Genomic DNA, 60,833 nt, shown 5'->3' on the forward strand with positions numbered 1-60,833 from the left:
GCCGACCGGCGAGCGGATCGTCCAGCGCCTGAAAATCGGGGTCGGGTCGCCGATTTTTTTGCTGAAATAGTGCTCGCCGGTTCCAATGGTTCGGCGATCGGACCGGCCAGCGCCGGGAATCGGCTAGCCTGTCCGCTCGCAGCCATTGGAGATGCTATACACGAAATCTTTTTTAGCATTTTTGTAAAAAAAGAGAGATTAGACGTAAACTTTTGACAATCCACCTTGTTTCCTTTAGGGCAAAAGAAAAGTGAGTGTCGGACCTATCATTAGAAAATTGAATTTCATCCAACGACTGTGTGGGCATCTCGGGCATGCCGCTTATGTGGGGTTAGGTTTCCGATGGATAGGGTATAGAAGATCCTGGAAACCTGGGAGTTCTTGCCGAAAATGAGGTAGTGTAATACCTTGCCGCCATTCGTCTTTGCCGATTGCAAAAATAAGATACTCCGTGTATTTAAAGAAAAAAATGTAAGAGCAATTGAGATAGTATTTTGGTGTGAAAAAATTATGAAGTGATAGAGTGGTAGTGTACCCAGTAGTCATTCATTTTTGTCGGCATGATGGGACACTTCCTTTTAACATTAAGATTGTCGAACTAGATTATATGACTTGGAACAACTGAACAAGCTTATTTTGCCTTATTTTGTGTACCATCATTTATATAATTCATGGAGTGGCAATATTATTCAAAAGCGAAGAGGATTAAATATGAAAATATATGCCTAATTAATTAACACCAAATATCAAAATAAATGAAATTATAATTCTTCAGGAATGCTCTGTAGAACTGGCCTTCACGAACGTCAGATTCTACTCGTCGCCCTCAAGATATGCCTTCTACGCATCAAATTCAGCCGCTGCTCTAGCGATAAATTCGTCGCGGGAACCCAGCCTCCGCCATTTTCCCTTATCGCCTCTAGAACCTGCTTTAGATCTGTTGGAATCGTGCTTGGTCAAACGACTTTGACTAATAATAAATGTTACAGGACATTTAATTTTGTGAAATTAAATACAATAGCGTCGATCTATGTTCCGAGTAGATGACCGTAGCATATTCATTTTCTCAAATCCGATTCCCGGTGAGTGAGATATAATATATTAAAGTTAGTCACAATAAAGCTAGAAATGAGCTATGAGAAAAAAACTAAGGGATTAATTAACTAAGTGTTAATTATCCCACATCGGGGATGATAAACTTCTTTGATGAAGTATTTAATAAGATGAATTATTATGTGTAATAATTATCGTGGAATAAGATGGGTGACAGAGCCCACATGCGGGCCGCCGCCTGCCTGCGAGTCGCGCACCGCGCACCGTGACCCGTGTACCGTGTGCCGTGCATCTTGGCAATTGGTCTTTGGGTGGTCTTTGGAGCTGGTCGTTGATCGTGGTTCAAGCCCCGCTTGTTCCTTTTAGACCACCTCCAACTCCACGCTATCCCCGACGGACCCCTACTCATGGTGGTCCCAGTCCACATCAAGTCCCTGCTGGAACCCGACGCATAACGGGAGATAAAAGGTCCCCGATGGACCCCGACGGTCCATGGTGTATCCCGTCGTGTAGTGTGTCCAGATGCATCGTGTCTCTTCAGCTCCCAACAGCTAGTGCACCAGTCAATAACCCCCGGCGGTTACGGTCAATGGCCTTGATGATAGACATTATGTCTGTTGACTCCAGCAACCCATGCGGGTGGACTTGGCTTATAAATAGGCATGCATACATTGCATTCAAAAAACAACAAACTCAAGCATTCTTTCATACACGCCCTCTCCCTATCTGCATAATCTTCCCGTCGAAGCTCTGCCCCCGCCATACTCCCGTTCGCCGGAGCTCTGCTGCTAGCGGTGGTGCTACTTCAGAGACGAAGTCGTTTTATCTTTGGGGACGGCACGTCAATCTGAGAGCACTACCGGGGCGTATCTCGTCTTGCGAAAAGAGGACTCATCGACTCGGCTTACATCTTTACGGTTTATTGTTTCGAATTCTTCTTTGTAATTTCAATTCAGTTTATTTCCGTTTAATTTCTCTATTCTTCATTGGGTTGTATTACGCCCGGTTAGTGTATCTTTGTATCACAGTCAATTTTCAACCACCAAGCGTAAGACGAGATATACTTACCGCTGAAGAAGGAGTTTGGACTTAAAATTGATTCTAAAACTTTCGAAACTAATACCTTCCTTAGCATGGAGATGGATCCCGTTGCTACGTTCACAGTCGCCGCTTTCCCTGACTCCAACACCGACGTGCCCACTATTCCCTGCTGGGTCCCCGTCGGGTCCCCGCCATGACCACGACTCCCGTCGAGTCCACATCATTACCTATGACTACCCATAACGCCATGAGCAATTACTAACCCGTTTGGGTTGATTGGTGCATCCACCTTTGGTGACACCGATGATTCCACATTAAGTGGTTCCATGGGATCCTTGATAAGATCGAGTGTTGGACCTTTCGAGGTCAACACGGGTGTTGGGGCCTTCGGGACCAACACGAAGAATGACGGTTCCACTTTTTGTGGTTGCGCGAGATCCTCCAATGGATCGTGTGTTGAGTCCTTTGGGATCAACACGAGTGTTGGGGCCTTCGGGGCCTACACGCAAATTGACGATTCCACTATTAGTGGTTCCTTGAGATCCTCTAACGGATCAAGTGTTGGGGCCTTCGGGATCAACACGTGTGTTGGGACCTTAAGGGCCAACACGAGAACTGGGGGTTCCATTTTTAGTGGCTCCGTAGAATCCTCTAATGGATTGAGTGGCCGGGTCCAACATGAGAGTTGATGCCTTTGGGATAAACACGACTGACTCCAATGTGGGGGAGAGACCTCGTGAATGTGAAGAGTCGGTAAGTCCTACGGGACGTCTCCTGTCGTTCCCATGGATAGGGTCGTTGGGCGTGTCCCATTGGTCTAAAGGGACGTCTACCGTTCGTCGGGAGACGTTTTGCTCCCGTCCGTGCGTTAGAAAATGTTCGAAGACATCTGGCACACATTGGTCCCAAGGGACGTCTCCCGTTCGTCGGGATACATGACGGACATTCGACTCCCGTCTGTGCGTGGGAAATGTCGGGAGCAAATTTTGCACCCGTCGGTCTCATGTTCGTTGGGAGACTTGGGCTCCCATCCGTGCCTTAGGAAATGTCAGTAGACGTTTTGCACCATTACATCCTATGTGAGATGTCGGGAGAAATATTACACATGTCCGTCTCTTAGGAGATGTCGGGAGCAAATTTTGCACCCATCAGTCTCCTGTTCGTCGGGAGACATGGGGAGACATTTGGCTCCCATTCGTGCCTTAACAAATGTCGGGAGACATTTGGCACACGTCGATCCCTTAGAAAATATCGGGAGACGTTTGACACTCGTCCGTGTCTTGAAAAAATACCGGGAGACATTTGGCCCCGCCCATTCCATGAGAGATGTTGGGAGATATTTGGCACCCGTCCAGATTTCGGGAGAAAGATGAAGCCACCAACCAAGAAGCTTGGTGGATTTATCAAACATGCCAAAGGCAACATAGCCGTCGTGGTAACTGAAGAAGTCAACCACTTCGAGAACAAAAGTGGTTGGAATATCGACACGGGCGTCACTGCCCACGTGTGTACCGATAGAAGTAAGTTCTACACTTACAAGACTGTTGAGGGGAGGAAGCTCAACATGGGGAACCAAGCCTAGTCAAAATGTGTCGACTTTGGAGATGTGGTCCTCAAGATGACGTCCGACGTGACAATCACTCTAAGAAAGCGCTACATGTCCCGGACACATGCAAGAGCATAGTTTCTGGATCAATACTTGTAAATAGAGGTTTTTAACTTGTATTTGAGTGCGATAAGTTCTTTGTGTATAAGTTTGGAAAATCCATCGGAAAATGTTATTTAACCGATGGTCTTTTTAAAACTAAGTGTATCGGCTATTCGCCGTGTTTGAAAAGCCATTGGCTAATAATGAAAATGCTAATACTTCCTCCTATTTGTGGAATTATTGATTAGGACATGTGAATCCTAATGCTATCAAACGGTTAGTAAACTTGGATTTACTAAAGACAAATGAAGTCAATATCCAAACAAATGTGAGAATTTCTTGAGGCGAAAATAACTGAGTTACCGTTTCATTCCTTGAACGGAACACGAAACCCCTTGAATTAATTCACACTAATGTATGTGATTTAAAATTTGTGCAAACTAGAGGTGGTAAAAGGTACTTTATCACTTTCATAGATGATTGCACAAGATATTGTTATCTTTATCCTTTAAGAAGTAAAGATGAAGCAATCAAAGCGTTCAAAATTATAAGAACGAATTCGAAAATTAACTTGGATGTAAAATCAAAATGATTCGAAGTGATAGACGAGGCAAATACGTAGCCCTGTTTGGGGAATTATGCAACGCAAGTGGTATAATTCATCAAACGAATGCTCCATATTCACCACAATCTAATCGTGTTGCAGAACGCAAGAATCGAACTCTTAAAGAGATGATGAATGCGTTACTGATTAGTTCAGGGATGCCCCGGAACATGTGGGGGGAAACTGTTTTGACAGCCAACTACATCCTAAACAAAATCTCACTCAAAAGTAAGGATGTTACTCCTTATGAGTTGTGGAATAGAAGAAAGTCATCCTACAAATACCTCAAAGTGTGGGGGTGTTTGACAAAGGTGATGGTTCCTCCGCCGAAAGAAGTTACAATCGGTCCTAACAAGGTTGATTGCATCTTTATTGGGTATCCACTTAATAGTAGTGCTTATCGATTTGTTGTCTACAAGTCTGAAATACCAACTGCGACCGTAGGAACAACAATCGAGTTAAGAAATGTAGTATTTCTTGAAAAATATATTTTCTCGGAAAGATAAGAAAAATGTTGCATCCAATTTTGAGACGAGAATTGAGGATGAAGCCACTAGTTCTGAATCAGCGGATGAAGAGCCAGAATCGCACAAGCGAACAAGGCCCGATCCAAACGATACAATACTAAGACGTGGTAGTAGGGTCAGTACACCAAAGACATTTGGTTCTGACTATATTCCTTTTATGTTAGATGAAGAACTAACATCGATAAAAGTAACCTTTGCTGGCCTAGACGGGCTGCATTAAAGAGAAACTGTTCAAAGCGAAATTGATTCAATTTTGCTAAACCACACTTGGGTGTTGGTTGATCGACCTGAAGGTGCTAAACCTTTAGGATGCAAATGAGTCCTTAAAAGCAAGTTTAAGGCCGTTGGAACAGTTGATAAGTTTAAATGGTGACTTAAAATGAAATCTATATGGAACATCCTGAAAAGATTTTGTAGTACTTGGACAAGAGAGAAAGGTCTGCAAACTGGTTAAGTCCTTCTATGGATTGAAACGAGCGTCGTTGCTTAAAATTTGTTAGTGTGATGTTATCAAATGAATATAAAATCAACGAATGTGACAAATGTGTCTACATTAAGAACACTGATAATGGATACGTTATAGTGTGTCTCTACATTGATGATATGTTAATCATAGGTAGTAACTATACGAAAACCATGTTAAAGAGAAACTTTGACATGAAGGATACGGGCCTAGCCGATGTGATTTTTCGAATGAAAAATTCTAATTCAAAGGAATCATCTTGACACAATCTCATTATGTTGAGAAAGTACTAAACAGATTCAACTCCTATGATGGCATGTCGGCTAAGACACCAATAGAGCTCAATGTTCACTTGAGCAAGAACAAGAGCGAGCCCGCTGCATAAGAAGATTATGCACGGGGCATTGGGTGCATTATGCATTTGACTAATTGCACTAGACTTGATATTGTCTGCGTTGTGAACAAGTTGAGTCGTTACACGAGCAATCCAAGCAAGGAACATTGGAAAGCTCTTGTAAGAGTTTTGAGGTACTTGAAATATACTCAAAATCATGGGCTATAATTCTCGATATACCCCCCTCCCCCGGTACTTGAAGGGTACTGTGATGCGAACTGGATATCCGATAACAAATTTTCACTTTGAACAAGTGGATATGTCTTTACTATTGGGGGGTACTATCTCATGGAAATCCAAGAAACAGACATGTATAGATCGATTAACCATGAAATCGGAATTCATAGCTTTAGATAAAGCTAGTGAGGAAGCCGAGTGGCTTAAGAACTTCCTTGATGATATTCTATGGTGGTCTAAGTCAGTGCCTCCAGTATTGATTCATTGTGATAGCTAAGCCGCTATAGGAAGGGCAAATAATGGCTTTTACAATGGTAAGTCTCGACATATTCATCGACGACATAATACCATGAGACATTTGATCACAACATAGGTGATTACATTTGACTACGTTAAGTCATTGAGTAATCTAGCGGATCCGCTAACCATATGGTTAAATCGTGATCAAATGAATAAATTGCTAGAGGGAATGAGTTTGAAATCCACAAACTCAAGAATTGTCATAGTGGTAACCCAACCATGATGACTGGAGATCCCAAGAACTTGGTTCAATGGGAAAACTAAGCTGTGAGAATTCATGTGAACACTCATCTACATCTATTCCCTATAGAGAATAGAGTGTTGGAAAAACTTGCCTAGTGGTGAGGTTAAGTCTATGACTTTTAATGATCCCTGAAGGATCTCGTTGAGATGAAGTTCTCAAGGAGACCGAGTATGACAAGAAAATTAACGAGGAATCACCTATGTAAGTGTGAAGTGGAGCCGCTTCAAACAATACACTTATGAATCCAAAGTGGTGTCCAAGGCCTGAAATGGACACAAAACGTGAGAACGGATGAGGTTGAGGTGTTTAAGTGTTAACATCATTGTCTCGGTGCACGCCGTGGAGGAATAGTTCAAAGCATCGCGCTACTAATGCGCTTGTGTATTCGATGGTGTCGACTATGGATGGTTCAAAGCCAAAAACTACCTATCCTTATGCTTACATACCTCTTGAGGGTTGAGTTTGTGTCTGCATACATATGCATTTGGCAATTTCCACTCATGTGGGGGATTGTTGGAATCGTGCTTGGTCAAACGACTTTGACTAATAATAACTGTTATAAGACATTTAATTTTGTAAAATTAAATGCAATAGCATCAATCTAAGTTCCGAGTAGATTACCGTAACATATTCATTTTCTCAAATCCGATTCCCGGTGAGTGAGAAATAATATATTAAAGTTAAACACAATAAAGCTAGAAATGAGCTATGAGAAAAAACTAAGCGATTAATTAACTAAATGTTAATTATCTCACATCGGGGATGATAAACTTCTTTGATGAGTATTTAATAAGATGAATTATTATGTGTAATAATTATCGTGGAATAAGATGGGTGACAGAGCCCACACGCGCGCGCCGCCGCCCGCCCGCGAGCCACGCACCGTGTGCCGTGTGCCTTGGATCTTGGCAATTGGTCTTTGGGTGGTCTTTGGAGTTGGTCGTTGAGCGTGGTTCAAGCCCCCTTGTTCCTTTTAGACCACCTCCAACTCCACACTATCCACTACGGACCCCGACTCATGGTGGTCCCGGTCCACGTCAGGTCCCCGCTGGACCCCTACGCATAACGGGAGACAAAAGGTCCTCGATGGACCCCGACGGTCCATGGTGTATTCCGTCGTGTAGTGTGTCCAAATGCATCGTGTCTCTTCTGCTCCCAACGGCTAGTGCACCAGTCAGTAACCCCCGGCGGTTACGGTCAATTGCCTTGATGACAGACATTATGTCTGTTGACTCCAGCAACCCCTGCGGGTGGACTTGGCCTATAAATAGGCATGTATCCATTGCATTCAAAAAACAACAAACTCAAGCATTCTTGCATACACGCTATCTCCCTCTCTGCATAATCTTCCCGTCGAAGCTCTGCCCCTGCCTTACTCCCGTTCGCCGGAGCTCTGCTGCTAGCGGTGGTGCTACTTCAGAGATGAAGCCGTTTTATCTTTGGGGACGACACGCCAATCCGAGAGCACTACCGGGGCGTATCTCGTCTTGCGGAAAGAGGACTCCTCGACTCGGCTTACATCTTTACGGTTTATTATTTTGAATTCTTCTTTGTAATTTCAATTCAGTTTGTTTCCGTTTAATTTCTTCATTCTTCGTTGGGTTGTATTACGTCCGATTAGTGTATCTTTGTATCACAATCAATTTTCAACCAACAAGATCTTCCTTCCTCACCACGATCTTCATCCGTCCATCCTCCGCCGCCGCGATTTCTCCGCCGTTAATGTGCGAAATCGCCTCCATAGTACTGCTCGCCACAGGTTTCTGAATTCTTCCCGATCTCGAGAACCTTCTCCTCGGCGACGATTTGTCTTTCATTTCGTTTCCCCCTTTATAATACGGTACGGTTGAACTTCTCGATTGCTTGCTTATTTCTAAATTGATTTTTCCTGCTACCAATTTATAGGGTACTAAACAGAATAAAATCTTAGCTCGATGAATAGTAATCGAATTGATTAAAATAAAATAGTTTTGACTTTGCTTCCAGCGCTTTTTAGCTAGATTTTTGTGAATTGATTACGTATTTCAACCGGATTATTTAAAAATTGGATGATGATTATTAGTTAAACAAGCAAGCGCCCTTTGCGTGGATGTTTTGCTAACGTTTAACCTGATATTTTTTAATTATCATAAATTCGTATGAATATGTTAAGTATGAAATCAGTCACCGCCGATCACATGCAAAATCCAAAATTAGCGGCAAATTTTAATCGAGAAAAGAGTCTATTATCGTGCTTTGTTCTAGAACTTACCATTCAAGATTAAATTAAATAAATAGCATATTTAATACTAGTACTAAAATATGATTTGTAAGATGGTGATTAGTGGTCACATATTTACATTGTTACTACAAAATTACTTGCAAGTTGTAACCAAACTCTGCCGTCTATTTTATTGGACGTAAACAAAGTACTTTGGAAAACTGCAATAAAATTAAATTCTTTGAGAATGGGGTGACATCATACTGGTAAGAGTCACATGTATAACGCATCTACTTATCATGGTTTATAAGTTACAAGTGTAAAAATGGCATGATAATTGGCCACATATTTAATTCTAAGTAATTTAATTAGTTGGAGTCGGTGGAGGGGTTATAGACCCTTTGATCAAAAATTTGGAAAATATTAAAAGACAGGTGGCAAAGCGCGGTTGATTGGGTGGGTAGTAAGGTTGGAGCTGATCTTTGTAGTTGGTCGAACACACCCTTTTCCAACTCATTGTAATATTCACATTTAAGTATTCAATTTTATTTAGAGGCACATTAAGTTCTCAATTAATAACGAAATTTCTAATTCATTTCTGTATGAATTATTGAGTACTAGCAGTGCTAAGTAAGCTGAAGCCCTTTCATAATCCAATTCTTAAAGGTTGGACAATATTGTCTTTCATGAGATGAGAGAGTCTTGTGTTAGAATGACTAAAATCTTTGTCAAAAAAATTATATGATTATACATTTATTATATTAACCATATTATAAATGTCAACCTCAAAATAAATACCACATTATAAACTCATTTGGAGAATTGGAGGAAGTTGAGCTGAGGTTATAAGCTCTTTAAATCAGTACTAAGCTGAATACGAACTTATATGTTTTGTGAATTTTTTGCCAATGTAAATTTTTAAACAATTTAAAAGATACAAACACAAGCTATAAGTTACAAGTCTCCCCATAAATAAATTCTCCAACCTCGTAAATAAGCTCGAATATTTTTACATAGTACTCCCTCCGTCCCCGATTAATTGTCACTCTTTGACTGGACACGGGTTTTAAGAAATGTAAAGAATAGTTGATTGAAAAAGTTAGTGGAATGTGGAACTCACTTTTTTATATTGGTTTTATAATAAAATGTGAGTGAAGTGAGTTAGTGTAATTTGAGACCTACTTATCATTTATGGTAAAAAATGAAGTGTAAAATTATTGAGGGACAGACCGAAATGGAAAAGAGTGACAATTAATCCGGGACGGAGGGAGTATAATTTTATTTTCATATTTTTTTTATTATTTCACTCTTATTATAATTTCAGTCTCTAATGAGAACTTTCGTTCATTAATTTAAAAGCTCTTGTGACTTTATAACTTACAAACTCTTAAAAACATTTTATAAGTGATCGGAGCTTATAAGTTGCTATGAACAAGCTTGGCCGGCCTATTTTGTCGGAGGGAAGTCACCCAGTTGGGCCTATTGGGCCTTTTCTTATCAAACATTTAAAATACTTACTATATTTGAAGGGTCTTAATTATGTCTAACACATGATATGAAACTTGAAATTAATGTTCTTTGACGGCATTATATTTTCTAATAAATAATACATTCAATAAACTAATTATGCTAGTATAAAAACTAATATTCCACCTATAATACTAGGAATGTAATTAAATGCAAACTCTAATACTAATATCATAAGTTTTAGAAGCTCTCACAACGTATTGGTTTCCTAACAATATCCCATAAGGAAATTTGATGCCCAAACTAAGAAACAATCTTTTATTGTTGTCATTCTTTTTTTTTTCATTGATCTTTCTCTATCTTATTCGTTTTTCCTCTAAATACATCGAATATTTGAAAAAAAAAATTATTTTATCTCCATATCGCACAAGTAAAATACCATGAAAATAAAAAATGGTTTAGCTTATTGGTATTTTGCAGAGAGCAAATGGCGACCAGACTTGAAAAGATCTTAAAAAAGATGTGTCCGATAAACAACAAAAACAAAAAAGCAAAAAAAGGCAGGCACATGACAGACAGACAGAAAAACAAACCGGATTCAAATGAAGACACATCACACACACTTCCCACGAGGCCTTTGTCTCTCTCACTAATTCTATGTACACCCTCCGTCCCGGACTACTCGCACATTTCCTTTTCGGCACAGAGATTAAGTAATGAGTGTATAGCAAAGTCAACAATTGGGCTGTAGGTGATAATTTTTACTAAAAATGGAAAGAGTGCCAATAACTTGGGACGCCCAGAAAGGAAATAAGTGCAAGTAGTCCGGGACGGAGGAAGTACTAAACATCAAACATCATCTTCTCACACTCACACCCTCAGATCCGATCTCTTCTCCTTAATCCTACTTCATTTGTCCGAATATCCCAACCAGATAAATAACCAATTATTAAATAATCAAAAATATGTAGAAATCATTCATCATAGATGTTTACATGCTCTTAATGTGCAGGAGTCAATAAAGAAAAGAAGATGGATCTCATCTTTACAACATAGAGATCTGCTAAAAGAAACAAATAAATTATTCAATTCGATCTCCCAAAAGTAGAGCACATGTAAATCGGATCTCATCGCTGAAAAATATTCGCTTTTTTTCAGAAAACAAGTTCAGAAAATAATTAAATAAGTAAAATGACAAAAAAACAAAGTTGCTTTAGACTTAAGAGGCGTGCCTAATTCAACAAAAGCCACTTTTTTCTTGACTCTTTTACATCATCACAGATAGGAAAGAGTTACAATTCACAAAATATCTAAGAATTCAACTCCATCAAGAAATTATCACATTTCACCTCCAAGTGTGTGATTCCCATTATTATCACTTCAATATTAAAAATGTGATTCGCATCAAGAATCTACATCGAATTTAAAAAAAAAACAAATAAGATTACACATGACAGTACAAGAAAATTATTTTAATTTGTTTGATATATTTAGGAGGAGAGGACCACGCAATGGACCTCACATGACTCATCGTCACGTGCCCATGTCGACACACCCCAATAATCAATATGCCTCAACAAAATTAATCAATCAAGTATTTTAAATGCCAGTATTATAGTACCATAAAAACACAAGGAGTAGGTACTCTTTGGGGAAAAGGACATTCTGATTTACTTGGCAGTCTAAGCAGCTGCAATAAATTCAAACAAGATTCGCAAATATCTCCTACGTTTACTCTATCAATTCTCAATTTTGACTTAAAACCCACAAACATCTAGTAATTCATTACAATTTGGATGAAAAAACCCCAATTTCACATAATTTTCCACTAACATACATCAGCAAATCTAAATCAAACAAACTCAGGCTGATAAATAAATAAACAAGAAATTACTTAAAGAAATCATAATGCTATTCATTCAAATTGAATTCAATAACCAAAACATAATGATAAATTAAACCCATAAAACTAAAAAAAACAGCAAGAGCGCAGAAGAGAGTAAATCCCGACGCAAATTACAGTACAAAAACAGGAAAACATAATCCGACTTACTCAGGCTTTCTGCAGAGAATCATATGCATCGGCGTGAAGATCCCACTCTCCCCGCCTCTGGTGAGATAATCCGCCGTCACAAACAGCATCTCGTGCACATCCACAACTCCCTTCGGTGCGATTCCGATGAACGCCAGGATGGTGACGAGGATGTGGTTCCTCCAGTAGGCAATCCTCCCCATCTTCAGCCGCGTCCACCACGGCTGCGACGGCGGCTTCGCCAAATCCCCCTCCTGCACGATCTCAAACCCTACCTTCTTCGCCATGGCCGCGATGTCGCTGTAGCACCTCAGTCCGGGCAGCGCGTCGCCTCGCTCGATCCCCTGGATCACCTCGCAGTGCTCCGCATCGTCGCCGCGGTAGAGCTCCGTCGTCACCCACTCGTATGAGACGTAGAGCGCTCCCGGCTTCAGAACTCGGTAGATCTCGCCGTACACCTCCTCCAGCTTCGGCGCGTGGCAGGTGGCTTCGATCGAGTAGGCGCCGTCGAAGCTGTTGTCCTCGAACGGCATCTCGAGGAAGTTGCCGCACACGACCTCGCAGAGGCCGTCGAGGCCGGCCTTTTTGTTGTGCGCGCGCGCGCGCTTCACCTGGTACTCGTTGATTGTGATTCCGACGACATTCGCGCCGGAGTGAGCGGCGATTGCGCGCATCGGGCCACCGACGCCGCAGCCGGCGTCGAGGATTCTCTTCCCCGGGCCTACGTTGAGCAGATCCACCGCCATCTCCTCGTGGATCCGCGTGGCCTCGCGGTGAGATTTCCCAGGGATTGCGGGGGAGAAGTGGAAGGACTGGCCCCATCCCCACTCGTAGATGTCGGTTACCAGGTTGTAGAAGGTGTCGACGAAGTCGGGGACCTTCTCCGTCTTCTCGATTTCCTTTGGGCGGCGGAAGAAGGACCAGTACTGGTTGTAATTGTCCTGGACTTTCTCCTTCGAGATTGAGCCGCCGGAGAGGTCGACGGCGCGCTTGCCTTTCTGCTCGGCGGACCCGAGGATGCAGATGAACCAGTAGAGGCCGCCGGCGAGAACGATGGCGGCGGTGGAAAAGAGAGTGAGGGAATCCATTGTGTAGAGAGAGAGAGAGGGGGAAAGGGGAGTGAGAGAGTGCAGGTGGTGCAGTGGTGTAGATTGGATTTATTGTGAAGATGTGTAGTGGGACTTTGATTTGGTGTGGGATGTCTTGGTGGGCTGGCTTTGCAAAACCAATAATATCGTGACACGTCATTGAGGTTCTTTGATTTCGATTTTGCAAAAAATATATGTCCCTTATTTTTTTTTCTTTTACCCTCAAATTATCAGCCCTAACTTTTTAGGTATATTCCCTCTGGGGTGCTCTTAGTAAATTTTGAGATTAATTATTAAACCACACTGTGCCTATCCTTTGGATTATCTTTGAAAATATTGTTGATTAGTACAATACTTTATCTTAAAATACACTGGCTGTTCTAATTTATTACTATTACCAGAAAAATCTTTTTTGAATTTAATTGTGTTTTATTTGGGTGTAATTATATTGACTATTCAATTTTCCCTTACATATTCATTAATTTTTTGAATATATCTGAATGAGAAAGAATTGTAGTTTGGTATACCATGTTTTTCGAGATATAAGATATCGGTATGATTTAATACAAGAATAATATATACAGGTAAGTGGAATTCAAGTAAGACTTAAATCTGACTAGACGAGGAGTGGAATTCAAGTAGTATATTCCTAACTCGACGAAAACTATCCTTATCATTACTGTATGTTTTTATTTTTCAATAATGTGCCATATCTAGCAGTAGTACAATAACTAGATAATGTAAGATTTAAAGAATACTATAATATCTTTGATTTAATAGAGACTGCTAGCTGTAACACCTGCATAAATCTTTAATTTACTTTATACGTTTATTAATTCAATTTATAAAATTAAGCATATTTATACAAAATGAAATAAAAATGACTCGGTTGCAGTATCATAATAAATGTATAATCACAATTTGAACATAATACAACAACTTTTTTTATTTTTTAACCAAAAATGAAATACTAATAGACGAATAATCAATCTATAAAGTTGATTGTTGCAAAATTCTTACTCCCTCCGTCCCACTTTAGGAGTCTCGGTCACTTTTCTGCACTCATTTTATAAAAATGATATTAATAAATAGTTAAAGTGTGGAAATGGTAAGGTAAGAAAGAAAATAATGTTGAGAAAGTCTCATACCACATTAGGAGTCCCGGTCACTTTCCTGCACTCGTTTCATAAACTTCTCAATATTATTCTCTCTCTTACTTTATCATTTTTTCACTTTAACTATTTATGAGTGCAAAAAAGTGACCGGACTCTTAAATGAGGCAATGGGATTATTATAATGGACCTCTAAAACATAGCATATTCTTTTATTTAAGTATCAATTGCTATATTAATGTGAAAATTAATTAATCATAATCTTTTATTTAAAGAATTAATTACCGCATTCAATACCTTACTGAATACTACTTTATAATATATCATAAGAGTATAAAAGGTTAGAATTCGGAAACATTCTAGGGTTGCCTTATCCCGCTGAAGCACCACTTCTCAACCCTAAAACATGAAACGCCGCCTCCACTGATGTTCCACAACGATACGCCGCCAACGTGCAAGATAAATCATAAGACCATGTTTATCAGCAATCATTCAATCCAACTCAACCAATCACTTTTTCAATATGTAATTAGTTTCTATCTCTTCCATATCATCAATATTCATCCAACCCAACCATACATGTTTTAATGGTTTATCAATGACCACTCAACCACACTCATTATATATTTATTTTATTAGTATTTTTCAAATAATATTATTATTACTTAAAATATTTCATTATAGAAATTATTTATAAAAATACATAATAAATGACAAACTAAAAATTATAAAAATGAAAAAAAAAGAAATTAATAATTTGGGTTGACTATCAATTTTAAAAATTAGAGAATATATTATTTGGCAGAGAAAAAAGAGAGTTTTTGTTTGCAAAACTATAGTAAATGTGGTCTTTTTTTTTATAGATGATGAAAAATTATGAATTAGGATATAATTTATTAATATATATAGAGAGAGGGTTGTGATCATTTGAGATTTTTTAGCCTAATTGAGAATTGAGATGCATTATCAGCCACTCATTTTTATTAAATGAGTGGTCCAGAATTTGCCACATGGAAAATATTTTTAGATTAATTAATTATGAAAGGGCAGAATGGTAATTTCATGGTTCATTTTATTCAATATATACTTTTTTTAATTTTTTATTTTATTTAATTTTTATATGTGTATAGTTGACATTATATGTGTATAGTTGACATGAATTGTATATGTAGTTGACATTATATGTGTGTAGTAGACATGAATTGTATATGTAGTTGACATGGATTGTACACATAGTTGACTTTATATGTGTAGTTGACATGAATTGTATATGTAGTTGACAAAAAAAATTTAAAATTAAAAAGTATATTGAATAAAATGTACCATGAAATTACCATTCTGGCATTTCATAATTAATTCATCTAAAAATATTTTCCATGTGGCAAATTCTGGACCACTCATTTAATAAAAATGAGTGGCTGATAATGCATCTCAATTCTCAATTAGGCTAAAAAATCTCAATTGATCATAACTATATATATATTTAAGATAATTAAATTTTTTAAATAAAATATTTATTAACCAATGAGATTATGTCATTTGGCATAATCTCATTGGTTGATAAAATAAATATGGGAAGAGACCGAACCACCTGACCGCAAGTCTTAGAGAGAGAAAGACCATGATTAAATTGTTTTTTTTTAAATTGTAATTACCCACATGGCAATAGACCTGGTCGCCGATAATGGTTGTCTAATCTAAAAAGTGGTTGTCTAAAGAGCATCCACAATGGCGGCGAGCCCACCGGCTAGCCGATCCCTGGCTCTCGCCGGTCCGCTCGCCGAACCATTGCAGCCGGCGAGCGCCAAATCGGCGAACAAAACGGCGAGCGCACGCCGATTCCCGACCGTTGGCCGATGCGCTCGCCGACCAGCTGGCCGCCATTGCAGGCTCCCGATCGGTGAGCGATCGGCAAGCGGATTTTATTTTTTATTTTTTATTTAATTTTCGAAACACTATATATACGCGATTTGCACGTCATTTTCATTTGCACCACTTGTTTTAACGAGTATTCTCTCTATCTTAATTTCTGTACAAGAGCAACAACGCGAAATGAGTAGCGCGGGTGGTAATAGTGGTGGTAGTGGTGGGGATGCTGAGGAGTACGACCGGCGAATGAACGAAGCGTTGGAGGCGTATACGTCCCGTGAGATAGACCGGCTGTTACAGAGGGCCTTGCAGCCGGCGGTACCTCGACCTCGGCCCGTTGTCCACCGCCGAGCAGTGATTGAGCGGGATCATATAGCTGCACATCAGCGGCTATATGAAGACTACTTCGCACCGGAGCCGTGGTTTAACGCCAACCTTTTCAGGCTGCGTTTTAGGATGAGCAGGGCCCTGTTTATGCGTATTGTTGACGCTTTGGAGCGTCGATATCTGTATTTCCGCTTCAGGCACGATGCGACTGGCAAACCCGGCCACACACCTATTCAAAAGTGCACTGCGGCAATCAGGCAGTTGGCGTACGGAGGCGCAGTAGACATGTGGGACGAGTACCTCCACATCGGTGAGACGACTGCCCTTGAATGTATAAAGTATTTCTGTCAGTGCGTGGTTGAAATATTCCGTGAGCAGTACCTTCGAAACCCTACCCCAGAAGACTGCCAGGAGCTGATGCAGATGCACGGGGAGAAGCATGGGTTCCCGGGTATGTTAGGCAGCATAGATTGTATGCATTGGGAGTGGAAGAACTGTCCCGCTGCCTGGAAGGGGTTCTACACGACCGGTTACAAGGGAAAGAATCCCACGATGATCCTCGAGGTCGTAGCTGATTACCTGCTGTGAATTTGGCATGCATATTTTGGGGTAGCCGGGTCGAACAACGACCTCAACGTCCTCAACTCGTCGCCCATTTTCAACGAGCAGTGCCAGGGCGTCGGTCCGGCCATCAGTTTTATCGCCAACGGGAACCAGCATGATATGAGCTACTACTTGGCGGATGGGATATACCCTAGGTGGCCCGTCTTTGCGGAACGGCAAGAGTCGGCGCGCAAGGACGTGGAGCGCGCATTTGGTGTGCTCCAGTCTCGATGGGCGGCAATTAGGGGTCCAACGCGGTTGTGGCATGTCGACTGCATTGCTGATATAATGTACGTATGTATTATCATGCACAACATGATTGTCGAAGATGAAGGTGTACAACTGACTAGTTGGGCCAACGACGATAATGAAGCTGGTCCAAGCCACGGCGTGGCCGCCCTGAACGTACGAAGTGGGGTACCTCACGATGAAGCCGGCCGCTTCCAAGCACATGCCGACATGCGCCAAGTAGAAGTTCATATTCGACTCCAAAAGGATTTAATTGAAGAGTTGTGGGCGCGGAGGACTGCACGAAGTTAGGTTTTTTTTTTAAAGTATGTAATTTTTTTTAATGTACCTTTTTTTATTTAAATAAAATTATTGCATTTTCCCGTATCTGTGTCGTAAGTTGAAGTCCGTATTATGTGTGATTATTATTTATTATTTTATTTATTGTGACTAGGCTATGACTAGGCTATTACTTGTCTAGTTGCTTGTCCAAAACCACCGTGGATGCTCTATCTAAAAAGTGGTTTTGGTATTGTTTCACCGACGATTGTCCTTTCAAATTTCGCCAAGCGAATCAATCAAGATAATCCTATTTATTTCTCCAAACGAATCAGCTAAGATAGCCCTATTTCCACCTTGTTGTTGGGGGATATGCAGCAAGTCCAGCTTCTTATCTTTTTATTTTTTCCATTGTGTAATTTTGATTGAAAGAAGTTGTCTTGTGAATTAAGTATTTATAGAGATTTACTTTGTTTCATATAGCAATAAAGTTGGGTTGAGAATCTCTTCGATTCAACTGAGCCTTCTAATTCTTGTGCTTATTAGTACTCCCTCCGTTTATTGACACCCTTACTTTTTTACTAATTTTTGTAATGGACTTCACATTCCATTAACTATTTTCACTCATATTTTATTATAAAATTAATATATAAAAATATGACTCATATTACATTAACTTTTTTCACTCACTTTACATTGTATTTTTAAAAACCCTTGCCAAGTCAACCGGTACCAATTAATGGGGACGAGGGAGTAATGATTATAGAATAAGAGAAAACCAATGTGTTAATTATGTAGAAAATGAGAGAAAGAGACTCTTCTATTCAACTAACTCTTCGTATTTCTTCTATTTTTATAAGTCTTTATTTATTTTGTTATAATATTTATATTGGAATTTCAATTATTTTCCTCAAAATTCTCCTATATATGTATATAACGGTTCCATTATCAATAAGTATTGACTTGTTGAATGATAATCTAAAGATCTAGGATAACTTTTTCTCATATGTATTTTATTTGTGAGTTGGACGGGTTTTTTTGTTTTGTTTTAATTAATATCTCATTTTATTTTTTAGACGTGTATACTATAACAATAAATTTAATTTTTAAATACACGTCGCGTTCGATCTCATTATTATATAAGACAGCTATTAGATTAAATCCAAAACTGTATGACTTGCCCAAAAAATAACATGAATATTTAAGAATATAAATAAAATACTTAAACTACTAACAATGTACCAAAAATACTCACTATTACTAATTATAGTAATGTAATTTTAATTGTATTCAATCTTACTACCATATACTCCCTTCGTCCCACTCCAAATGAAGCATTTCTAATTCGGCACGTGATTTTATGTAGTATTGTTTTGAGAGTCAAGTGAAGAGAATAAAGTAAGAGAGAAGGAAAAACTAGAGAGTGATGTTCTATATTTAGAAATATGTCGTTTAGAGTGAGACGTCCCAAAAAGAAAAATATGTCACCTGGGAAGGGGGGAGTAGTATAATTAATGTTGGCTAAAATATCTTGTCTAAACCTAATGGTTAATATGCAGATTACTAGAATATAAAAGTTTGTAATTTGTAAATTTAAGAAATTAACTTTTTGGTACAAGCTAAATAGTTTAGGATCACCTTAAACGACAGGCTTTGTGTAGACTAATTTTCATAGCGATTTGTCAGGTTGTTCATTGAGAGATTTTTATGAATTAAATAAGTAGGAATCTTTGTTTGACACATCTGTCGTGCATCGAAATTGAGAAATAGGAGTATTTAAATTGTGGCATAAAATAGTAGACTGGATCCGATCCATACAAGTAGTAGTAGATTCGAATTTGACAAAATAAATCACGTTAACAGGAGTATAAAAATACTATAAATTAAATCAGTAAAACGTTAGTATTGAGATCTTACATTATGGTACGGATTTAAATTGATGATAGAGATTTAAGGATGGCTCATGTCGTATACAACAGCACGAGATTATCAAATTAAATGTTAGTCACAAAAGAAATTCTCGTTAAATTCCTAAGTAGGAGTACTATTTTGTAACACAGAATAAAAATATTAAATAGGCTTAAATGGAACGCCTATTTTGTGACGATGAGTTCCAGTATATACTTGCTTTTGCCACTCCACAATCAATACACATGATATATTACATTTATTCAACCAAATCACATATAATTACATTTCTTATAATTCTAGTAGTATCACCTAAAAAAAAGAGGTACTAAGATATCACAACCATCTCTTAAAAAGAAGAAAGACATACATGTAATTGACCGTTGCTATCTAAGTTGGAATTTCAATATAAATAAATTAATCCTTAGGTGAGTTTAATATCATAATGAGGATAGTGGATTGAAAAAGTAACATGGACTAACAAATAATTTATCTGGCATACGCAATAGCAAGAAGAGAGCAAGAATAAATACCATTATCAAATCAAATCAAATATATAGCTACCAAATAACCCTAACGAATTAGGATCATTAGTGTCTCTGTTGTAGGATATAAATACAATCAAAAACATTATTTTCAGAACGAGTTTTTTTATCTGTTTACTTTTAAGAACTTTATTAGTTGGAGTGCACGAAGTCACGAACTACATACTTTTTAGATGTACTTTAGTGTGTTTACACAAGCTTTATTAGATTGTAATATCTAGAAAAAGTTAAAGTACAATCATTCCTTATTAAATTATGATCTTATTATGACATAATAAAATTTTTTATAGCTTCTAATAGAGTATAAACAATAACAATCAAAACATTATTTATTTTAAAAATACACGATTGAGTTCTTTATTTGTTAACTCTAACGATATAATAAGAAAATAACATATGGAGTAGTAAATTTTATAGCTTCCTATATAGAGAGAGTATAATCAATAATACGGAGTACAAATTTAATTATAGTAACTCGTTTTCCGCCGTTGACGTGATTTAAAAAATTAAATTAAATCCTAAATCAAAATGTTTTTAATTGAAATTATAAATTGGACAATAATATACCTACTTTATCCCCGACCAACAAAATTTGGAGGGCGAAATTTTCCACGAAGCACATCCTTTTTCTTCTCTCTTTTTCGTTTTCATATTTTCTTAAGAAACCCACTACCGTAATTGCGAGGACAATGTATTACTATGAGTGTGCATGTACATTCATCACATATTCATAATGTGACTCATCTAAATAAGATATAACACGGTTAAATAAATTTCAATTAATTTCTAGTGATATTAATCACAATTTTGCGCGCGCACAACTAGATTATGCTTTTTTCCCTATCCACTCTTTGATAGTAATATATAGGATATATTTGGAGACTAGAGTAATTTTTTTTAAGGTACTAAGTTTAATCATTCCGTCTTCGACTTCATGATCTTTGCTTAAAATTTTTTGTCTAGTGCAAATTTTTTCATTGAGAAACACTCTCATCATGTAACTATTACTACAATAAGAGCAAAAGATGTTGCCAGCTAGAAGGTTAATCAAATCGAGCTTTAGCAAATACTCCTTTATCCCCATAAGGAGATGCACTCTTTCTTTTTTAATCCGTTCCACAAGAATATGCAATTTCTGAATTTGAAACCTCCGTTTTTCTCTAATGAGGTGCGATCATTCTCCACCAGCAATACATTAATTATATTCTACGTTTCTCTTAGTTTACCAATTGTGTATTAAAATTCATGTCCAACCAAAAGTGCATATTCTTATGGGACGAAAAGAGTGATATTAGTCTTTTTAAGTTTTAACACAATGAGAATATATACAATTGAAAATCATGTTGAACCCCAACTACATAGAGTGATAGACTCAGACTATGTATCGAGTCAGATATACAATACATCTAAGTTAGTCATTTAATTTGGAGTAAATGTCAATTTTGGTCCTAAACATATGACAGAAATATGAATTTGGTCTAAATCATTTACGTTTTGAAAAACGGTTCCATAACAAATGAAATTCATGTTGATTAGGTCCATTTTTTATGGTTCCGTCAATTTTTAACGGTCAACTGTCGATTAGCAAAATGTTGACCCGATTAGGCTTAATCTCGAATTATTAGTCATCTAATTATTGTAAAATGTTCAGGACTTATTTGAGCTTGATTATGAATATCATAGACTACTTTGACGTTTATTAAGTTGTATGTTTTCTGATTCAGATTCACAATAAAAAATCCATCCAGAATTTCTAATCGAAATTCAAAAATCCATCCCATAATGGTATGTAGCAGATTCAAAATCCATCCATTCATATTCAAAATCAAATTCCAGATTTAGATTCAAAATTCGTCATTCAAAATTAGGGTTTTGCATTCAAATCCATCAAATTTCTTGAATACACAAACAATTGTTACAACAACAACAAATCATAGACAATACGACACAACATTCACCAATTTCTCAATTTTTTGCTTGGTTGGGGACAATCCGAAGCGACGCTACCTTCTTGCAATTGCAAAAAATGTGGCTAAATCGAAGGTCTTGAGCGCTGTTGCCATCTTCGGAACCCCTGCTGCACCTCGAGTCGGCAATATCCAATGGGTCGGTCGGATGGTGTATGGTGGTGTTGCAGAGAAAGATGAAAGTAGGGTTCTTGGAGAAGAAAGAGAGGGAGAAATGAAAGTTTTAAGGCGAATCCCATATATTTTGAACTTGTTTTTAATTTTGTAATTTTCATTTTACATTTTTTATTTTGCATTTTCAAATTTTGCATTTTCAATTTTTTCAGAATTGAAAATTGCCTAATTCGGTCAACATTTCGCTAATCGACAGTTGACCGTCAAAAATTGACGGAACTGTAAAAAATGGACCTAATCGACACGGATTTCATTTGTTTTGGACTCGTTTTTCAAAAAGTGAATGTTTTGGACCAAATTCGTATTTCGGTTATATGTTTAGGACCAAAATTGATCTTTACTCTTTAATTTGATATCTAGAAATCAAAGAGTTGAACGGATGAGAAATTGAAAAGGGCCTAAATGATTTGAGAGATGGAGAGTAAACTGGCAGTAAATGTAACACAAACATTTGCAACGCTTTAACGCTTAAATACAATATCTTCGATAACATTATCTTCCTTAGACATACATACCTGCTGTAGAATTGAACCAATGGTTAAAATTGGAATCGGACCGACGATTTTGGAACCGAAACAAGCTTCTCACGGATTGAATCAAATCTGACATATAAGTTATCCTAGTCCCTTTGTTCAAAATTTTTGGAACCCCAAACAGCGGTTAACCAATTGACTCTAAACAGAGAAAATAAGAAAATAAATTGATATCAAAACCAACCGCTCCTTTCAAACTTCGAATCAGCAATTATTTTTTGTTAGGCTGAAATTTTTTTCTGAAACCATAACCCCTGGCTGAAAAATAAAACCGATAAAGGCATAACTATTCAATGATTCGTCGATTAATAATTACTACAATAGTGTATAGTGACTAGAATGACATGTATGTACTATAGGCTCCATTTTTTAGACCTTTTTATGTGAATCAAACCCAAGCCTGAAATTGAATGTATCATATTGAGTATAGTGAAACATTGAGGCGTAATTTGTAGTACAAATTAAAAAATGTTATAATTGCAATATTTGTACAAATCGTGTATAACTACAAATTCAAAATAAATGGTGTGTTATTTCGTCAATTTCCACTTTTTGGGTGGAAATGTTGCAGAAATCACACCTTAAGACATCAAATCATGGCTTGCTTCAACATAATGCTTGATGTCTAGTGTCTTTTGAGATGTAGGTCTTAAACTTTATCACTAGACTCAAAATCAAAGCTATCACCTGCAAATCACCAACATATACATACACGTGATATGAAATGCGAGTCAAAAACTAAGATGAAACGCATTTTAGAAGAGAACAAATTTTTATTTAAATTTTTTCTTACATAAGAAAATCCGACACAAAGCATGCAGAAACCAGGGAAATTAAATGGTGGATTATCCGACAGAAACCAAGCTGAGAGAAAAAAAAAAAAAAAAAACTTGTTAATGTTCGATTGAGACACAAAATTACCATTTATGTAATTCGAAATGTACCTGATATAGGGCTGTAAATTAATGGAGAGATGACACTGGATATTGAAGTCATAGCTAATAGAGATCCTTGTGCAATTCCCTATTCATGTTGTTTGAGGTATAAGATCTTTTATGATATATTTATCAAATCAATATAGCACTAGAATATAAAGACAATTAGGAACTTACTTGTTCATTACAGCTAACTTGTTTTGAAACGATGCTTCTTATCTGTGATAATTTAGGAACACATACTGACTACACACACTTGTATAATAAGTTAATTGAGATTTAGTAAGGATTTTACTACTTACGCAAGAGCTCGATATAGTAAAGAACATGCCCAGTGATGAAGCAAGATACGGTACCTACAAAATTGGACAAAATTAGTAATCTCTTTCAAAATGATGTTTAAGAATGTGTTGTAAGAGAAACTGAATTTTAATATGATGTACTAACCCAAGGTGCCCATGCTATGCTTTCAAGCAGCATCTGCACATAATCAGAAAATGTCGCAAATTTTATTGAAATGAGACCTACTAATTAATTTTGTAGGAGAGATTCAAGTTTAATTCATACACTTAGAAAACCAGCGAAGATTCCAATACAAAGTATTGTTTGTTCCCCAATAACAGGTCCTAATATAGGCATCAGAATAACCTGCATTTAGAAATTCAAGGATTATTATATGATTAGTGAAATAAATGAAATTAGAGAGGTGAAAAGATGATTAAATTACATTAGTAATAGTTGCTCCAACGTTTATAATGAGAAATATCAAAGAGAATTGATCTTTGTTGAACTGGAACCGAGCCTTTAAGAAATACTGCAAGTATAATTCTAGTGTTAGGTATCACTATTGTATTGTTCGTCGCTAAGACAATATATCATTGATTGAAAATACATGAATTTTACAGCAGAATAGAGACGATACTTCTATGTCTAGATATAACGTCGTTTTTTTTAAATAGCGAAACAGGGGAGAGAACGAGTACCAATAAGAAAGAACCTGCACCAGCCTCACCAACACTATTGAAGAAACATACAGATGCTGCGAGTGCAATTATTTTGCTACAATGTAATAAAAGATTTTGATAGAGATGTTAGAATCTTGCAAATAAATGTTGAAATAAAAATCAATGCCAAATACTATATACTTCTTCATATATGTTAGAGTTTCTTGCTGTACCTGCTCTTGAGTAGGTGAAACACATCTTTAGGAGAAGGGATTTGATGAATGAAGTCGGTTTTCTTGGACGTGTGATCTGCCTCCGAGCTCAAGATCAACGGCTGCAAATCATCCTTTTCGTGGTCGGAATCCTTGAGAAATATTGGCATGTAAATCGCTGCAAGAATAGCTAGAACTGATGCAACCTGTAATTAGATGATACAGTACTATATAGTCAAGAATTAAATGTAGTAGTATAATTATAGTATTATTTTTTCGAGATTTAGACAATAATGGAAGTGATTAACATTGGATACAAACCTTAAATATGAGAGAAATTGAGAGTAAACCGGCAGCTAATGTGCCACAAACATTTGCCATGTTCATCACACCACTTAGTGCTGCAAATGCTCCTACACGCCTCCCTTCTCCAACATTATCTGCCTAATATATAATAGAAATATTTAAATGCTATGATTTATAAAATTAATACCATATGATTTATTCAAATATATTACCTCTTTATCTAATATACTACTCCATTTATTTCTTCAATAAATATACCACATGGAATTTACTTTGTAGTAAATATCATAAATACAAGATTAAGAAAATACCAAATAGCTAAAAGAGATGCATAGAACGCCTCCATCCACAATCATGTCCGTCAATATCTTCATTGCGTAGTAAGCATAAAAGAAGTTTGTCGTCCGACTCCAAGCCAATATCACTAAAATAACATATGTATATGTAAATAAATATACATATTAATAAGTTTCCAACTTTATATACAAATCAATTTTAAGTTTTGTTTACAAATACTTACCGATTGGTATAATCTGAAGAATGAGAGGAATTGTCAATAAATTCTTCCTGCCATAAGCGTCAGATAAATTACCAATCATCGGCATCATCAGCGCCGATCCCACCCCTGTTATCTGTAGTATTACAAATTATTTGAAGCTTAACTTAAGCTTGTACGTTCAATATTTATTCGAATTTGAATCGATAAATGTCATACTGTTTATGTAATTGGTGCGTATTTAGTAACCATCGATTCATTTTGACAATAAAATATCCTACAAAACTTTTTGGCGATCATAACATCAATGCGGCAACCCAAATTATAAGTGGATTACCCAAATTACATGTTGTTTGCCCCATATAACATATGGATTACTCAATTGACTTGCAATTTCGGCTGCCACATCGATATTTCAAAATGATGTACAACACTATAAAATTATCCAATCGGTGGAATATTTTCACGTAAACGATTCAAACAATAGGACAAAATCTCGACCCTTTACCCTAAAAGTATCATTTAGTATTTCAGAACAAAATACAACCACTCAATATAACAAGGTTTAAATGTAATAATAATAATAATAATAATAATAATAATAATAATAAACTTGCTAGAGCTCTAAGGTGATTAGGAAAAAGAATATTGTTCAACTAAATCAATTATGAATTAATGATTGTAAAAGCCCACTACTCATAAGTCATAAGTAATGATATAGTTAGTATAACGAAGAAAAAATAGTAGTATTGCCTATCCTTTTCAATACAGTAAGGTCAAAGAGATAAACAGCTACTCCTATAATTAAAGGTCTAAAAGACAAGAGTTTAGCTATTGTAATTTACAAACAAAAGAATATACATTTAGAAAGCACTCTCTACAATAATATCAATATTACATCATTAAAGTTCTTAATATGTGTTGATAAGATTGTAAGGAAGACTTACGGCGAGCTGGAAACCGGCGAGGTAGATGGAGAGAGAGCACTCGTCTTTGCCACCGCAGACCGCCGCCACCGTGACGTCAGTGAGCGCCGGATTCACCAAATACAAAGGCAAAAACGCCATAAACACCGTCACGAAGAGGTGTATCAGCCTCTCCCATCCCTCCATTACACTTAATTAAAGCGTGTCGGTGTGTTTTTGCGAAGTCGCTGTTTGAAAATTCGACCAAAGTTGCTATATAAAGTGCGCCCAGCTGGAAACGGGAACCTTGGTGGTTAAAGTAGTTGGATTTTTTTTGTATAGAATATCTTGACGGATAGAGTTGTAATTTGTGTTTTTATTATTTTAAACATAATTATGATATGACTTTGTCAAAAGTTGGTAATTTTTGGTCAGGGTGCATATTCTTTTGTGTAAATTAATTAAAGTAATTGCTATAAGTTGTCTATGAAACTGCCTACTCCCTTAAATATCCTTCCCTCCCTTATTCCACTACCACACGATTTTTGATTAAAAAAATACTTTAAAAAATGATTAATTATTATTAGAGCCTAGAGGAGAATGAAGCTTGCTTTATTAGAGAGAGTGGAATTGAATAAGTAGAGAGACCAAAGTATTTGGTAAAATAGCACCAAAGAAAAGAAAGAGAAAAAAAAAAGAGTCGATGAGTTTGGAGAAAAATTTGTACATCTGACAATCGTTATTCTTTGAATTATGAGTTGAGTTGAATATCAAACAGAACGTGTAAGGGATAAATAATTGTTTAAATCTCAATGATTAATGTTAACTGTTACCACGTCTCTTTCTCTCGTTAAACATGTTCGCTTAAAAATATCAGGCCACCCCACTCACTCACCAATCCAATAACAATTTCATTTTTTTTCATTTGCATATACTGAATGGAGTATTATTTCAAAAATGGATATAAATAATTATCCTACATTACTTTTAATACCTTCTAAATTGTCTAAGGCCATCAAATTTATAATTCACTGTTCAAACTGTTGGCAATTGAAACTAAAAAATATAACATATAACTGTCCCACATCGGTGCCAAGAGAAAACTGAAACTAGTATATAAGTCTCATGGGCCCTCCTCCTATCACCAATTGGTTTTAGGATGGAACCCATGGATTTCTATCATGGTATCAGAGTGGGTCGCCGACTGTGGGTCATATTTAACTGACCCAGCAGTATATCTGGGCTTAAACCGAAAAAAATGACTGACCCAGCTGTTATGAGGATTGGGGCAAAACTGCACAATCAGTCAAGCTCGGTGTTAACCGAGCTTGATCGTGCACGGCAGGGACTGATATACTGTTAGGTGATTGATTGCAGCTCGGTGTTAGCCGAGCTTAATCGTGCTCGGTGATTAGCCGAGCTTGTTGGTGCTCGGTTTTGGCCGAACTTAGTCGAGTTCGGTATTAGCCGAACTTAGTCGAGTTCGGTGTTGGCCGAAATTAGTCGAGTTCGGTGTTGGCCGTTGTTATTAACTGATGCATAGACAAACGTGAGCCGTCGGATGCGATTAGTTAGTTAGCTTAAATGACAGCCGTTGGATTTGTTTTGGTTGTTAGATTAGTGTTATATAGAGTGAATAACCGAGCTGTGCAAGCTGAGTGAGAGAAAGATTTTTCATCCATCAGTTTGTAATCTTCCACAAGAAATTGAATACAAGATTTCCATTAATTCTCCGAGAGTTGTTCTTAGCTTTATTCATTTTCATATCGAGTGTTTGTTCTTCTTGTTCCGGAATCGATCTTGTTGTGATAGCAAGATTGAGTCGCGTATTTGCTACCATTACAAATTGGCGCCGTCTGTGGGAAAACGAAGAAGGACGACGCATTCAACAATGTCTACCACGAAGTTCGACGTTGAGCGGTTCACCGGCGAAAATGATTTCGGCCTGTGGAGATTGAAAATGAAAGCTGTTCTTATGCAGCAAGGAGTCTGGGATTATGTCAAATCCAAGGCGGATGAGGAGGAGATTCAAGGAATGGATGCGGCGAAATCTCAAGAACTGGAATACAAGGCGTATAGCTCGATTGTCTTGTGCCTCAGCGATAGAGTCTTGAGGGAGGTTCAAAAGGAAGATGATGCCGCAGGAGTTTGGGAGAAGTTAGAGAAAATCTATATGGAGAAGTCGATCTCAAATAGATTGCATCTCAAACAAAGGTTATTCAATTTCAAGTTTTCTGACTCCAAGAACTTAGCAGATCAATTAGAAGATTTTCGCAAGTGCATAGATGATCTTGAGAGTGTGGATGATGCCATGAAAGATGAGGATAAAGCTTTGATGTTATTGAATGCTCTGCCTCAGAGTTTTGAGCAATTCAAAGACTCAATACTTCTTGGAAGGGATTCGAAGGTGACTTTAGAGGAGGTATATTCTGCATTAAAGCTGAAGGGAATGCAGAAATCTGTCAGCAAGCAAATCGATCAAGCTGCTGAAAGCCTTAATGTGAAGACTGCATCAAAGAAACAATTCAAATTCAAGAAACCCTCATCTGATAAATGGAGACCACGGGGTGCGAAGGAAGGTGATCAGAAGGAGTCAAGAAGTTGTTTTTGGTGTAAGAAACCAGGACACATCAAGCAAAATTGCTTTGCTTGGAAGAAAAGACAAGCTGAAAATCACAAAGCAGATGGTACAACAGCTATCACTGAGGAAATTGAAGAGGCAAGAGCTCTCAATGTGGTGGAGGATAGTCCATTATCAAGGCTGTGGATCATGGATTCAGGTTGCAGTTTCCATATGTCCTCCAACCTTGACTGGTTCCAAGATTTAAAGGAATCTGAAGGCTCGGTGTTGCTAGGAGATGATCATGTGTGTGATGTAAGGGGTGTTGGGAACATATGCTTGAGGATGGAAGATGGATCACTGCGAAAGCTTACTGATGTAAGGTACATCCCATCCATCAAGAGAAATTTGATCTCATTGGGACTTCTTGAGAAGATAGGTTATAGATTGACCCTTTATGGTGGAGAAATGCTTGTTACAAAGGATGGCCAGACGATTATGAGAGCTATCAGAAGTAATGTACTCTATTATCTACAAGCTGAGCCTATTGATGGTTCTGCAAATTCAACTCAACAAACCATCAATTGGCATACAAGGCTCGGGCATGTAGGAGTTGCTGGGATGATGCAGTTGGTGAAACAAGGCATAATTCAGATGTCTGAGTCTGATGTACAAAGACACATTGGATCTTGTGAGGAGTGCATACTTGGTAAGAGCAAAAAACTGCCATATGGAGTGGGCAAGCACACATCGAAAGAGCCTCTCCAATATGTTCACAGTGACATATGGGGACCTGCACCAGTGAATAGCCTTGGAGGAGGCAGGTATTTCTTATCCTTTGTTGATGATTTTTCAAGGAAGGTTTGGATAGTAATAATGAAAGACAAGTCAGAAACATTCCAGAGGTTTCAAGAATGGTGTGTAGGTGTTGAGTTGGAGAAAGGAAAGCCATTGAGGTGTCTTAGGACTGACAACGGGCTTGAGTTCTTGTCCCATGAATTTGATGGATTCTGTAAAGATAAGGGGATAAAGAGGCACAGAACAGTCCCTCACAACCCACAACAAAATGGGGTTGCTGAGAGGATCAATAGAACCATTCTTGAAAGGGTGAGGTGCATGTTAATAGCGTCTGGAATGTCTAAACCATTTTGGGGTGAAGCAGCCTCTACTGCTGTTGTTTTGATCAATAAATGTCCTTCAGCTGCCATTGAAAATCAGACCCCAGACAGCAAATGGTATGGATCTTATGGGGATTATTCAAAACTGAGGCCATTTGGGTGTAGAGCTTATGCTCACATAAAGCAAGGTAAATTGGAACCTAGAGCTCTCAGGTGTGTAATGATTGGGTATCAGATGGGAGTCAGTGGGTACAGGCTGTGGTGCTGTGAGGAAGGAAACAAGAAAGTGGTGGTTAGCAGAGATGTGATCTTCAAAGAATCTGAAATGCCTTTCCTCAACAAGGATAATCAGAAAGTTCATTTTGAGGTGGAGAACCAGAGAGTAACTACAGATGTAACTCAGACTGATCTAAATGCTACATCTGATGTCAGTGGTGGTGGAGCTTCTGGAATGCAAGCTGAAATCAGAACACCAGAGAGAGTGATTGCTAGAAACAGAGCAAAGAGGAATATTAAGCTCCCTTCTAGATTTAATGATTATGACATGATGCACTATGCACTGGCAGTGGCTGAACAGATGGATTACCATGAACCTTCATCTTATAAAGAAGCAATCAGAAGCCCTGAAAAGGATCAGTGGTTGTTAGCTATGCAAGAGGAGATTGATAGCTTGTATAAAAACCACACATGGATCTTGGTACTGAGGCCTACTGATCAGAAAACAGTAGGGTGCAAATGGATTTACAAAAAGAAGGTTGAGGCCTTCAACAACAACCATATCAGGTTCAAAGCAAGGTTGGTGGCTAAGGGGTTCACACAGAGGGAGGGTGTGGATTACAATGAAATTTTCTCACCTGTTGTCAAACACAGCTCCATCAGGCTATTACTTGCTATAGTTGCTCAAAGAGATTGGGAATTGCAACAACTTGATGTTAAAACTGCTTTTCTCCATGGTGAACTTGAAGAAAAAATATACATGGAGCAACCACCTGGTTTTGTGAAGCCAGGAGATGAAAAGAAAGTGTGTTTGCTAAAAAGAAGTCTCTATGGTCTCAAACAAAGCTCAAGGCAGTGGTACCTGAGGTTCAATGTGTTCATGCAGAAGATTGGGTTTGAAAAATCTTTGTATGATCACTGTGTGTTCATCAAGAGAAGAGGTGGAGTTGCTGTAGCATATCTACTGTTATATGTAGATGATATGCTGATCTCTGCAGAGCATAAGGAAGAGGTGGAGTTAGTGAAGGCTGATCTGAAATCTGAATTCGATATGAAAGATCTTGGTGATGCCAAGAAGATTCTTGGGATGGAAATTATCAGAGATAGAGATCACAAGCAGATATGGCTGACTCAAAGGGATTATATCAGTAGTGTGATCAAGAAATTCCAGATGGATCATAGCAAACCAGTGAGCATGCCCCTGAGTTCACAGTTCAAGCTCAGCAGCAATCAAAGCCCTAAAGATGATGAACAGAGAAGAGAAATGGATAAGGTCCCATATGCAAACATAGTGGGGAGTATCATGTACACCATGGTGTGTACAAGGCCAGATATCAGCCAGGCAATAAGTGTTGTGAGCAGGTACATGGCTGATCCGGGTATACAGCATTGGCAAGCTTTAAAATGGATATTAAGGTATCTCAATGGCACTCGGGATTATGGCATACTGTTTGATGGAAGTAAGAATTTTGATACACAGCCTCTATTGGGATATTGTGATTCTGATTTTGCAACTAACATTGACACAAGGAAGTCCCAATCCGGCTATGTTTTCTGCATGTATGGAGCTGCTGTAAGTTGGAAATCGAGTTTGCAATCTGTGGTGGCACTCTCAACAACTGAGGCAGAATATATTTCCATGGCTGAGGCTGTAAAGGAGAGCATGTGGCTGAAAGGAATCTGCTCGGATTTTGGAGTCGATCAAGAAGCTGTGACTGTATTATGTGATTCAAATAGTGCCATATGTCTATCAAAACATCAGACATTCCATGAGAGGAGCAAGCATGTGGATGTTAAGCTTCATTTTGTGAGGGATGAAGTTGAAAAGGGCTCAGTAAAGATTGAGAAAGTAGCTACTGAGCACAATGCTGCTGATATGCTAACAAAGGTGTTACCCGGACTTAAGTTGAAGTATTGCATGGATTTGGTGAATCTGATTCAGCTGGAGTGATTGTGGAAGATGGATATGCTCTGTGGATTGTCCAGTTGTGTCCCAAGGTGGAGATTTGTTATGAGGATTGGGGCAAAACTGCACAATCAGTCAAGCTCGGTGTTAGCCGAGCTTAATCGTGCGCGGCAGGGACTGATATACTGTTAGGTGATTGATTGCAGCTCGGTGTTAGCCGAGCTTAATCGTGCTCGGTGATTAGCCGAGCTTAATCGTGCTCGGTGATTAGCCGAGCTTGCTGGTGCTCGGTTTTGGCCGAACTTAGTCGAGTTCGGTATTAGCCGAACTTAGTCGAGTTCGGTGTTGGCCGAAATTAGTCGAGTTCGGTGTTGGCCGTTGTTATTAACTGATGCATAGACAAACGTGAGCCGTCGGATGCGATTAGTTAGTTAGCTTAAATGACAGCCGTTGGATTTGTTTTGGTTGTTAGATTAGTGTTATATAGAGTGAATAACCGAGCTGTGCAAGCTGAGTGAGAGAAAGATTTTTCATCCATCAGTTTGTAATCTTCCACAAGAAATTGAATACACGATTTCCATTAATTCTCCGAGAGTTGTTCTTAGCTTTATTCATTTTCATATCGAGTGTTTGTTCTTCTTGTTCCGGAATCGATCTTGTTGTGATAGCAAGATTGAGTCGCGTATTTGCTACCATTACACCAGCAGTATAACTGGGCTGAAAATTTGGGCCAAGTGGTCCCAACCGATCGAAAAAAATTAGGCCGATTGTCTAATCGATTAGAAAAAAAAAAGTCCAACCCCTCCAAGGTTCACCTTGAAGGATTTGAGGGAGGGTGTTGGCAATTGAAACTAAAAAATATAACATATAACTGTCCCACATCGGTGCCAAGAGAAAACTGAAACTAGTATATAAGTCTCATGGGCCCTCCTCCTATCACCAATTGGTTTTAGGATGGAACCCATGGATTTCTATCACAAACAAAGAAATTGTTAACATGAACATAACCTCCGAAATTGCCTGAATAAACCCAAATTTTACTATGGAACAAAATGACCAAGAAACTGAATAAATAGCCTCAAAAGTTTTTTTTTGTTAAAAAAATGTCATTTCCTATGTCGGGCCAATTCCGATTCATAAAAATTGGAACCAGACTAAACGGTTCTTGAACCAACGCCATCCCTAAATCGGAACGAAACGACCGACCACCATTGAACATGATTCATTCTCACCACCAACATAAACACATATCTTAATCTCAATCTTCATACACCATACTCAACAGCGCAACTCACAAATCATCAACAAGAAAGTGGAAAAGCACCCACACCAACACCACACACACCTCAATCACTCTTCATATTCCTAATTTAACATATCATAGGCCTTAATCAATCATACATAATGCTACCTATTCTTGCAGAAGCCACCTTTATGATATGCATGTAAAATACCAAGAACTGGCACCCCCTAACATCCAGATACCTCAGCTTCTTGCAGCCATCAACGATTCTGAGCAGATCTTTATCAACCAGAGTTGAATTCGACACGTTTAGCATGCTCAAAAAAGGGAATCCAACACTAAGTTCGCTTGAAAATAAGGGCTCCAATCCTCCATTCCTTCTGATCCCTCTGATTTTAGGACAGCATTTGCTCAGTTCTTGCAAGATGGTAGGCTCGAAATATGGCGAATCCGAGAAATCCACCAGCTCGAGTTTGTTGCAGGTGTGGATCACTTCTAATAGTGCTTCTTGAGATGCATTGTGGGATCCATGGAAGGAGAGGTGCTTCAAATTTGGGCAGCTGCAAGAAATGAAAAGAATGCAATGGTTAATAAATCTATTTTCCAACATAATCTATTATGCAATTACATACAAGGGCAGATGACGAAGAGAAAATACATTTGTTAGTTTTAGTCTTTGAGAAAAGAACTTTTTTTTTTCATGGTGATGGCTATCGTACAAAAACCATACTTGGTAATATTTTGCCATTTTGGCCAATCAACCAAAATTAGTACTACTAGTAGATTTCTATTTCTAATATTTTTTTAGAGTAAAGGCTAAAAATGGTCCTAAACATTTGACGATTTTATGATTTTGGTCATGAACATTATCTTTTGAATTGTTTGGTCCTGAACAAATAAAAATGGACCGAATTTGGTTCATTTTTTACAGAACTGTTTATTTTTAACGGCCAACTTCCTCTCCTCCGCCTCTTCCCTCCATTCCTCCAGCTTCTTCTCGGCGTTCACATGCTGCAGCTTCCGCCCACTCATATCCCTGCAAGCATCAAAATTGTTGGTTTTCTTCTGCCCCGCCTTTGTCGCCACCCCTCTCAACAACGACCTGAACTCCCCTTTCCCACCCCTAGCCTAAGCAACAAATTCACCACAACAAATTCACCACAACGGCATCGAGTAAAGCCTTGATCTTGCTCTAATTCAATACTGGAATCGCAAAATATGGTTTCAGAAAATTGGGACTTCCGGCCGGATTGGCCGATGATTAGGGGCTGGTGATCATCGAGGATACGAGAATTGTTAAGGAGGAGCTGGAGGCCGGAAGGGATGGAGGTTAGGGCTCCGATGCGGCTTTTGAGGGCGGAGATGGATACCGAGGGAGCGTCGATATTTAAGATCCGGTGATTTCCATCTAGTCAAATGCGTTGACCGTTAAAAATAAACGGTTCCGTAAAAAATGGACCAAATCCGGTCCCTTTTTATTTGTTCAGACCAAACAATTCAAAAGATAATGTCCAGGACCAAAATCGTAAAATCGTCATATATTTAGGACCATTTTTAACCTTTAATCATTTTTTTTATCATACATTACACTACTAACGACGTGAGTCTCACTCCACTAATTTCTCTCATGCTATTGATTTCTACTGAAATCTGAAATTGTTGATTTTTTACTCCATTAGAATTAGTTTGTCGACGTGGAATCCAATGTGACGGATGAAAATCTAAGATTCGAAAAGAATCTTTAATGTTGTACAAAGCAGTGAGCTCAATATCATAGCACTTTCAATATCAGTTCATGTACTAAGCAATAGTCATTGTAAGTTCAAACTCACTCTCAAATTCACAATAACAAATGCAACTTAAAAAAAAGATAAAAAACAAAGCCTTCATTTAAATTCGGGTAATTACAGGTTTCATACAAAATGTTTTACCTTTGTTTCAATTTAGTACAAAAAGTATTAAGTTTACATATTTCATACAAAAAGTTACATTAGTGTTTTAAATTGATACATTCAGTTAAATATTTTAAACACCGTTAGTTAGTTTATAATTTGTCCAACTTATTATCATAATAAAAGAATAATTAGATATTTAATACAATTAATCACTCTAAAAAATAATAGTCAATATTAATTCTTCCAGCAATTGATCGTGGTTTAAAAAAATCTTGTCCCTCAATATACTCTATTTTTTGTATTCTTTATAGAACACAATATAAAATAAGTCCATATTTCATCTTTACAAAATGGCTAATTTGAGCTTCAAACAGTCAATAAGTCAATATTTAATTTTTACAAAAAAGTTTCAATATCTTTTTAGTTGTATTCTCCATTGTTACATGAGAAAGCTTCGACAATAAAATGCAATTCGCTAATTTGATGGTGAAGAGTGGTGATTTTTTTCTATGTGTTTTTCATTTTTGTGAGTAATAAAAATAACTGTGTTTGAAATAATTAATGGAAAGTTTTAATTTAAAACTTTTTGTACAATTTTGAAACATTGATGAAACGTTTTGTTTGCATAATGTAATTGGAAGTAACGGTGTTAGCAAGGACTTAACGGAATATATTAATTTAAAACACTAATGTAACTTTTTGTACTAAATATGTAAACTTAATATTTTTGTTCTAAATTGAAATAAAGGTAAAACATTTGGTATGGAACACATAATTACTCCTTCAAATTCGGGTTAGTAAAGAAAATAACAAACTAAGCCGGGAGAAAAAAGGAATGAACAAAAATTAGTTGAAAAGGAGAAATTACCTTTGGGCGATAATGCGAAGAATGGCGTCATCATTGGGAGAGCCACCGGCGGCGGTGAGGAACGGGAAGAAATAGATAGAATTGACATCGGCGGAGGCAGCTCGTCGGATCAATGATTGGAAGCTGAAAACGCCGCGGCGGGGATCTGGATTTCTCCTGCCATCAAAAGGGTCGACAAAAAATAAGGGGTCAGGGCGGGAGTAGATGACGAAAGCTTGATCGGCGGTGGAATGGTGCGGCGGCGGAGAGTGGGTGTCGGCAATCATGGAAGCCCAGCAGGGCGGATGGAGGGCGGCGCGGGCCCATGATCTGCAGACGAAAGGAATGGAGCGAGATCGGTCTGTGATGGGGATTTTGAGGAATATGTGGGCCAGAGCTAAGCTCGGTAAAGCCTCCCATTGCCTTTCGTGTTGCATCTCACACACTTTGATTTGGTCTTCAAATTACTTCATTATTCATAATTTAAATATATTTTAGATTTTGATTACAGATAGATATTGGAATGTTTGCGGTTCGGTCAATTAGCCTAATTTTTTTCATACTCACAATACGTGGAGCTAATCCTAAATTTCTATGTCGAGCTATGAGATATGCTGTTTTTCACTCACTTTTTAGGTTGAGATGTAATAGTTGGATTTCAAACTAACTAGAGAGAGTTCGTAGTTTTCGACGCAATACGAAAATCTAATATAAACACGTACGAAAATAATAAATTTCGATAAAGCTTTATTTGATTCATGTTCTTATTGCGTTGACACATTTTCGGGTTGGATTGAATTCAAATAGTACATCTAAAAGTACCCCCTTCGTTCCATCGAAGATAACTCGTTTTCTTTTTTATTTGTCCCAACCAAGATGACTAGGTATTAAAAATGGAAACACTTTTATATCTACTTTATTCTCTTCTCTTATTTTATTCTCTCCACTTAACACACAAAATAAAGTTGCATGAAATCTCGTACCGCCCAAGAAAGAGGTCATCTTCCTTGGGGCGGCGGCGGGAGTGATATTTTTGTTTTTTTTCTCTATGTTCTTGTAAATCATGTTTAAATTATGTAAATCAGATTTTTATTTTTAAAAAGCAGGTTTATAACATAATATCAATTTTAATAATGTAATAATATCATGTTCAGATTATTATTGTGTTATTATCATGTTTTGTCAACCATATTATATCATCATGTTGTTAACTGGTTCGTGTCGGTCAGAGGCGGACCTACACTCATTGATGGGGATCCTTGGAACCCCGACAATTTGAGGTATTTATATTATACATATGCATACAGTACAAAATAAGTTCACTCTTTAGCTTAGTCGATTTGTGAAGCTGCCTTGGAACCAGCAGAGCATGAGATCGAACACCATCAGCATTGCTTTTGTTTTTGGACGCATTTTTATAAATTTTCTTATACTAATGCATATCTCTAGTAAACAATTTATTTTTATGATTCCCATAGTAAATTCATTAGCTACTAATTAATTTATTTATATATTTTTAATTTTCTCACTCTAGTAGTTTGATGTAAATATTGTTATTGTAAGATTATAAAGAAATGTATCTTGAATTTATATTGTTCATTCTTAAATTATTTATCTCTCATCATCCATCTCTATCTCGTAGCTCTATAATGTTCTTGTCAGACTGTTTTGACACTAAAAATATACAACAATTGTTAATACTCATTCATCTGTGAAAAATATTTTCATTAATGGACGACACAAGTTTTAATTCATAATAGGTAAAATATAGTATAAATTAGGAATGACTTTATTTTTAGTATGAGAGTAATTTATCCAACCCCCACAATTGTCACCCATTAAATAACCCTTTTCATGTAAGGCTATTTTACGCTTTGGTTCAATCAGATTGATCTTAGCTATACCTATACATATCAAACAAATTTACATACTGGTCTTGGAATGCTAATCTTTTCCGAGCTCAAATTAAGAATTTGGGGCGTCACGAAAAATTAACCGAACCTATAGATTTCCGTATTTTAGTCATATAGAATGAACGAAAAATATACAACTCACTTGAAAATTCAAAAGGGTGAAACTTACTGCAATACTGAAAATGAAAACCAAAAGACGTTGAGATTCAGTAGCAATAAAGCTAACAAACGCACCTTTTTATTATTCATAATAATTACATTGACCTCAACTGGGACAGTCCTCAGCAACAACGGCAGTGTCACTGTCGTCGGCCGAACCATCATCACTGTTGGTGTCAAACGTCAGAAGAAGCTGCAGCAGGTCACTTCGATCACTGGAAAGATTTCGATTGTTCTCTGAGCCTGTCCTTTGCCTCGGAAAAGAAATAAGCTGCAACATCAGATCCTCTGGAGAAACCATACGGTGCATCCAACCCCCCGATTTGGGTGTCGTCTGGAAATACAAAGTGCAAAAACATCATAAGGCATGAACAGAGGACCACCAAGATCACCAGCAACAGAAAACATGGCACCCTACTTATTTAGACTCATTTTGCATTGTCAAAACCATGTCATAATCAAATCCTAAGACTCTATCACCAACCAAAATCGCTACAATTATAATCATCAGAAGCAGCACTAAGCAGCACTGTAGTCGTCATTATAACCCTCGGATCCCGTCTCAGGACCAAATTCACAGTCCTGATATAAGTCTCCATCGATAACAAAACCAGTACTATCACCTCCCTCATTATTATCTTCCTCCTCCAAATGCTCATTCAAAATTTCATTCCCACCACGGTCATAGTTCTCAGTTATATGTTCGCCATTGTCGCCATGGCCATCACCACCACCATCATCATCATCATTGTCGTTGTCATCCTTACCTTCATCATCATCATCATCATCATTGCTGTCACCATCGCCATCATCATCACTGTCATCTTCTTCGCCATCACCTTCATCATCAGGAACAAATTCGCAGTCTTCATACAAGTCTCTATCAATAACAAAATCAGTACTATCACCTCTTTCGTTTTCATCTTCCTCTTTCAACCTCTCATTCAAAACCTCATTCCCACCATGGCCGTAGTTCTCAGTGGTTTGACCGTCGTTGTCACAATGGCCATCACCATCATCACTGTCATCCTTACCTTCGCCATCATCATCACTGCCATCACTGTCACTGTCACTATCATCATCATCTTCTTCATCTTCATCTTCATTGTCGTCGTCATCTTCTTCATAGGTATCATCGTCAATGTCCGAATAGACGAAGTCATCATCATCATCATCATAGAAATCACCAAAGGAAAAGAAACCAAATCTTTGAGGTATCAAATTCAGGACCCTATCCTATTATATAATGTGGAAACATCAGAACTTTCTCCAAATTAGCAGAAATCTCGAGACAGATTCAATCAAAAACATCACTTGGAAAACGCAGACAAAGAAGTTCGCCAAATTGCGCAAAGAAAGGGGGGAAAGTTTGCTAAAAAGAAAATCACTAATCTTGGTAGGCCCAAAGATACGCGTCAATTGTGAACTAAGATCTTGTAATGATATTCCTTTGATCTTCGTCTACATCAAAATTGTAGAGTTAATTCAAGTTTTAGGATAGCTTCTTGTACAGGCAATTCCAATTTAACAGGACATAAGTCAACCATAAAGGAAACTATACTAAGACATGATTTTAGTAAAACTTGCTTAACAATTTGACAGATTTGATACAGATTTGACAGACTATATTAACTTTCAGAAATGCAAATTTTAATTTACAAGGAAACCTAGTGGCTGTGAAGGGCCAAGATGTGTAAGCTATGCCAATACAAGTCCATCACATAAGATCAGAAAAATAAATTGAGTACACTTTCATGTTACTGCAGTAACCATGCAATATAATTTTTCCCTTAGCTATTGTACAGTCTCCAATGAGAGTTGTCTTATAACTGAAATGGAGGTTTCTCAAGCATACTGACATACAACATGCATAGTAGTAGTAGACTAGTAGTTAACACTCCCTCCGTCCCATGCTACTTGCATATTTCATTTTCGGACTGTCCCAAACTATTTGTCCTATTTCTATTTTAGAAAAAAATTAAGGTATTTAATTAAGATATTAGTGTTAGTTCGTGTTTCCTTTATCAAGTGTTGCCTTATTGCACTTAAAATTTTAATTTAATTACACTAATTACTCATGTTCAAATTTACACCATCAAAGTGAAAAGTGCGAGTAGCATGGGACGGAGGGAGTACTATAAATGAGTTTTATTCACTCACTCGACAAGATTCCATTACTTAACAGGCAATACGGATAAAGGCTAGCAGAAATATATAAACATACCTTCTGAATATTTGCGGGTAGAATGGCTTTATCAATGGCTTTTGGAACCCACATTTTTATATCATTCTCAATTCCACTACTGGCTAACACTGTAGCATGAGGATGAGTCTCAACACAATTTACTACGTCCTTGTCTGCTTCCATAACTCGGACAAGCTTCCCACCTTTTTTGTTCCAAATGAAAATTCGCCCACAATCTGATCCACTCACAACATATTCACATTTAGGGCCAAAAAAGTTCACTCCCTTCACGGTCTCGGAGTTCCTATGCCCTATATAGGATTGTGGAGCAGCTTTTATATTGTCCTCAGCATTTGAAAAGGATGACTCCCAAAGATTATCTGTGGTCAATCCACCAACATCACTGCTGTCGGACACTTGAGAAGAAATGGATGGATTAGACCCTAATCCAATATCCTTGGTAAACAGGTATATAAACTCATCATTGTAGGACACAAGAAGCTCGCTCTGACTTGAATATGCCAACCCAGTTATTCCCACACTTTTATCATCAACTAAATGACTGGGGCAAAAGAAGTCAGCAGGCTGACCGAATTCTGATGATCCATTCCATTTATATTTACGAATGTCATAAACTCGAGCAAATGTATCAGATCCTCCAACAGCAAACAAATTTGGATTTCGTGGATCAATGGTAATTGCATTCAGATGCAAATTGCGAAAAAAACTATGGCGGAGAAGAGGCTGACAAGTTAAAAGCCTAGTAGCTCTTTCAGTTCTCAGGTCAATCTGCACAATACATATTGATTGGGCTTATTAAAAAAACACAAATAAGGATAGACCAACATACAATGAAAGACAAATAACTGTCTGCAATAGTCATGCCACATAGTATAGTAGAATTCATTCCTAATTTTCTCTTATGATAACAGGAAAGAGATAAAAGAAACAAGGGACATGTGAGGTGTACTTTTGATAATTAATAATGTTGTGTACTAGGTTAATGCTAGAGTAGGATGTACTAATAGTTATAAGGTGCTAGCCAATATGTTTTCACAATTCCATGATATGCATTTTACCGAGTTATATTCACAATGTTGCTACAAGAACAATGGATAAGAATATAGGAAACATTAAAGGCAATTTCGATATCTCAATCTCATGATTAATGAATCAATTATTGTGATAAAAAAAAATTAACAACAATGTGATCCACACTCAGAAACAACAATGCACATAAATTTGACAGTTGGACAGATAATTTTTCTCACAAGAGACCACAAAACTTTTACTCATTATGAAATAACATAATAACAATCAATACAAATCATCCAAGACCTATAAATCTAAAGAATCAAAACTAAATATGCATAAGTGAAATCCTAGAAACATCCACTCACATGTTGAACCAATCCATCCTCACCACAAGTATAAAAAATGTGAGGGCTTCCAGGCTCAATGGCTAATTTGTGCACTCGCCCCTCATGTTCTGCGAGCAGTTTAGTCTCCACTCCACACTCACGAATCTGAGCGTGTCTCACCTGAATGTAAAAACTCACTTTCTTGAGAACGGATAATCAAAAAGTAAATGCAGTACGTTACGGTTGTTCAGGTGGGTGTGGAATGATAGAAAAAAAAACCACCTGTCCATCAGCAGCGCATGTAACAATGCTCTGATCCTCTGAGTAAGGCATCATCTTCGCTTGGAAAACATTGTTAGCATGACCTGAATGGAAAGAAAGTTTGACTCGACCAGACTCCCAGTCCCAGAGTATGATCCTCCTATCGTCAGAACCTGACACAAGAACATCACCGGATGCATTGAAACAAACAGTGTTCACGCAACCACGGTGCCTATCTAGTTTTCGCAGGACATCAAGACGAAGCACTAGATCCTGAAAACAAAGAACCAAGGTCAATGAAACAACTTCCCAAACAAAGAGGCTAAACTACCTCTTCAATTTCAGAATGCAAAGACTCAACCCATGCATCAAAACACATAACAGAACAAAGAATATTCATTTAAATGTTTGTGAAAAGTTCAATTCCATAAGCATCCAAGCACATAAGTAATAAGGCAAAAATGTAGCCTTCCATTCCAAAGAACATATGTAACATACACTGGAATAAATTCTCTATACACGATTCACATTCTCATGGCAACAGCTAATCATCTCATCTAATTTATGTTGGCCACTGAACCACTTTTAGGGATTACCACTTAATTTATTCAGCTACTGTCTAGCTAACCATTGATGGCATTCAAAAGAAAAACTGCAATAGAATATTAATAGGATTACCAAAACAATAGATTCAGATAGAAAAGTAAGACATATGTGTGTTATAGCTAGCACGGAAGAACTGAATTTACCCCATAAATAATCACACATTGTCTAAAAATAGGGGATTAATAGATTTCCACTGATCATACATATTATATCAGCTTACGAGCAACCAATTTCTCAAAAACATATCTGAAACTAATAGAAAATCAAAGTAGAGGAGTAAGGAATTGACCTCAGAGGCGGCAAGGCGGTTAGCGAAGTTCCAAGAGGAAAGTTGGCCGAGCTCTCGTCTCCATACATCCACAATCGCGGAGTCGAAACTCATTCTAGGTCGCTTCTTCGTCGTCATCGACCTCTAACCCTAGCGAATTTTTCTATCCCCGATAATTCAGAAATTGGAGCCCAGGCACAATCAAATAATCAAAACCAAAATCCAATCATGGAATGAGTATTTTTTTTAACACTAGAACGTTCCAGAGATTACATTAGTGGCAGATAAGAAATCAACGTACGCCATTAGAGAGGGAGAGCGCACATGGGAGAGGAACACCAGAATAGATTAGATGTAATCGTGTTGCACTTTCACGATTCGAAGCTAACCCACTGTCGGCTTACGGTGAAGGTATCTCGTCAATATAACTCTTCCATACAATTGAATTGGGCCCATATGAATTTGTATTTTTTTTATCATAACATAAACATATAAACAAATTCTATTTTATCACACTATTATACTCCCTCCGTCCAGCACTACTCGCACCTTTCCTTTTGGGCACGGAGATTAAGGAATGAGTGATAGACAAAGTCAACAATTACGGCTGTAGGTAAAAATTGTTACTAAAAATGGAAAGAGTGCAAATAACTTGGGACGCCCAGAAAGGAAATAAGTGCAAGTAGTGCGGGACGAAGGGAGTAGTATCATGAAATTAGGGCACTTTTTAGTTTTCATAAACTTTGAAATTGATTTGTTAAACCATACTCCTTCCGTCCCACAAAGTTTGTCCCAGTTTGACCATGCACGGATTTTAAGAAATTGTTTGACTTTGTATTGAATGGAGGTGTGTGGTGGAACCAGGGTCTCACAGTCTCACATTAGGGAGATTGAAGAGTGTATTTAATGTCAATTTTTGGTAAGATTCTAAGTGGGACAAACTTTGTGGGACGGAGGGAGTAACTTTGATAGATCATGTAAATTTCTCAGTCCAATCCGACTCATTTTTTCCAGTAAAATTTTGCCATATATGGCATGCTGATAAAATCTATATGGATGCGTCGAACTTATAGTGGACCAAAACGATAACTTTCTTCAACGAACTTCCTTTGCAGACTAAGAGAACCCGCTACGAGCGAGCCAAAGTGGGCCCGTTGCAGGTGGCTCATCTTGCTGAGACTCTCGGTATGGAGAGGAGGGGCGTAAGTCAGCCTGCCAACCCTTCCCCCCTATGCGGCTACTCTAGATTGGCTCATGAAGTCTATTCACATTGTGAGTGATTTTTTCCGTCTGTTTAAGAAAATATATTTTTAATTATAATAATATTATTTTTAATACTCTCTTCGTCCTTGAAAATTTGTCACATTTCATTTTCTGCACTAGTTTTGAAAAAATGATAATAAAAAGTTAAAGTTGAAAGAGAGTAAAGTAAGTGAGAGAATAATATAGAGATGACTCTTATCTACATTATTCTCTCTTATTTTACCCTCTTTTCATTTTTTAACTATTTATTATCATTTTTTTAAAATGAGAGCAGAAAATGAAATGTGATAAATTTTCAGGGACTGGGGAAGTATAACATAAAACTATAATTTCACAATCATCTCTATTTAAAGTTGGATCCGTTGTAGCATTGTAATGGTCTCTCTCTAGCCTCTGCTACTGCCACATCATGACGGTCGCGGCGATACCAGGAAACTAGAGCTACAAACTCGTAGCAGGCCCACTAAGGCGAAGCCTGATGCAAATCAGACGCCGAAGAGCTAGATTCCATCTCATAGAACATAGAAAATTATAGAGTCTGCAGCTGAAAATGTGTGCAAAATGGCTACCAATTTGATTGATCCACAAAGGCAGGCGGTAGTGTCATTGGCTGCGCCGATGGTAGCGAGTTCAGTATCGGAGATAATAAAGCATGTGGCTCTAGAATTTAAGTCTCCACTTAGAGCATCCGCATCGCTGCTCGATGTGTTGGACGGCGTCCGTGCCGCTAGCGCGGCATTGTGCTGTTCGCTGTTGTGCTCTTGCCGACGGCACGACGCTGCTCAATGCATCGAGCACTTTTAATTTATATCCGTTTTCTCACCACTTTTAATTTATTTTTAAATTTTTCCCCCAAAATTCACATTTTCATCTATAAATATCCTCATTTCCACATAAAAAATTTCCCACCACACTACACAATTCTCATCTAAATTCTCTCATCAATTCTCAATCTTTCACTGTTACAAAAAAAATGTCCGGCTTCGGCGATCACCCCTTCGACTCCCGCCGTTGGAACCACGAATGGTTCAGCTCAACACCATTCCCTAGTCCGGAAACGCAATTATCAGCCCCTCCTCAAACCCAAGGTTCTCAAATTCCAAGTGGCTACCGGCCTTACCCGGTGGAAGACCAAGATGCCCCTGATGGGCGATACGGGTGGGCACCCGAACCCGGACCGGGAGGGAGCGGCGGCGCTCAAACTCCTCCTACTCCTACTTCTACTCCTCGTGGTGTTCGTGTTCAGGGTCGTGGCTAAGCATGCACAAACCGAACCGGTCCAGTGGTTAACCGGCGGTTTGGAACCGTCGGTCCATGAACCGGAACCGGAACCGGCACTGGCGGTTCGGCGGTTCAAGTGGGCCGGTTCAGGTTCGGGAATATGACGAACCGTAACCGGCGGTTCAACGGTCCCAACGGGCAGATTCCGGCTAGGGCGTAGGGTTGTAGGCGAGGTGTGCAGAAAAACTTGCGGTTCTGACGAAAACCGCCGATTTCCGAAGGTTCCGGTGCTTTTTCAGGTGGCAGAGCATAGGTAGCAGTGTATAAGCCTGAAAACCGGTCAGAAACCGTGGACTGAATCGTCAGTTCAGGCGGTAAACCGACCGAATTTGAAATTTGAATTTCTTTTTTATTTCTTCCAATTTTACTCCTATAAATACCCCACTTCCCCCATCATTTTTACTCACCCCATTCTTGTGTTAACAAGGATTTCCTTCTCAATCTTCATTTCTCTATTCTCTCCTCATTCTCTCTAATTGCTCAAGTTGTTTACTAGTTACTAATTACTACTATATTTGTTGTTGTGTTCGTAATTTACCATTTATTCAATACTCCATATTCCATCCATACTACTTTCATTTATCACTATGTCTTCTTCTCGTGGTGGACAGGGACGTGGTGATCAGGGCAAAGGAATTGCCCAAGATCAAAGTAGTCGTCCCTCAAAATCAAGGCGACCTAGTCGTCGAGAAGTTATGGAAGAGGTTTCCCGAGTGGCGGCTGAACGCATGCAAGTAATTGAGTTTTTAAATTTTTTTTGTGTTCCTACTTATAACTTCAACTTATATAATATTTATAGATAGAAGAAGATCATAGGATGGTCATGCTACTCGCTGAAATGCATCAAGATGGGGGGAAGGGCGGTGGTAGTTCCCAACAACAAGATGACGAATACGACGTGTCTATATCGTCGGACTCGGACAACAATGATGATAGATCTCATTCTCATATTCCATCTAGCATCGCCGGAAATGAGGAGATGCCTCCTCCCCCTCCACCCACTAACACTATATTTTTGTTAAACACTACAAGAAGGTCCCGATGGTGATTCCAAGTCCTCATGATCCGCACTCTCAAGAAGAGACATCGGCGTTTCATGCATATTGTAACTATTGTGATAAAGTCTACAAATTTGCGAGTAGTGGGGGATATGGCACTCTCCGTCGTCATTTGGTGACAAAGCATCTGGTAGAATGTGGCACTACCTCTACCCAAACCCAACTAAACTTCTAACCCGGTGGCTCAGGTTCGTCAGGTACACCTCTTTTTAAATATGATCAAAAAAATTTTGCTGACGTTATGACTAGATGGGCTGCAATGAAGCATTTTCCTTTTAATGTTTATGATGATAAAAAATTTGAGGTTACTATGCAAAGTGGTTTAAATGTAGCTATCAGAAGAGTAGGTCGAATGACCGTTCAACGATCTACCGATAGACAATGTTTAGAGAAAAAAGTTAAAGTATCACGTTATTTACTTAACTTGGGCCACAAAGTGAACATTTGCTCAGATGTATGGACTGATTGTTTTAACCGGCATTCATACATGGGCATTACGGTTCACTTTGTGGACAATAGTTGGACTTTGAACAAGCGTTTAATTGGTTTTAGAGAATTTGAGACACCACACACTGCACCCGAAATTGCTTCTTTAATTATTCAAGTTTTGAATCAGTTTCAATTATACAATAAGATATTTTCTGTTGGTTTTGATAATGCAACTGCTAACACTGCAAGTATTAGTGATTTGATTGTGGCTTGTGCTCCGGTTATTGGAGGTAAGTATTTTCATCAAAGATGCATATGTCATATTTTAAATTTATGTGTACAAGATGCGCTTGAATTATGATAAAAGCATGTTAGTCCTATTAGAACTGCAGTTAGATTAATCCATCAAAAGCCAGCTATTGGCAAAGCTTGGAAGAAATATTGTCATCAAAAGAATGTAAAATATACGAATTTTACTATGGATGTGTCTCATAGATTGAATTCGACATATGATTGTCTGAATTCTACTTTGACACATAAAGATTCTTTATGTGATTTTTTAGAACCTATCCCGTTCATGATTTATATCTTTCGCATAGTTGTTGGGAACATAGCGTGACTTTATTTAAATTGTTCAAATATTTCAAAAATGCAACTGTTGAATTATCGGGTGTTTATTATTGCAATGTTGTTCGTGTTTTAGAGCATTGCATGTATATATCACTTGGTTTTAAAACTGCAATAAAAAATGCTTACTATTCACCTGAATTGATGTGTGTTTTATATTATATGATTGAGAAATGGCTTAAGTATTTCAGTGAGATTCCAACGGTGTTTTTGATTGCAAAGGTCTAGGATCCAAAATAGAAATTAGCCGGTACCTCCAAGATTTTAGATTTTTATTATAACAATTTGAGTTCTATTGATCTTGGTCCACTTAAAGCATTGCAATCGGATACCAGTGACGAATTCGGAGTAGACCTCTTAGAAACATTTCAAATAAACCTCCCGAACCGGTCAATTATCCAACAAACCTTTGAGTTTAACTTGCGTGCTCTCTACACCGAATATGAAACCAAGTATAACAGTACCCACCAAGTCAGAAGACCTCCCCCTCCTCAACAACATAACTTTGGCTTCGCATTTCAAGCCGATTATGATGACCCCGACGCGCAATCCTAATTAGCTGACCTATACAGCTACAGCACCGGCGGAAGGTCCTCAGATATGGTAAGTGAGTTAGATTTATATTTCGATTCACTCTTTTCCTTTAGTGATGAAGGTCCTACTTGTAACGACCCAAAAATTTCATAACTTGAAATTACTTTTAATTCGATAGAAGTCGATGATTAAAATTAATTTAGAAGTCTTATTTAGACTTGGTGTGTTGGATTAGTAGGAAAATAAAAGTAATTTAAAGAAGAAAAAGAAATAAGAAAAGAAAAAGAAATTGGAAAAAGGAAGGAGATTTTTTTTATCTAAAATTCCCTCACTTACGGGAACTTTCTACACACACAACTCCACTTTGATTCTGAACTTGCAAACCCCAAATCTGCAGTCATGAAGCTGCGGCGGTTTCGTTCCTACACAATTCTCTCTCTTCTCCGGCGGCATCTCCATCCGTTCAGACTACCGGAGGTCCGTCGGGTTCACCTCCTCTACAGATCGGCTCCTCCCTCCAGAACGGGAGTCCTAATTTGGAAGAGGCAGCGGCGTTTCACCCACCGCTCCGCCTACTCCTCTGCGGTTTCACGCCAGTCACCGGTCCTCCCGCCTCCGTTTACCTCTGAATCGCTCCGTCGAGTGCTTAGGGAGGCAGCGCCTCCGGCCCGCTCCCGATTTCCCTTCGTTGGCGCCGACACCGGCTGCCTCGTCGCGCTGCAGCTCCGGCAGCGCCTCCGCTCCAGCTAGGTCTCCCGGAGCTCGTCCTTGCTCGTCCGCCGCCGGACAGCTCTGCCTATCTAAAGCTAAGCCCTCTTCCCCTACCCCTTTACTTGATGTTATTTGATTGTGGATTCTTGATTAAGTCTCGGCGGCCTGTGAAACTGGGGATTCGGTCATTGGAATTGATCTTTGGTTATTACAGTTCTGATTTTGCATAAGCATTTGGGAGCATTTAGCTCACTGTAGTGAATCTCTACTCTTACACATGCTTACTGTGGAAAGACTTGATGGGTTTGCTACTGTTCCATACTTGATGTGAAGATCCTATGGGATGATTATATAGTTGGATTATATTAGATAGTATGTATGTATTTTAAGTATACAAGTAGAAATCATGTTGTAGTGAAGGAAATTAAGGAAACAGCTACCATGCTCTATTCTGGCAGCATGTTACGAGTCCTGTTTAACCAAGTAAACGACCTCATTTTCTTGCAAAATTTTAGCTGAACATACTTTCATGTGTCTTCTGTCATGTGACCAAAATTCAGCTTCATCCAAGTTCAAATAGATTTATAGTGATTTTTCCAATACAATCTGCCCTGTTCAGGCTAGTTAGGGGAAAAACGATTATAAACTCTAAATGACTAGGAATTTCCAGCTCAAAATTCATCCCTACAAACTACACATGCATGAACTTATTTTGCCACTGATTTTGTTAAGTTTCGACTTCCGAGTCTGTCTGAATGATTTTTCAAAGTTGGTTTATTTTCTGTAAAATCTTGGGACATTATAAAAGTTGAAATGCTTATGCTTTAACCATATTTTTTGGACAAGTGTATGAAGATATGATTCCTAATGTGAAATCTTGAAGGAGAAATAGTTGTTTTGACTAATATAATGTCTTGTAGGATATATGCATAAATAATAGACAAGAATTATGAAATTAAGTTAGAAAATAATGTTTAACAGTATGAATTTGATACTTTATATGCAAAAGTGAAATATATATTGAAGGGTAATCCTATCCCAGGAAATAACAAGGACAAGGAGAAGGAGCATGAATAAAGTGATTCGTGTGTCAAGAGCGTTTTGGATTTCGAGGTAGTATATTCTACATTAGGTCTTAATTCCTGAATTAAGTCTACGCTATTGCATATAGAATCTTATGTGCTTTTATGTGATTTGTATATGTTATTTATGACGTGAAATATGTGAATTTTGAATATGCGATGGCATTGTGAGAGTTGAAATTTAATCTGTTTATCTGATCTGATATGGTATGAAAAGAAGTTGTTGATCTGATATGTTAAAGATTATTGGAAATAAGTAATTTGATGAGAAAATGAATATAAATCTGGCTGGAAAGTAAATGAGATAAATGATATATGCCTATGAAATGTATACTTATATGATTTACATGTGAAAATGTCTGATCTATCTGTAATGATGTCTGATCTGTACGCGTTGATGTGTATATCAGAAATTGTCAGATATAAAGTATATTTGATTGTGTTTACGCCCCGTGCTTGAGTGTATTCTGTGGGTACAATTGGCATGCCATAGGACAGCAGCGCTACATTATCTGTGATCTCTCGTCTTCTGGATAACCGAAGCGAGGATCGTCTGTTATCTGATGGGCCCCTATCTGATCTGTCTGATATGCACCCTATGGGTGGTCTGTTCCCGGGATTATCTATCTGCACCCTAATGGGTGGTCTGTGCGGCGTCCTCTCGACGACCATGACCGCGTCCGTATCTGATTCTGTTCTGATCTGGTCCGCATACCCTGGTCTATCGCTAAGCACTTAATGGGGCTATATGTGTTCTGATATGTGAGAACAATGGTGATCGCTATGTGTTTTATGATATGTGATTGTGTGAAACCTCTGTTATAACCCTGTTATAACTCTGATATATCTGGTACATGAGAGCATGTTTTGTCATATGTGTTTGGATATGTGAAACTGTGGTGATCTGTATATGTGTTGGTGTGATTATATGATATAAAGTGCTACACGATAGTGAATGCCAAGATATAACGTTACATGATCAAGACGATGATATGTGAAAATTATATGCTTATGTGAAAAACGATATTATGTGATGCTAAATAATATATTCTGATGCTAATAATCCTCTGATGCAAAAAGAGTGAATCTGACATTGTTTGACGTTGTATGAAGTTATGATGTTGCTCGACACTAGCTACTGATAATTGATCATGTTTATTGATATACTATGAGATTATATGATTATGCCTCAAGTAAGTCCCAGGAAATCAAGGGAGGACGATATAAAGGTCAGACTTTTATTGTTGGTTATTTTGATATGTATATGGTTATGAGAATGTTGGTTCTGGAGAATATTCAAGGGTTAATATTGTAAACACATAGGTTGTATAATGTTTACTTAACTCTGGAAATTAGGCTCTAATGTTGATTATACTACCGGGCTTGTTGAAGCTCACCCCTTTCTTTTTCCCCTCTGCAGATTAGAGGATCAGACCTAGCTCTTTTATTGTTCAGCTGCAGCCAGGTCACTAGCCAGTCTTTTGAGTTCGAGTAATTCTTGGATATGTTGGTTGTGGCATGTATAGAAAGTGTAATGTTGTTTGGACGTTCATTTACTTCGTTATCCAGGTCGTATAAATATATATAGACTTCTGTGAAATAGGTTTACGGTCCAATTTCAGACGTTATATAGCAGTTTTTCTGATTGCCAAGTAATGAAAAATTAATTAATCTATAAACGAATAAAGAAGAATCAAGGATTTTCTGTTAAGTCAGGATTGGTACTTAAAGGTGACATCACTTATTCGATTATTAAATTAATCGGGTAAGGGGTGTTACATGTTTTGGTATCAGAGCCTAGGTTTAGGCGGTCCTAGGCTTGAGACGTGTTTAGATGTGTCTAGAAACATGCCACATAGGATTTTGATTTGAGTCATTGCTAGTGACCTGATGTGTATATGTTTTCCTGATGTGTACATGTTTGCCTTGTTTCAAAACGACAGTTTTTAGTTTCTGAGTGATACGGAAAACCTTTCTGTATAAGGTTCGAAATGGTGAATTAAGGTTGAATAGACCGATGATCCTGTAGTTATTTGGCCGGCTATTGAAAAAAAAAACTTGCATCTGTTGCCCTTAAAATTGGCTCTTCAACTTATATTGTATACGGCCAGTCGTCGTCGTGTTCTTGCTTTCTGTCTTCCTCAAGTTTGGCTTGCTCTCGCTTTTTGAGTAGAACTTTTTCAACAACACCACGAAAAAGTCCACTTTGGTTGCTCACTGATCTGATCATCCATTAAAACTAGGCTTTAAAGCTCCTTTAACTGATACGGTGTAGTAATATGAATATGCCAAATGAGAGTTATCCTTCGTGATCTCTTCCTTTGAGAATTGTTGTTTGGGACCCTCCAACTTGTTTGCCATTTTGTTGACCCTATAAGATAATTGAAGGAAGTGATTTTTCCTTGTTAGTACTGTTACCTTGGAGAAATTATCTTATTTGATTAATTCCTGATAACCGTATCCTTTTGGGTCACCTAAACATTGATTGTTTAATTATCTACCACCACAGTGTCATTATTTTCTATACCGAGTTTGGAGCCACTTGTAGTTTTACGTGAAACCTGATTCTGACCCTTAAAACTTGGGAGGCTTTTGGTTGAACCTTCTGACCTTTGTGATTTATTGTCTCTAATGACAATAATCCTTTACTTGTGTACTTTTGCCACTAAATTTTGTTGTTGAAGTTGTTCGAGCTTATGTCTGTTATACTGATAAAGCCTCTTTGATAGTTGTTTTTAAGAGATGACACATTAACCATAATATATTTGGTTGACCCCTTGGATATAAATTATTGGCGTTCTTTCCTGCTGAAATTACACTGATTCCTTTGCCTAACCCTATTGTTTAAATTGTCTTCTATCTCGAGACCTTTCTGCAACTTGAGATTTGAGTTGATGTTTTACCATTATCTCCAACGACTCTGCTTCAATAATCATCTCTATGAGTTGTTTTTCTTTGAACTGTCTTCGAAACATATGGAGCTAGCCACGATATGATTCGTATGTTTCTATTGAACCTTAACCATGATGTTTGTTGATTTAAGATTCAGTCATGCTTTTTGACTTTTAGATTATTGACCATTCGTTTATGTCCTACATATGCTTAAATTGTTCTGGGAGGTAATAAATATCTGAATTATGGAGCAAAGTTTCCATGTGACTGAGAAAGTAGTTAAGTGGAACTGGCCACTCCACATAACTCGAATCTCAGTAGCGTCCTTCTTCGACAAACCAATGGGTTTCAACTTTGAAATCATTTCATTGGACTTATTGTCATTTCATTCTTACCATTGTTACCTTTTCCAAGCTTGTTCGGTAATTATTTGATGAAATCTTTCGATCAGTCACTCTACTACAATGTGTTAAAGGGATCATCTGTTTTCTCATCATTGTTGTTTCCAGTTGATTTTTCTTTCCAAGGAATTTGCGGATCAACTCTTCCAATTGGTATCTTCACGTCTTGATCCGAATTATCTTTTGTGATATCATATTCGTTGAACATCTGAAATGGTCAATCTCTAAATTTTCTTTTGAAGATCAAGTTTAACCACTTATTATTCACTTGATGTATCCCATAAGTTAATGATCCATTTTTGCCTCAATAATTTCCTTCATCATGTGAACCGTATTAACCAATCTCTGTGTCCTGTCATCTAATATTTCTCCTACATCTGCACTAGAAAGTCATGCCTTGATGGATTTCTTTGTATCTGAGTTTGGATCACCTTGTCCAGGATCTTCTGTTTTGGCTTACTAGGAGGCAATATGTGTCTCCATACCTATTTCTTCTGTAATGTGTAACCCTCTATAATTCGATATTGTTCTGTACCCTTGCCTATTGGAGTTAGTGATATTTTTGACCATCTGATATTAGTTTCTGCTACCAGAACTTCTATCAAAGGTAGATTGATTGTCTTATTTGTAAGTTTCTTATGTTCCTTTCTGAATAATCCACCCAAGATATCGAGGTATTTCTAAACTATCTCTCTGGTGAATAGTGTCTCTATGTCTGCATTTGAACCAGATGTCTTATGGCTCTTATATTACAAACATTGCTTTTGGTGAAGTACGGTTTGCATTTCTCTGTCCTTGAACAATCCAATCTCATTGACAATCTTTGCGATTCTTCTCCCCAATTTATATCACGTGTTAACTTCGAATCTGAGCGGTGATAAACATATAAATTGTGCTTACTGAGGCTAATCCTTGAGCCTACGATGATCGGATCTGAAATTATCTTGCAAAACTAATTGTTGGTGAGAGATTGTGACTTGTGACAAATTGGAGATTCAAAACTCTATGAATTCATGTTGGTTTGGTTACTATGATTCAAAATCTTTGAACTACTGTGATAGTGATTGGCTTACAGAAACCTCACTACATGCTTATGTGATCATTTGGGATTCTGCTATCAGATGTTGATGAGATTTGAGGAAAAAAATATATAATTTCCCATATCAATGCCAATTGTCATGTTGTCTTTAGTGTGGTGGGCTTGGCTAGGACTAACTTTTGCATGAATTGGATATAAAATTACCTTGAGAGAATATGATATGAAAGCAATATTCTGTCTCTTCGATTCAGGTATCAATTTCGAGGACGAAATTTCCTAAGGGGGGGAGAGTTGTAACGACCCAAAAATTTCATAACTTGAAATTACTTTTAATTCGATAGAAGTCGATGATTAAAATTAATTTAGAAGTCTTATTTAGACTTGGTGTGTTGGATTAGTAGGAAAATAAAAGTAATTTAAAGAAGAAAAAGAAATAAGAAAAGAAAAAGAAATTGGAAAAAGGAAGGAGATTTTTTTATCTCAATTCCCTCACTTACGGGAACTTTCTACACACACAACTCCACTTTGATTCTGAACTTGCAAACCCCAAATCTGGAGTCATGAAGCTGCGGCGGTTTCGTTCCTACACAATTCTCTCTCTTCTCCGGCGGCATCTCCATCCGTTCAGACTACCGGAGGTCCGTCGGGTTCACCTCCTCTACAGATCGGCTCCTCCCTCCAAAACGGGAGTCCTAATTTGGAAGAGGCAGCGGCGTTTCACCCACCGCTCCGCCTACTCCTCTGCGGTTTCACGCCAGTCGCCGGTCCTCCCGCCTCCGTTTACCTCTGAATCGCTCCGTCGAGTGCTCAGGGAGGCAGCGCCTCCGGCCCACTCCCGATCTCCCTTCGTTGGCGCCGACACCGGCTGCCTCGTCGCGCTGCAGCTCCGGCAGCGCCTCCGCTCCAGCTAGGTCTCCCGGAGCTCGTCCTTGCTCGTCCGCCGCCGGACAGCTCTGCCTATCTAAAGCTAAGCCCTCTTCCCCTACCCCTTTACTTGATGTTATTTGATTGTGGATTCTTGATTAAGTCTCGGCGGCCTGTGAAACTGGGGATTCGGTCATTGGAATTGATCTTTGGTTATTACAGTTCTGATTTTGCATAAGCATTTGGGAGCATTTAGCTCACTGTAGTGAATCTCTACTCTTACACATGCTTACTGTGGAAAGACTTGATGGGTTTGCTACTGTTCCATACTTGATGTGAAGATCCTATGGGATGATTATATAGTTGGATTATATTAGATAGTATGTATGTATTTTAAGTATACAAGTAGAAATCATGTTGTAGTGAAGGAAATTAAGGAAACAGCTACCATGCTCTATTCTGGCAGCATGTTACGAGTCCTGTTTAACCAAGTAAACGACCTCATTTTCTTGCAAAATTTTAGCTGAACATACTTTCATGTGTCTTCTGTCATGTGACCAAAATTCAGCTTCATCCAAGTTCAAATAGATTTATAGTGATTTTTCCAATACAATCTGCCCTGTTCAGGCTAGTTAGGGGAAAAACGATTATAAACTCTAAATGACTAGGAATTTCCAGCTCAAAATTCATCCCTACAAACTACACATGCATGAACTTATTTTGCCACTGATTTTGTTAAGTTTCGACTTCCGAGTCTGTCTGAATGATTTTTCAAAGTTGGTTTATTTTCTGTAAAATCTTGGGACATTATAAAAGTTGAAATGCTTATGCTTTAACCATATTTTTTGGACAAGTGTATGAAGATATGATTCCTAATGTGAAATCTTGAAGGAGAAATAGTTGTTTTGACTAATATAATGTCTTGTAGGATATATGCATAAATAATAGACAAGAATTATGAAATTAAGTTAGAAAATAATGTTTAACAGTATGAATTTGATACTTTATATGCAAAAGTGAAATATATATTGAAGGGTAATCCTATCCCAGGAAATAACAAGGACAAGGAGAAGGAGCATGAATAAAGTGATTCGTGTGTCAAGAGCGTTTTGGATTTCGAGGTAGTATATTCTACATTAGGTCTTAATTCCTGAATTAAGTCTACGCTATTGCATATAGAATCTTATGTGCTTTTATGTGATTTGTATATGTTATTTATGACGTGAAATATGTGAATTTTGAATATGCGATGGCATTGTGAGAGTTGAAATTTAATCTGTTTATCTGATCTGATATGGTATGAAAAGAAGTTGTTGATCTGATATGTTAAAGATTATTGGAAATAAGTAATTTGATGAGAAAATGAATATAAATCTGGCTGGAAAGTAAATGAGATAAATGATATATGCCTATGAAATGTATACTTATATGATTTTGCATAAGCATTTGGGAGCATTTAGCTCACTGTAGTGAATCTCTACTCTTACACATGCTTACTGTGGAAAGACTTGATGGGTTTGCTACTGTTCCATACTTGATGTGAGGATCCTATGGGATGATTATATAGTTGGATTATATTAGATAGTATGTATGTATTTTAAGTATACAAGTAGAAATGTCTGATCTATCTGTAATGATGTCTGATTTGTATGCGTTGATGTGTATATCAGAAATTGTCAGATATAAAGTATATTTGATTGTGTTTACGCCCCGTGCTTGAGTGTATTCTGTGGGTACAATTGGCATGCCATAGGACAGCAGCGCTGCATTATCTGTGATCTCTCGTCTTCTGGATAACCGAAGCGAGGATCGTCTGTTATCTGATGGGCCCCTATCTGATCTGTCTGATATGCACCCTATGGGTGATCTGTTCCCGGGATTATCTGTCTGCACCCTAATGGGTGGTCTGTGCGGCGTCCTCTCGACGACCATGACCGCGTCCGTATCTGATTCTGTTCTGATCTGGTCCGCATACCCTGGTCTATCGCTAAACACTTAATGGGGCTATATGTGTTCTGATATGTGAGAACAATGGTGATCGCTATGTGTTTTATGATATGTAATTGTGTGAAACCTCTGTTATAACCCTGTTATAACTCTGATATATCTGGTACATGAGAGCATGTTTTGTCATATGTGTTTGGATATGTGAAACTGTGGTGATCTGTATATGTGTTGGTGTGATTATATGATATAAAGTGCTACACGATAGTGAATGCCAAGATATAACGTTATATGATCAAGACGATGATATGTGAAAATTATATGCTTATGTGAAAAACGATATTATGTGATGCTAAATGATATATTCTGATGCTAATAATCCTCTGATGCAAAAAGAGTGAATCTGACATTGTTTGACGTTGTATGAAGTTATGATGTTGCTCGACACTAGCTACTGATAATTGATCATGTTTATTGATATACTATGAGATTATATGATTATGCCTCAAGTAAGTCCCAGGAAATCAAGGGAGGACGATATAAAGGTCAGACATTTATTGTTGGTTATTTTGATATGTATATGGTTATGAGAATGTTGGTTCTGGAGAATATTCAAGGGTTAATATTGTAAACACATAGGTTGTATAATGTTTACTTAACTCCGGAAATTAGGCTCTAATGTTGATTATACTACCGGGCTTGTTGAAGCTCACCCCTTTCTTTTTCCCCTCTGCAGATTAGAGGATCAGACCTAGCTCTTTTATTGTTCAGCTGCAGCCAGGTCACTAGCCAGTCTTTTGAGTTCGAGTAATTCTTGGATATGTTGGTTGTGGTATGTATAGAAAGTGTAATGTTGTTTGGAAGTTCATTTACTTCGTTATCCAGGTCGTATAAATATATATAGACTTTTGTGAAACAGGTTTACGGTCCAATTTCAGACGTTATATAGCAGTTTTTCTGATTGCCAAGTAATGAAAAATTAATTAATCTATAAACGAATAAAGAAGAATCAAGGATTTTCTGTTAAGTCAGGATTGGTACTGAAAGGTGACATCACTTATTCGATTATTAAATTAATCGGGTAAGGGGTGTTACACTACTCCTCCCGCCCAAATCGACGTCCTCGATTGGTGGGGAACACACGAGAAAATTTTTCTCATACTTGCGTCAATGGCCAAGGAGATTTTTTCTGTTCCGGCTTCCACTGTCGCCGTCGAGTCCGCTTTTAGTGTTGGCTCGCGTGTGTTGGATGAATCAAGAAGTAAGCTCTTCGCGAAAAATATGGAAGTCGTGATGTTACTTGATGATTGGGCCAAAGCTGACGTCAGTGAACAAGAAAATGATTGGGATGATCGTCATGAGGGATCACAAGAAGAATTCACCGATGATGAACCGTAGGCCAACCGCCAACCGCCGGCCAAGCCAAATAGGTAAGTAAGGTAAGAGAACTATGTGGGCTTTGATTCCCTAATGCAAATGAGCATTGGGGATACGTAGACACCTCAACTTAAATTTTAAATTTAAGTTGAGATCAAGTTATTTTTCCTTTATTTCTTTTTATTTTTTCCATTTGTTTCTACTTTAAAAATATGCAAATACAATTAAATAATTGTATTTGTATATATTCTAGTCGATGAAATAGATTTCTCTATAAGGCTAAATTCGGGAAACTTTTGACAACTCTACTATAATTATTGATTGTTAGACTAAACTCAACATTTAAAGTTGAATTACTAAATGTGTCCTCAATTTAGTTATGTAGAAAGATCTCATTCGCCGACTAAAAGTATATATACTTATAAAATTATTGTTCAAAACTTCTAAGTCTTTTTTTGTAATTTGTAATTAGCTTCGTTGTTGACTAGTAGTCTCGTTGTATTTAAATTTTTGTTTAAGACTTCAAGACCTCAAGGTTTTTGTGATTTGTAATTGTTGTAACTAGTAATCTCAATAAAATTGCAACTTTCATCGTGTTTTTTTGAATTTTATTTATGCACATTTCATAGATAAACAAATAAAAAAATGCAAAAAAAAAAATTGACGAACCGCCGAACCGGCGCGGAACCGGCGGTTTTGAACCGCCCCGTAAACCGGCGGTTTTTTGAACCGGAACCCGAACCGCCGGGACCCTTGGCGGGCCGGTTCCGGTTCATGGGAATGATGAACCGTGAACCGCCGGTTCATGAACTGGAACCGGCGGTTTCCGACCCGTGTGCATGCCTAGTCGTGGCGGTGACACTCACGTCCGCGCCCCATACACTCCGGGGGAGATTGATCAGTTATTCAAAGCCTATTTGGCAATCTCTGAAGATCCGGAGGTTGGCACGAGCCAAAGCGGGGCTAGGTTTTGGTTCTGCGTCTCTCGCCGGTACAATGAAAATCGACCGAATGGAACCATCGAGCGCAATGAGAGTATGGTGCGCAATGCCATTATCAGAGCCAACGAAGAAATCCAAAAATTCCAGGAGTATTACCTCCAGGAAGAGCGGGAGGCACGGAGCGGCAGGAGCGAGCTCGACATCATCAGTGTCGCCTTGGAGACCTACCAATGCCAACATTATAAACCATTCAAGTACCTCAAACGCTTGGCAGGAGGTGCGTGTGTATCCGAAGTATAAGGAAGGCGTATCATCCTCCTCCAGCTCCTCCAGCAAATGGTCGAGGTCGGTATCCCTATCCGACACCGGCGAGGATGAGGTGGCTAGCCAGCTTGCCGGAGCTAACTTGGGTAGCCCCGACGTCGGCACGAGTAGTTCCCAACGCCAGCCGCAAGGAAGGAAACAGACGACGACCAACAGCCGTCGCGCCGCTCCCGCTCCCTTTGTGCCACCTCAACCCCCACCAACTCGTTGTGGACCCTTTTGGCCGAGACGTCTCACATGTCTCACGAGCAACTTGAAGCACACCGGGCAATGATACGAGGTCTCCGACAAACATTGGGGATATGGCCAGAGAACTAGTCTTCCACGGGGGTATTTTTTAGCATTTAATTATGTAATTTTGAATTTATAGGATTTTAATTATGTAATATTTATTTTTTAGGATTTTAATTATGTAATTTTTATTTTTTTAGGATTTTAAGTATGTAATTTTTATTTTTTAGGATTTTATGTTTGTAATTTTTATTTTTTAGGATTTAATTATGTAATTTTATAATTTTAATTTGTAATAGTAGTTCGAGTATTTTTAATATATTTTTATAGTGTAGAAATATTTTTAGTAATTGAAGTATTTAAATTAAATAATGGAATAGTGAGACCCTTAAGCAATGTCCTTGCGGAAGAGCATTGATGTGGGTGTTGTGCTCTTGAGAAAGAGCAAAGAGTAAAAAATTAATAAAAGTGGGTCCGGACCCACATCCATGCTTTTTGGCAAGAACATGGATGGGGATGCTCTTAGAACCACGTAGTATTGACACAATATGTAAGACTTACTCTATGACAAAAAAAAAACAGTGAAAAATTAGCACAATTAATCAAAATTTATGATTTAGAAACCAATTGTGGAGTTTGCAAGAAAAAAAATTTAAAAACACTACAAATTTATGATATTAATAGCTATTACCATAAATTATAAAAGGAGGAATTAT

At 38.0% G+C, this 60,833-nt stretch overlaps 4 protein-coding genes and 1 long non-coding RNA gene across 8 annotated transcripts; 1 reads left to right on the plus strand and 4 right to left on the minus strand.

The window, feature by feature from the left end:
- Positions 1-12,008: 12,008 nt before the first annotated feature.
- Positions 12,009-13,295, minus strand: LOC121748932 (24-methylenesterol C-methyltransferase 2-like). Its single transcript, XM_042143515.1, has one exon. It carries the CDS (start codon positions 13,236-13,238, stop codon positions 12,168-12,170), a length of 1,071 nt encoding a protein of 356 aa, XP_041999449.1. The 5' UTR covers positions 13,239-13,295; the 3' UTR covers positions 12,009-12,167.
- Positions 13,296-23,220: 9,925 nt separating this feature from the next.
- LOC121746650 (hippocampus abundant transcript 1 protein-like) lies at positions 23,221-27,035 on the minus strand. Of its 2 annotated transcripts, XM_042140560.1 has the most exons (14): positions 26,624-27,034; positions 25,701-25,812; positions 25,492-25,604; positions 25,196-25,318; positions 24,896-25,080; positions 24,702-24,777; positions 24,446-24,532; positions 24,286-24,366; positions 24,166-24,198; positions 24,021-24,074; positions 23,896-23,937; positions 23,728-23,806; positions 23,577-23,647; positions 23,221-23,470 (listed from the first exon to the last, which is right to left on the minus strand). In XM_042140560.1, exons 1-14 carry the CDS (start codon positions 26,786-26,788, stop codon positions 23,390-23,392), a joined length of 1,302 nt encoding a protein of 433 aa, XP_041996494.1. In that variant the 5' UTR covers positions 26,789-27,034; the 3' UTR covers positions 23,221-23,389. The 2 variants fall into 2 exon arrangements, with proteins under 2 accessions (XP_041996494.1, XP_041996495.1); XM_042140561.1 differs by lacking the exon at positions 23,577-23,647 and having other exon boundaries at positions 26,624-27,035.
- A 6,529-nt stretch (positions 27,036-33,564) lies between these two features.
- On the minus strand, positions 33,565-37,333 carry LOC121746675 (putative F-box/LRR-repeat protein 23). Its single transcript, XM_042140590.1, has 2 exons — positions 36,388-37,333; positions 33,565-34,184 (listed from the first exon to the last, which is right to left on the minus strand). The coding sequence occupies exons 1-2, from the start codon at positions 36,801-36,803 to the stop codon at positions 33,773-33,775; spliced, it is 828 nt and encodes a 275-aa protein (XP_041996524.1). The 5' UTR covers positions 36,804-37,333; the 3' UTR covers positions 33,565-33,772.
- A 1,088-nt stretch (positions 37,334-38,421) lies between these two features.
- On the minus strand, positions 38,422-43,551 carry LOC121749015 (DDB1- and CUL4-associated factor 8-like). 2 transcript variants are annotated; one of them, XM_042143623.1, is made up of 5 exons: positions 43,141-43,547; positions 42,267-42,518; positions 42,024-42,164; positions 40,663-41,412; positions 38,422-38,772 (listed from the first exon to the last, which is right to left on the minus strand). In XM_042143623.1, the coding sequence occupies exons 1-5, from the start codon at positions 43,255-43,257 to the stop codon at positions 38,545-38,547; spliced, it is 1,488 nt and encodes a 495-aa protein (XP_041999557.1). In that variant the 5' UTR covers positions 43,258-43,547; the 3' UTR covers positions 38,422-38,544. The 2 variants fall into 2 exon arrangements, with proteins under 2 accessions (XP_041999557.1, XP_041999556.1); XM_042143622.1 differs by having other exon boundaries at positions 38,631-39,674; positions 43,141-43,551.
- Positions 43,552-48,623: 5,072 nt separating this feature from the next.
- LOC121748234 lies at positions 48,624-58,223 on the plus strand. Of its 2 annotated transcripts, XR_006039415.1 has the most exons (3): positions 48,646-50,135; positions 51,525-56,421; positions 57,981-58,223. It is a non-coding gene; the product is annotated as an uncharacterized LOC121748234 (long non-coding RNA). The 2 variants fall into 2 exon arrangements; XR_006039414.1 differs by having other exon boundaries at positions 48,624-50,135; positions 51,525-58,223.
- The last annotated feature ends 2,610 nt before the right edge of the window (positions 58,224-60,833 follow it).

The sequence above is a fragment of the Salvia splendens genome, chromosome 9, assembly GCF_004379255.2.
Source record: "Salvia splendens isolate huo1 chromosome 9, SspV2, whole genome shotgun sequence".
Taxonomy (NCBI): Eukaryota; Viridiplantae; Streptophyta; class Magnoliopsida; order Lamiales; family Lamiaceae; genus Salvia; species Salvia splendens.

What these genes read in the sequence shown, in the direction of transcription:
- LOC121746650 (XM_042140560.1), bottom strand. Translation starts at nt 26,788, where the DNA reads ATGGAGGGATGGGAGAGGCTGATACACCTCTTCGTGACGGTGTTTATG. An exon ending in TTGGAGCAACTATTACTAAT is followed by an intron (nt 24,367 to 24,445) that starts GTAATTTAATCA and finishes TTCTAAATGCAG; the next exon opens with GTTATTCTGATGCCTATATT. An exon ending in AATTTACAGCCCTATATCAG is followed by an intron (nt 23,648 to 23,727) that starts GTACATTTCGAA and finishes TTTTTCTCTCAG; the next exon opens with CTTGGTTTCTGTCGGATAAT.
- LOC121748932 (XM_042143515.1), bottom strand. Translation starts at nt 13,238, where the DNA reads ATGGATTCCCTCACTCTCTTTTCCACCGCCGCCATCGTTCTCGCCGGC.
- LOC121749015 (XM_042143622.1), bottom strand. Translation starts at nt 43,257, where the DNA reads ATGACGACGAAGAAGCGACCTAGAATGAGTTTCGACTCCGCGATTGTG. An exon ending in CATGCGCTGCTGATGGACAG is followed by an intron (nt 42,165 to 42,266) that starts GTGGTTTTTTTT and finishes TTTTACATTCAG; the next exon opens with GTGAGACACGCTCAGATTCG. An exon ending in TACCCGCAAATATTCAGAAG is followed by an intron (nt 39,675 to 40,662) that starts GTATGTTTATAT and finishes ATTATATAATAG; the next exon opens with GATAGGGTCCTGAATTTGAT.
- LOC121746675 (XM_042140590.1), bottom strand. Translation starts at nt 36,803, where the DNA reads ATGCAACACGAAAGGCAATGGGAGGCTTTACCGAGCTTAGCTCTGGCC. An exon ending in CTTCGCATTATCGCCCAAAG is followed by an intron (nt 34,185 to 36,387) that starts GTAATTTCTCCT and finishes CATTTCTTGCAG; the next exon opens with CTGCCCAAATTTGAAGCACC.